General features: G+C 35.1%; 2 protein-coding genes across 3 annotated transcripts; one reads left to right on the top strand and one right to left on the bottom strand.

The window, feature by feature from the left end:
- Nucleotides 1–6,907: 6,907 nt before the first annotated feature.
- LOC148950202 (uncharacterized) lies at nt 6,908–43,583 on the top strand. Of its 2 annotated transcripts, none has more exons than XM_089091508.1 (3): nt 6,908–7,029; nt 34,334–34,540; nt 41,892–43,583. In XM_089091508.1, the coding sequence occupies exons 1-3, from the start codon at nt 6,993–6,995 to the stop codon at nt 43,337–43,339; spliced, it is 1,692 nt and encodes a 563-aa protein (XP_088947634.1). In that variant the 5' UTR covers nt 6,908–6,992; the 3' UTR covers nt 43,340–43,583. The 2 variants fall into 2 exon arrangements, with proteins under 2 accessions (XP_088947634.1, XP_088947633.1); XM_089091507.1 differs by lacking the exon at nt 6,908–7,029 and adding an exon at nt 27,178–27,325.
- Nucleotides 43,584–45,021: 1,438 nt separating this feature from the next.
- Nucleotides 45,022–57,824, bottom strand: LOC148950203 (protein CFDP2-like). The gene is made up of 2 exons (XM_089091802.1): nt 57,064–57,824; nt 45,022–45,145 (listed from the first exon to the last, which is right to left on the bottom strand). Exons 1-2 carry the CDS (start codon nt 57,822–57,824, stop codon nt 45,022–45,024), a joined length of 885 nt encoding a protein of 294 aa, XP_088947928.1.
- Nucleotides 57,825–72,089: the final 14,265 nt, after the last annotated feature.

The raw sequence follows: 72,089 nt of genomic DNA on the forward strand, positions 1-72,089 counted from the left end.
GAATTGAACGACTTCTCTCATAAACACCGAATTTTGATGTTCCGTCAATAAGCTTTATGTCTTGACTTATCTGTCAATAATCTTCTTTGGCATTTCTTTTTTGAGAAAGAAATTTTAGATGAATTTTAAACACTTCGTTTTTTATAGTTATAATTGTGAAACAACCAAAAATGCTGAAAATCCCAGAAATTAACATCATTATATAATAAACAACCTGTCTACTTTCATTAAGTCTTTCAAGTCACCTTGTGTGTTATGGTGATTTAATTTTCTTTTTATTTCTGTTGGTGTTTTGATAAAAACCAGTGTTCAAAATACATATTGTTTTCAATACAATACAAATGACACCATTTAGAGGGGGACCCCTTTTATTTCCAAAGCTTGATTTAGGCATATTATGTTATTATTTTTTCTTGTATTGTTGTTGATACTATGCCAAAAAAAACACTGCTCAAAATACAAAAATATTTTGAGTAAAGAAAAAATGACGCTACGCCCATTAGAAGGATTCAGGGATGGCAAGCCTTACTCCTTTTTATGGTAATCTGTGTTTGTTTTAAGTTGAACTTGACTATTCATTTTAACTTCTGTCCGTTTTAGGATCTATTTTTTATCCATAGCAGGTTGTGTTATTGTTTTATGTGATTATTTAATTTTAATCGCTTTGGGTTTGATTTATCCATCGATAAGAATTTCTATTCGTTTTAAGTTTTTATAGTTAGGCTATAGGAATTTTTGTTCGCTTGCCTTTGGTTTTAATACAGCTATTTACTTTTCGTTGGAAAACTCTTTTTTCAAAAATGTTTTTCTATAACATTTTTTGTTCGCTTCTAACTGTCACAGTTTTATTGACGATAGTGGCTGTTCTGGCCTCTCTTGCGCTAAAGGCAAAATATTGATTAACGCCTCCCTCTCTGTATCCCAAAAATTTTCAAGCCAAATTTACAAAATTTGAATACAATATATCACACACAATTAAAATTAGTCAAATTCAGTCTACTTACTTTTTCAAACAGTTGGTGGTAACGAAATGTTAGTAAGGAGCAACCCGGCTGAATCCTAACTGAAACTCTGAAAACCAAATTTTGATATTAATAGATATCATAGGCAGCGCAATCGCGCTACCTAAGTAAAGAACGATGTTGGCACAATGTATTATTTTTTTTTCCATACCAGGGCACTTCGTATCGAAGGAGTTGAGAAACTTCGAAAAGGGCTCATTCGATTGAAAATTGGAATGGCTAGTGCCCTTTTTAATCTCGAAAGTGATTGGAGGGCAACTAGCCCCCCACGCCCATCAGTCCCCCAAACACATTCAATCAAAATTTTGATATAGCCACTTTGTTCAGCGTAGTTGATTTCCAGATATAAAATATATTTTTGAGGAGGACACTCCCCCACAACCCTCCGGGCAAGGGTTTTAGGTTATGCCCTGGGGGCATATAAAAACGATGCTGGCACAATCTATTATTTATTATCTTTTTTTTTCCTTTTGACCAGGGCACTTTCGTATCGAAGAAGTTGTCGTAGAAACTTCGAAAAGGGCTCATTCAGCTGGAAATTGATGGCTTGTGCCCTTTTTAATAGTCGAAAGGGATTGGAAGGTAACTAACACCCCTTCCATGCCCACCATTTCCCGAAGCACATCCAATCAAAATTTTGAAATAGCCATTTTGTTCAGCGTAGTTGATTTTCAAATAGAAATTATGTTCTTGAGGAGGACACTCCACCACAGCCCTCAGGGCAAGTTTTTTAAGTTTTTTAAGGGGCATATAAGGTTTTTTATAGAAGGTGTTGTCGTAGAAACTTCAAAAAAGGCTCATTCGATTGGAAATTCAAAGGGCTAGGGCTAGTGCCCTTTTTATTAATTGAAAGGGATTTAAGGGCATCTAATACTCCTCTCACGCCCAACTTCTTCCAAAACACATCTGATAAACACTTTGAGATATCCATTTTGTTCAACGTAGTTTTAAGTTCTGGAAATTAGGTTTTTGAGGATGACAACCCCCCCCCCCCACAGCCCTCGGGGCAAGGGTTGTAAATAATGCTTGGGGACATATAAGGTTTTTATAGAACGCGTTATCGTAGAAACTTCAAAAAAGGCTCCCACGCAGTTGAAAGTTCAGGAAATTATACCTTTGAGCAGGACATCCCCCCACAGTCTTCATGGCAAGGGTTATAAGTTATTCCCTGGGGGCATATAAGGTTTTTATTGAAATCTTTGTCGTAAAAACTTGAAATAGGGCTCATTTGATTTGAAATTCAAAGGGCGGGTGCCCTTTTTGATAGTCGAAAGTTATTTGAGGGCAACTAACCCCCCTCTCACGCCCACCTTTTCACCAAACACATCCAATCAAAATTTTTAGCTAGCCATTTTCTTCAGCGTAGTTGATTTCCAGATAGAAATTTATGTCTTTGAGGATGAAACTCCCCCTACAGTCATTAGGGTAAGGGTTGTAAGTTATGTCCTGGTGGGGCATATAAGGTTTTTATAGAACAAAATATAAGGTTTTTATATTTGTTGTCGTAGAAACTTCAAATAGGGCTCATTCGATTGGAAATTGAAATGGCTAGTGCCCTTTATAGTAGTCGAAAGTGATTAAAAGGCGACTAACACCCCTTTCCACGCCCGCCTTTTCCCCAAACACATCCAATCAACATTTGGAGATAGACATTTTGTTTCACGCAGTTTAAAGTTCAGGAAATTATACCTTTGAGCAGGACACTCCCACCACAGTCTTCAGGGCAAGGGTTATAATTTAAGCCCTTTGGGCATATAAGTTATTATTGAAATATATGTCGTAGAAACTTGAAAAAGAGCTCTTTCGATTGGAAATACAAAGGGCTAGCACCCTTTTAAATAGTCGAATGTGATTTTAGGGCAACTAACCCCCCTCTCACGCCCACTTTTCCCCAAACACATCCAATCAAAACTTTTAGATAACCATTTTATTCAACGTACTTGAAAGTTTTGGAAATTAGGTCTTTAAGGAGTGAAAACCCCTCCCTTTTCCCAAAACCCTCAGGGCAAGGGTTGTAAGTTATTGCCTGGGGGCATATAAGGTTTTATTGAAAGTGTTGTTGTAGAAACTTCAAAAGGGCTCATTTGATTGGAAATTGAAAGGGCTAGTGCCATTTTTAATAGTTGAAAGTGATTGGAGAGCGACTAACACTCCTCTCACGCGCACCATTCCCCCAAACACATCCAATCAAAATTTTCAGATTGTCATTTTGTTCAACGTAGTAGCAAGTTCTAGAAATTAGGTCTTTGATGATGACAACCCCAGCCCTCAGGGAAAGGATTGTAAGTTCTGCCCTTGGGGCATATAAGGTTTTTATTGAAAGTGTTGTCGTAGAAACTTGATTGGAAATTGAAAGGGCTAGCGCCTTTTTTAATACTTGAAAGTGATGGGAGAGCGACAAACACCCCTCTCACAGAAATTAACATAAGTTGGGCTCAAAGCCCCTATGCCTTCCCAAGGCCAGAACATAATTTGCACTTTACTCAAAAAATACAAATGAATGTGCATTGTCACTTTAGAATGCATATACTAATATTTAGTAATCAAAATGTTAATATTATTTGATTTATTGAAGTTATAAAAGTAAAAACATTTATATTTTTTTGAGTAAAGTGTAAATTATGTAATGGCCTTGGGAAGGCACAGGGGTTTTGTGCCTCAACTTATGTTAATTTCTGCTTGTTTTGAGTTAGACTCGGTTATTGATTGTAATTTCTGTTCGTTTTGGGTTTCATTTATTTATCGATGCTGATTTGCGGTAGTTTCACAGTTGGTAGATTATTTGATTTTATTTCTGCTCATTTTTTTTTAATTTAGTTCTTTACTTTTCTTTTAAAACTTATTTTGTGGAAAAAAGTTTTTATCACAAAATTTTAATATCAAAAGAATCGACTTGTTATGCTGATTTTAAATATGTAAGTTTCGTTAAGTTTAGTCTTGCCCATTAAAGGGCACGATCCTGAAAACGGATAAAACACCCCCTAAAATTCATATAATCTTAATGAAAAGTATATCATCGGATTCAGCGTATCAGAATACCCTTGTTCAGGGGCTTCGAGCTCCTATCTGCAAAAATGTGGAATTTTGTATTTTTTGCCAGAAGAAAAATCACGGATGCGTGTTTTTCTTCTTTTTTTTTCATGGGTGATCATATCTGCCCCTTGTTCCTAGAATATCATTGAAAGGGCTCATTCGAACGGAAATTAAAAGTTCTAGTACCCTTTTAAAGTGACCAAAATGATTAAAGGGCAACTAGGCCCCCTCTCCCGCCCTTTGTTTTCCCAAAATCGTCCAATTAAAATTTTAAGATAGCCATTTTGTTCATCATAATTGAAAAAACCCAAAAACTATGTCTTTAGATATAACATGCCCCCCACAGCCCCAGTGGAAGGGTCTTTAAGTTATAAATTTCCCCATTGTTTACACATAGTATTTGTTATTGGGAAGTATGTGTACATTTTCGTATGGGTGGGGGGACGAATTTTCTGCTGGGATTTTCCACGGGGAAATTTTACGGGGGGCGGGAAGTCTTCAGAGAATGAACTTTTCAGGGAGAATTAGCCAGAATTCCTAAACGAAATTCCTTTTATGTGTCTTGCTTTCTCTTCTCCGTCTCAATTTTACGCGTTGAGTTGCCAAGGGTAGGGGCGTCGTTTTTTTGGAGGGGGGGGCAGTTCTCCGCCCACCAAAAAATTTGTATAAAAAACTATAATATAGCGCATGCCCCTTGACTATGCGGATGTAGACCCCTCTTGCCCCCCCCCCCCCAATAAAAATGCTGGAGCTACTCTCCTGGTTAAGGGTAATTATCCTGGGTAAATTTTCACCAGAATTGAATTGTCGAAAGGATATTTCCATGGGGAGAGTGATTTCTCCGTGAGGGTGGGGCCAGTTTTCCTGGTATTAGTTAAAAAACGATTAGAAATCAAATAAAAAAACAAGTTTTTTCAACTGAGAGTAAGAAGCACCATTAAAACTTAAAATGAACAGAAATTATTACGTATGGGGATTTCCTCCTCCTCAACACCTCGCTCTTTACGCTAAAGTTTGAATTTTGTCCCAGTTCCTTAAGAATGACTCCTGAAACAAAGGGTCGTTTATTTAGAACAATAAGAAGCTTTTTTAAAAGTACTAAAACACTTTAGCGTAAAGAAGGAGGTATTGATGAGGGGCAATCCCCTTCATATACATAATAATTTCTGTTACTTTTAAGTTTCAATGGTGCTCCTTACTTTCAGTTGAAAAAAACTTATTTTTCTGTTTAATTTTTTCAAAGAACGGTGACGAAGACTTGGGAAAAATTAAAATTCCAGCTTCAATTTGCTTATACTTACTGCCAACTGCGCCCTCGACTTTATTTAGTAAAAATAAAATTTCGAAAAGCACAAAATTAATATAACCGTTCGAATATTTATTTGAAATGTTGTGATTCTAAGATTTTAAAACCCAGGGTAAGTGCCCCCTCTCCCCTAAGATCGCCTCTGTTTGGTGGTCAGTATTGGGAATATTTGTGAAGTTTTTTGATTAGGTGCTTTACTTCAATATGTGAATACATCCAAATTATCTTTGGAAATTAAAGTGCAAAACGGTTTAGGTGGATCTGGGATGTTATATTGTACGGTACCCCCCCCCCCCGTCATAAAAATGGAAGCACTCCTCCCTTCTCTCTCCTACGCAACTTGAAAATTCCAACCCCAAGGCTGTTTCCATTCCACCCCTAAGATATTCCAAAAATGGTATCTTGATAACCTAGCTGCAAATATTGCCATTACTTTGAGTTTACATTCTCTTCCCAGTCGTCATACTTCAATTTACAGTCGCCCTCCTCCTCTCGCCCATACTCCCTGAAACATTCAACTTGGTGCCCAAAACCGTTTAGATATAAACTATGATGATAACGTCGCAATGCACAATGTCTTTTGATGGACCTCGATCCCCACCTCCCAGTGGAAAATCCCCTTTCATTGTGGAAATTTCTCCAAGCAAACTGCCCCCCCCCGTCGGACCCTATTTTCCCCAAACGCATGAGGTCAAAAAAATGTTATAGCCCTTTTGTTCTAAATATTCCAAAGGTCAAATAACCCTGCCTCCAGATTTGACAACCCCCCTTTCAGCCCCCAGGGCAAGGAATGTAAGCTATGCAAGTTCCCCGCCATCCCTCTTGCTTACTGAGAATATTTTCGGGTTGAGCTGTAATTAATAAAGTACAGAGTTACATTAAACCCCAAAATTAGCAGAATTTATTCCGTATAGGACGGGGGTTGCCCCTTCCTCATTCCCAGCCTCTCCCTCGTGGCCGTAGAAACTTTGGAGGATGCTCAATCGATTGAAATTGAGAGTTCTAGTCCTGTTTTATCAGTCGAAAGTGATTGGAGACCAGCCAGCCCCTGTTCTAAAACTCTTTTTGATACCTGGTCTTTTTGTCACCCCTCAGAACATCTGATCGAAATTTTGAGGTACCTATTTTGTACTTTCTCTGTGGACGCTCAATTTTACGTGTGGGAGAATTGTCCGGGGGGATTTTCTGGGAATTCTGCAGGGGGAATTTCCTTGAGGAGAATTTATGAGTTGAGTATTTCTGTTTTTCACAATCAAGATAATTTTTACAAACTTAGAATCTTCTTAGAAGAACTTCACCCCTCATCTTTGGTATGTTTATCTTGGATCAGAGTCTTAGACAGCTTGAACTAACTCACCATACATCATATTCCCAGGCGCATGCGTCTGTTCATGTCCAGTGACTGGCCATTGTCCATTTGGTCTACGTTCGGTCTTTTGTCATGTCCAAACGGGGACACACCTTCTTATGATAGCTCTGCATTGGCTAGTGTCTCCTGCAAACGGCGCAAGGTACCCCGTTGGATTTCCTTTTGCTGGAATTTTCGGAATCAAGAGTTCTAACGCAACAACATTCATAGGACTGCTCTAGTGACATGAAGGCGTTTTAAGAAATTTTCATGAGGTGACAAAATGAGGATAAAAATGCCTGCAATGAAGGTGGAACAGGGTAAGTTGCACAGCTTTTGGAATCTGAAGCTTACCTCTGTGGTGTTGTTATTATGATAGCAAGTTTCATTTGATTGAATTCAGCAGTTACTCTCCAGAAGTTACTTTTATTTAAAAAAAAAGAACATTTAAAAGTCTATTTTACATTAAATATAACATATACATTTGTACGTGGTATTCAATCAATGCAAAAAAACATGAAAAAGAAGCTTGTTTTTACACATTAGAATGGATTGTAAGATAATACTTTTTAAGATCAGATGAAGCTTTTTCATGATAACAAGGATTATTTACCTGTTTACTGAAGTGGATATTGATCTTAGAATGGATATTATGAATTTATGTTTGGGAGGAAGGTGCCTATTTAACTTCAGCGCCATCAATATGGTTTTGTTCGTGTTTTTGACCATTTATCCCTTGTTCACCTCCCCTTATATAGCCCTAGGCTATATAGATCATAAAATAAAAATTGTAAAGTTCAATTCCTTATTTCATGCTCTTTTCAACATAATAGTTGTTGCCCTTACATTGTAACCCCCCCCCCTCTCAAAGGGAAACATTTATAGCCCTAATAATACATTTGTTTTTGTTTTTTCCATTGATCGATCTGTTGTAAAACCGGTTATTCTTGGTGGACTCGGAAATATTTAGTTTAGCCAGAGTGAGATAGCTGAATATTGGATATAAAAAAATTACGTTAAATAGGTTAAAAATGTTAAAAATAATACGAGGAAACATGGTAATCTGAATAATATAAATATGCTGCCTTTCATAAATGAAATTTTTTTATTGTTTTTTCTTACGCTAGTTTTATATAGCTTAGGGATATATGAGACCATTAGGGGGGGGGGGGCTATGGATGAATTGTTGAAAGCGTGAACAAAATCATAAAAATGAGCATATAAAATTAAAAATCCTAAAATGTCTGTTTGTTCTAGCATATCTCCTTCTGGAGAGCCACTATTCTTAACCTTTACCTTTTTTATATAGACATGGTCTATATGATACCCTTAGAGGGGGACTGGGGATGAATTGTTAGAAACTCAAATAACTTGTCATAAAAATGAACATGAAAATAACAATATAAAAATACCTCTTTTTTGTTCTAGCATGTCCCCTTTCGGAGAGCCACTGTTCTAGACTTTTACCCAACTTTCAAGTTTTTAGGGGGCACATGTTCCTAGGTCGACCCCAGCTTGTTCACCTAATTCAGACTGATCCGATCACGGATATAGTTTACGCTTTTTTTAGTATACTACCCCCCCCCCCCCTAATATTTTGTTGTGGCTACCTAATTCACTTAAAATTTTATCCTATCTTTAGTGCTCTATTCCTCCCAATCGTCCAGAATTAAAAACTCAAAACATATTGATTTTCCTAATATTGACAAATCAAAGATATATTTGTACCATTTTGTCGGGAATTACGTGACAATTATTATGCTAGAAAAAAAAACTGCAAAATGATTTCCCAGCTTTTAACAGGATGTATTTTATTACATACAAATGTCATTAAAAATATGTGGACTACTATTCTAACGATGCATAAACCATACACTACAACGAAGTATCCCATTACTACCAGAGGGTTTAGTATTTATTTATGTTAAGAGGCAGCAACACACATTCTACCACATTTTCCGTGATCATATTTATCATCTCATTCTGTTATTTATGATCAGTTACTGCCTTGATACTGATTTAGACACAATTAACAAGCTTAATTTGTTTTTTCATTACAATAGGCTTTTTGGATTACGATTCGGTTGTTTCTTTTATTTTAGCCTGAGATTTTTTTTTTGTGTTTTTTAGCCTGTGTGTTTTTTTGGTCATAAAGTACTTTAATTTGATCTGACCCCTCTGTTTTTTGTCATTAATCGCATAAGGTTCATTTTAGTTCTTGGACATGGATTTTTTTTCGTTATATTTTATTAATTTGTTTTAAACTTTTATTGACTATTTTTATGCTTGACTGATATTTTTAACTTTTGTCTTGCTGTATTATTTGAATCTTTGTTTTGCTTTCTCTTTTTGGACGTATGAGGCGAATTCGGCTATATTAGAGCTTGTGATAGCCTTTTGAAAATAAACTTTATCTCATCTCTCTTATCTTCTAAATGCTGAGAAAATTAAATTGCAAAGAAAGCATTCAACCATCAAGAAATGAAATTTCATCATACGAAAATTAATCATCATACCGGAAATAGGGTGTTTACTTGTTTTTATTATTTATGCGTTTTAATCTCTTTTTTTAATTTCAATTTATTTAAATCTCTTAATTTTTTTCTCTTTTTTGATTCAATTTTTATTGACCATTTTTATTCTTGTTTGGTGTTTCTTTTACTTTTGTCTTACTGTATTATTTGTTTATTTTGTTTTGTTTCCTCTTTTTAGATATATGAAGCGAATTCGGGTCTATCAGAGCTTGTGATAGTAGCCGAAACTCTTAAGAAAAAGAGTCTTGATAACAATAGATACATCAAAAGAATCAAATTTTGATACTTATTCAAAATATGTAAAATTCATCAAATTTATGTTACACATCAAAAGTTACAAGCCTGAGCAAACTTAACCAATTTTTGAATAAGGAAAAACATCATTAAAGTATCAAGTGATCTTAATGAAAATGAAACCATCAAATTCAGCACACCAGAGAACCATACTGTAGAGGTTTCAAGTTCCTATGTGCAAAAATGGGGAATTTTGCATTTTTTTTTTTGCCGGAAGAAATATCGCGGGTGCATGTTTATTTGTTGTTGTTTTTGTTTTTTTTTTTCCCTAAGGGTGATCGTATCGAACTAGTAATCGTAGAATATCGGGAGAGGACTCATTTGATCAAAAATCAAAAGTTCTAGTGCCCTTTTTAAGTAACCAAAATTACTGGAGGGCAGCTACCCCCCCACGCTTATTTTGCCCCTAAAGTTGCCCGATCAAAATTTTAAGGTAGCCATTTTCTATTCGACATAGTCAAAAAATCTAATAACTATGTCTTTGAGGATAACTTGACCCCCCACAGCCCCCGGGGGAATGGCTGCAATCTATAAAATTTGCCTATTGTTTACATATAGTATTTGTTATTGGGAAGTATATAGACGTTTCTAGGGGGGATTTTTGTGGTCAGGGGGGGGGGGTTACATTGTTTTTTCTTCGCTCTTTACGCTAAAGTTTTTTTTTTTTTAAAGAACGTTTAAAAGAGCTGATCATTCTAATTAAACGGCCTTGGTGATTCAGGAGTCATTCTCAAATAACTGGAACAAAAATCAAACTTTAGCGTAAAGAGCGAGGCATTGAGAAGAGGTCGTCTCACCTCGTATATGTAATAATTTCTGCTCGTTTTAAGTTTTATATATTAAAAACACCACCGTTCAAGGTGGTGTTTAAACACCACCGTTCACCGGTGTTTAAACACAATATAGGCTATTAAACACCACCGTTCAAGTTCAACATCAAACATGTTTGCTTCTAGCCTAAATTGTTTTTATACCATGTATAACTAAACCAAAATGCAAATATTGAAAGATGGTAAAAACTTTAATGAGGAACTGTCAACTTTAATAGAACTTCAATTAAAAGTTTCATTAAATCTGTTGTTTGCTTATTATGCTGTAGAGCTCAATAAGCTACGATTCCTCCTTTAATCGATAGAATTTTTTCTACATTTATCTATCAGAATAGCTAACAATATTTTTGGTTAGTTTTAAAGGTTCTCTGAGGCTGCAAGATTATTTGATTTTGCTTTTAACAGCTCAATAGGGACAGATCCTTTTATTTGACAGTGAAACAACAAAAAATCTCTGGATATTTACAGACACTTGCAACTAGCTCTGTCGAACCCAGGGTTGGACAGCTGAAAAAAATAATGCTGCGTGTACTTATAAGCACCTCAGTTTGATTAGTCGACTCATAACTATACTAATATGAATAAGACTGCTCCCAGCCTGTCAAAACCGTATATCTACTATTAATATTCAATAAAATATAAATTTAAATGAAAATTTCCTAGTATTTAATATGGCCGGAAATTTAGTTGTTAATTGCCAATTTTTTAGTGCTGAAAAGTATTAATTGTTCAATTTTTAATTCAAATTCTTTATTTATTGTTGAAAATAGTTTTTATAGTCAAAATTAAACTTCAATTAATTACTTAAGTATAAATTTTGTCTCTACCGAATTTAAACCTGAAATAAATTAGATGCAATGTCCAAACCAAAAAGTGGCTGTTCTTGTACATTTTCAATTTGGACAAATTAGTGCACTTGATTTTTGTATCGTTCATCATGTTTGAAGGATATAATTCACACATTAATAAAAAAGCAACCAATTTCAAACAAGCTCTACACCGGCAAAATCCTAACCAGTACTCGCCATGTAATGACATTGCAGCACTTCTGACTTGTGCCATTATCAATATTTCAGTTTATCTGTAACAATAGCGCAAGTCAACATATCAAAATTGTTATTTTTTAGCATGATACTTGACGGATATGTCTGATTTATTTCATCTTTAGCCCGATTATTACATCACAAGTTCTGTCGTATAGAAAAATTATGTTAAATCGTTTTCCGTTGCAATAATATACGAATCAGCTTTGAACAGTTTTCAACTCTGTCTAGAAAATATTGACCATATTATTGAGTAACATAAATATCCGTTTTGACTACTAACCATTCAATGCTGCAGGAAACCACCTAAGACCAGCACAGCAGAGGAAATTTGTTTCAGTATCGTGGCTATATTTAACTCAAGGGTCACCACTCCTCAAGAGAGAAGCCAAAAAATTGAACACGAGTCCCCAGAGTCTCAATTTCCCATAGTCTCGAATTCTTCTATTTATGGTTACTATTAATGGTTAATTTTTTGAATGGAAGTTTTTTTTAAGGAAATTTTGCCCTAATCCTTTTCTGAACTAGATATACGCTGGAGACGTAGAAGGGGGGGGGGTCGCTTGGATGTTTTACATTGATCAACCAAATTTTTCGCTTTCATATGCTAGCACAGAGATTGACATTACTTCAATGTAGCAGTTGTTCAAATTTTTTTCCAGTATTGACACACGGAAGTGCTATTTATTAAGCTTAATATCCTCCCAATGTTCGATAAATATAGCATTCTATCAAAACTTAGAAAAGTGAAGAGGAGAAAACGTGAAGGGGGAGTGACAATAGACGATTTTTATGCTTAGACCAACTTTGCCAGTCTTTTATATATTTGAAGGATAGTAAAGGGGCCAGCTGTAACATGTCACCAGCCCAAGACGACAGGAAAAAAAAACTAACAAAAAAATGAATGCGGTCTTTTATCTAAAGACCGGCGGGGTGCAGAATAGCCGTTGGACAACATAGGGAGATTTTGTTCAGGAACGCATGGCAGAATCAATCTGGATAAGAAAAAACGAAGGTTTCTTTCATGGTATGATTAAGACCGTGAAATCTCCTTATCTGAGAAGAGCAATTCCTTTCGGAAGCAGATTAGGAATGTTTGAAACGGGTTGGACTATGTATAAAAGCAATTCTATAATAGCATTTTGGAATGTGACAGAGAAGTTTTTTTATTATTTAAAGACTTGTCATTTGATTTTTCAGTTCATCTGATCATAGCCTCACCATAAACTCCGCAAAAAAAAGAAACACTTTTAACTGATCAGGAATGACTAATCCATCTTCGATGGACAAACAATTTTGTGCACAGGATTATCCAAAATGACTTAAGTAGGAACTATAAAATATATCATCGTAATTATTTTTACCAATCAATAGAATCGCTAAAGGATTTTCAATATTCCACCTCTCTATTTTTATGTCCTTTCCTATATTTATTTGAAGATAACTACACAGTTTCTATTGATAGTTTGTTAAATAGTTCGTTTTCTTACCACAGACGTTTCAGCAACTATCCAGATTGTAAGAAATAAATCAGTATATAATTAAGGATTGTCGCTGGAACCAAAGACATTTGATTGCAATAGACAATCATTAAGTCAGAGTCTTGCTCAACGAAAAATTGTGGAAAGTAAAATCGGAATGGGAAAACGCAATCTTGATTGTCAAGATGCTCCGACTTTCATAACCAATTTTACTAGTCTGCAATTTATATTGTCACTGAAAATACCGAATATTTTTTGAAGCTCGATATTCTGAAAGAGGTGGATGGGGGGAGGGAATGAACAGACGCAAGAATAGATAAACTATTCAGAAATATAAGAAACAATTAGGCAAATTATTAAAACTTCAGGGTGTGGGGATAGACGAGAACCTGAAACATCCCATCCTATATATATATATATATATATATATATATATATATATATATATATATATATATATATATATATATATATATATATATATATATATATATATATATATATATATATATATATATATATATATATATATATATATATATATATATATATATATATATATATATATATATATATATATATATATATATATATATATATATAGGCTACTTTATCACAGTATACGGTAAAGCAGCCTGTCGCAAGGATATAAAGAAATCTTATACCAAGGGATTAAATGAACATTTTTTTTTCGTTTTGAAACGTAGGAACGTATAAGATGAGCTATCTAAGTTATCTAAGTAATCAGGAAAATACCGAAGGGCTACCCAACGTTCGGAAATGACGGTACACTAGATGGCGCGCGGCGAAAGTGAGCCAGGCATGGTGAAACTGTGACCAGCGTCGGGGGGACTTTGCCACACGGGGTGGAACTGTACCACCTGTGGTGGAACTGTATGGCAAGAGGGGCACTATGTCGCGGAAAGCTTTTAACCCCCCCCCCCCGGAAACTATAACTCCCTATTCACAAAGAATTCCCAGACCAGTTTACCTGTTCTGCGGGAAAGAAAAAGAACTAGATTTAATGTAATATGAGTGGGCCATGTATTACAGGTGCACATAAAATGACCCTTGAAATGACCCCCATTATTGGAAACGTCATTCAGAAACTGTACGGTCTTTTGTGGACATCGGTCATTTAAAACCAATTTGCAAGTGCGTGGGAATGTGGTCACAGGTGGAAATATAGGGTTAGTTTATGCATTGTAGTAAATTGTTACTGTCTTCGAATGAATTATACGGTGCCAGGCTGCTATTCAAAATCTCTTTCTTTCAATGTGGATAAAAATCAAAGGAATAAATTTCAATACCGACATTTCTACTGATTAACTTTGCGAACAATATTTGATAACGGAATAGCGGAAAGACCAGAAATGTATTTTAGACGCAGTTACTGGAGCTAGCCACAAGAGATAAAAGTATCATTATGGAGCACGTAAGCATTTTTCTGTCATTTCTTACATCGACATCAATGTTAAATTGCGAACGGGTGGGACCCGATATTGGCATAGGCCTAAGTCCCACCAAACAAGTCGCTTTACCTTCTATATAAGACTGATTTCAGATACAATAATTGATCAGCTATTCTGACATCTGATATAAAATTTCTTTTATTTTATATTTTTACACTCCTGTAAAACATTTTAGAATACTTCCGTTTAGAGTAACCATGGGCATACTAGCTTCTTGTCTAAGGGGGGGGGCAGCCGATTCCGTAATGAAGGGCGAGGGTGAGCTGAAGTTATATTGGCAGTTCACAAAACCTTACATTGCCAGCAAGTTACATCATACCTATGAAATCTTTATTAATAAGTAATTACCAAAAGTCGTAAATAAGCTTCAGCATTAATCTTCTTGGATTATAGCTAAATCTTTCCAAGACATTGTGCATAGTTGCTTCTTTTTTTACTTTTATTCTGTCATTCAGCTGTTTATTTCCAGCTTTTTCAATCATCTATCTTCTATCAACTGCCTTTTTGGCCATCTACCTTTTTTCAACTGCCTTTTTGGCCATCTACCTTTTTTCAACTGCTTTATCAACCATCTGCTCTTCAGCCATATTTAGTGAGAAATTTGAAGTTCTAGGGGGACAGCCCCCCCCCCCCCACCCTGTCCCCTCTCCGTACGCTCATGATAGTGACCACAATCAGTTTCTTGGTCTGAATAAAACCGGTTTCTCAGTCTGCATTCAGAGATAATTAGCTTAGTCTCTGTGAGATAAACTACTATGTAGGGATATTTTAATTAAATATTTAATTTATAGCATAATGCGTTTTGGGCGGCCCGATATCCATAGTTCTCTGTTGTAGTTTCCATAATTTTGCTACTAAAGTACTATATTTTCATAATATTTGGATATATTTCATTAGGATTAACCTAACTTCAGTTCTTTATTGTGGTCGGTAAAACGCGTAAGTGCCCCTTTTAGCTTTAGCAAATCCTGTAAAAACTCACGGTACTTCTGTGTTATTAAATACAAAAAAAAATAAAAAAAACGCTTTTTTTTAACTGAAAGTAAGGAGCGACATTAAAACTTAAAACGAACAGAAATTATTCTGTATATGAAAGGGGCTGCCCCCTCCCCAACGCCTCACTCTTTACGCTAGGATTTTGAGGATTTTTCCAAACAGGGGACTCTGAAGATCCTAATTTTCCCTTCTGCAAAAACTCGTTTGATGGGAAGAAGTGCATGGAAGGGGGTGTTCCTCAAACAGTTCCATAAGAGAATCTCTTTACCTCCCCATAATGTAAGAAGTGTGGTTGTAATTTAGATGCTGCTATTCCATAATCAGTGTATATATCATAAAAAAAATTAGGAAGAAAGGAACGAGTCGGTTTTTTCTTCTGATTGTGGCTTAAGTATGTATTTTTTTAAAATTTCCATGAGTTTTGGATCTTCTACAGTCATTTTCAAAAATTTATTAAGAAGAAAATAATATGGTACTCCCGTACAATTCAGAACACACTCGAGAAGTGAAGTTAGCTTAATTATAATTGAATATACCCAAGCATGATGAAAATATAACACTTTAGTTTATATATTAATATAATTTGCGCTATATATTTGCACATTAGGGGGGGGGGGGTAAAGTAACTTAACGTAACGTAACCTTACCACACCCCTCTAATGTGCAAATATATAGCCCAAATTACATAAATCCAATGCATTCTGTTACCAGTCATTTGTCGCTATGAAACCTATTATCTTAGATGTTAGATTAAGCAAATTTCTCGAGTGTGTTCTGGATTGTACATGAGTACCAAAAATACATTTCATGTAAACAACAATAGTAAAAAAAAAAAAAAAGAAAAGAAACAAAAAAAAACAAAAAAAACACTGGCATCTAAACAAAATCTATCTGATAAAAAGTGCCCAAAAGGTAAGTGATATAATTATTCTGTCTATGTATCTGTTTATGTCACTTAGAATATTCAGGGCGGTTCTTTTAATGCGTGATCATTGTGAATAGCTTGTGAATAACAACCTCGAAAATCAGTCAGTCTACGGGAATCTCGGATAATATATTACATTGGCCGATTATATATACTGCTATATTTCTTGGGTCACTTTACTTAATTGACAGAAATTCGGAAACATGCGTATGGTGTGATTCTCACTGGACAAGTAGCAACCCTTTTTGGTGGCCTGTGGCTTGTATCATCTTAAAGCCAGTCTCCATTTGGCAGATTCTGCAAATCAGCCATCTTGCAGAAAAAGCAACGTCGAAGGTTGCCGTATCTGCAACCTGCCAATACAGAGCCGGAAAAGAAGTCTCCATTGAAATAAAATTTGCAGATTGGTGGTGCAGATTTGCAGAATCTGCCAAATGGAGACTGGCTTTTACCCTTTAACGAGTTCACGGTTATTGTCAGTTCTTTCCAGGGCTAAAGGATGTGTCCAAGACTTATGTTTGGGGGGAGGCGATTTAAAAACAAAGAGTTTAAAAAGCGCATCAAAACTATATATATTTTTGTTGCTTTTTATGTGTCGGACACTGTTTTTGCCTTAAACAGTTTTTATTTATTTTTTTTTTTACCAAGTGTCGATTATTTTTCTAAAAATAAAATACAGCAAGAGCTGTTAACTGAAGGACGGGTTAAAAAATCATCCGAGGCGTTACAAACAGGCGTTTTACGTTTCGCGTTTCAAGTAATCTGCGTTTACGCAGGTTGGACGTAATAACAATATTCATAGCTCCTGTAGAGAAAGGCAAAAAGTAGATTAGGTTTATAAAGTACATTAAATAAAAAAAACAAGTTTTTTCAACTGAAAGTAAGGAGCTACATTAAAACTTAAAAAGAACAGAAATTATTACGTATATGAGGGGGATCGCCCTATAGCCAATGCCTCGCTCTTTACGATAAAGTTTCTCTTAGTACTTTCAAAAGAGCTATTTATTCTAATTAACCAACCTTTGTGATTCAGCGGTTTGGGATTCGAACAAATTTCGAACTTGTGCGTATTAAATAAACAAAATAAGTTTTTTTAAACTGAAAGTAAGGAGCGACATTAAAACTTGAAACAAACAGAAATTATTCCGTATATGAGAGGGTTGTCCCCTCCTCAATGCCTCGCTCTTTACGCTAAAGTTTGAATCTTTCTCGCAACTCTTTTTTTAGAACAATAAAAAACTGTAATAAAGAACTGTTCAATTAAATATAAACCACGAACTGTTTGATTAAATTAAAAAAGCAAGTTTTTTTCAACTGAAAGTAAGGATCGACATTAAAACTTAAAACGAACAGAAATTGTTCCGTATATGAAAGGGACTGTCCCCTCCTCAACGCCCGGTCTTCACGCTGAAGTTTTTTTTTTTATTGTTTTAAAAAGTAGAGTTGTGAGAAAAAGTCAAACTTTAGCGTAAAGAACGGGGCGTTGAAGAAGGGATAGCCCCTTTCATATGCGGCATAATTTTTTTCGTTTTAAGTTTTAATGTCGCTCCTTACTTTCAGTTAAAAACAAACATGTTTTATTTAATTTAATTTCTGAACGTTTTTGAATTAATGCAGGTTTTGAATTTGGCTTACCATACACGAATAATTAAAGCGAAATTCGCATATTAGTTTTACCTTTTTTAACTTATAATGACCGTATAATAGCCAGAGTTTGATTTTTGCCCCATTTATTTAGGAGTGACTTCTGAATCACAAAGGCTGTTTAATTAGAATGATAACTTCTTTTAAAAGTTAAAAAAAAAACACTTTATCGTAAGAGCGAGCTATTGAGGAGAGGCAGCCCCTCTTATATAGGTAATATTTTCTGTTTGTTTTAAGTTTTAATGTTGCTCCTTACTTTCAGTTAAAAAAACTTGTTTTTCTGTATTTAATTTCTGATTGTTTTTTAAGTGATGCTGGGAAATCAAGCACCCCCTTCATGAAAAATTCCTCCATGGAAAGATCCTCCCACGTAATCCCTTCATGAAAAATTCCTCCATGGAAAGATCCTACCACGTAACCCCCTCCTTCCAACCCCCCACCATAAAAAAAACATTAAAAATCTGTATAGCCTTCCAAATAACCAATACTAGGCTATATGTAAACAATGGGTAAAGTTCATAACTTGCAGCCCTTCCCCCAGGGACTGTGGGGGATTAAGTCATCCTCAAAAACATAGTTTCTAGATTTTTCGACTATGCTGAACGAAATGGCTATCTCAAAATTTTGATCCGGTGACTTTGAGAAAAAAATTACACTGGGAAGGGGCCTAGTTACCCTCCAATTTTTTTGGTCACTTGAAAAGGGCACTAGAATTTTCAATTTCCGTTCGAATGAGCCCTCTCGCAAAATTCTAGGACCACTGGATCGATACGATCAGCCCCGAAAAAAAAAACAAAAACAAAAAAACAAATAAATACGCATCCGTGATCTTTCTTGTGGCCAAAAATACAAAATTCCACATTTTTGCAGATAGGAGCTTGAAACCTCTACAGTAGGGTTATCCGATACGCTGAATCTGATGGTGTGATCAAGGCCGTATCCTGGGGGGGTTACCCGGTTTGACCCCCCCCCCCCGAAATTTTTGACCGAGTCGAAAATAAGTCGAAAATTAGTAAAACCTAGGTAAAAATCAGTAAAATTAGTCGAAAACTGAGTAAAAAATTAGTAACCCTCCCCCGAAAAAGTAAAAAATTAGTAACCCCCCCCCCAAAAAAAAATCCTGGATCCGCTCTTGGGTGTGATATTTAATAAGATTCTATGACTTTTAGGGGTTGTTTCCGCTTTTTTTCGAAAATACGGCAAATCAGGCTCGTAACTTTTGACTCTTTCTCACAATTCTATTTTATAAACAATAGAAAAGCTTAGTGGAAAGAGCGAGGCTTTGAGGAGGGGACAGCCCCTTTCATATACGAAATAGTTTTTTTTGTTTTACATTTTAATGTTGCTCCTTACTTTCAGTTAAAAAAACTTGTTTTTTTTATTTAATCCAGAAGAAAGATCATGGATGCGTGTTCATTTGATTCTTTCCTAAGGGTCTTTATATTGAACTGATAGTCTTAGAAGATTGGGAGAGGGCTTATTTGAACGGAAATTAAACGTTCTAGTGCACGTTTTAAGTAACCAAAAAGATTGCGCCATGGGAAAGTGACGTTTCTGCCATTTCGTGGAACCAAACCATGATTTTGCCCCAAAGAGGACTGAGTTGCTATCAATTGAAAACTCTGAGATAGCCAGGCGACTTAAAAGTATAAAAAAATATATACTGATCTTCTCAGTTGCAGAGGAAGTAAATTTGCACGGTGGCGCATTTGGTCCTGAAAAGTCGCGCGGTACAGACAAGATGAATACTTAAGTTGATTCACTTACTTTTTTTCTGAAAGTATGTTTAGTGATGTATAATTGGGCATCAGCTTTTATGAGGGAGTGGCGATGGGTCATTCTTTAGATATGGGAAGGGGGTGATAGCCGCCTAAAAGGGCGTATTTCCAATGCCCAAATGGTCTAAATCTCCAGGAACCTTCCGATAAATATAAAACAGGGGATAGGGGGCGGGGATTGATCTCTCATCTCCTTCATTTTGGCTCAGCCTGAATAAGGGTGCTGGGTTTTATATCTCTCTTCTTATTACAGGAAAAAGTTTCTAGCATTCGTTTTAAAGGTTCATTTGATTAAACTAAATTCAGAAAATTACATACAGTGATGTGTAAGTGCGCATCGGCTACTATGAAGGAGGGGCAATGGGGTATTTTTCAGGTGGGATGGCGGAAGATGACTCAAAAAGTGTATTTTAATATCCAAATATAGAATGGGTTTTGGGTATGGGGGGGGGGGGGTGTTGGGTTTAGAAATAATATCCAAATATAGAATGGGTTTTGGGTATGGGGGGGGGGGTGTTGGGTTTAGAAATTAATATCTAGTTCATCTTGATTCCAAAGTATATTTTTGGTCTACGCCTTTATTATTGGTTGCTGAGAAGATGGGCAATACTGCCCTTTTTATTGCGACAATCTTTTTTTATGCAGCGTAAAATATTGCAATCGTATCCCTACTGGACAGAGGTGGAAAAGGCGAGATGGGGTATCATGAACTCGCCAGTAAACTTCTTGAGGGCAGTGACAAGTGCTACAAGGAGCTCTATTTCCAGCGACTGTAAATGGTAATTTTGTCTTTTGCTGTTTATATACAATATTTTAATATATTAAAACATATAACTACAATGTATTTAAACAACAGATTGTAGGGGTATCGCTTCAGCCACGCTTAAGATAAAAAGTCATGTATAATTTCCATCCATATGAATAAAAATACTCATTTGCGTCCACCCGAAATTCTCAATTAAAATTAAGAACTTATTCAACAAAACTGCAGCCCATCGACAATTTTGAATAAATATTCAAATTTTGTCCAAAATTATTCTTACAACCCTACGTCTTCACTTTTTAAGTAGAAAAACTAAAAAACAATGGGGCTACCAATTAGTTTTCAATTACTGCAATATACAGTTTAACAGCATGAAATCGAGAGTCTTTTGGACTGTGGCCCATATCATATCTTGGCTTAGCCTGGGCATTATTTCAATAACGATCTGAAATTAAATTAAAAAAACTGTCTTTTCTGATTGTTTCAAGTTTAATATTGCTCCTCACTTTCAGTTAAAAAAAAACTTTTTTTTCCATTTAAAGACCTAACTAAGTTAATAGACATACGAAAAAAAATACACAGTAGGCCTATACCCCCCCCCCCCCAAAAAAGGTTAATTTGTTAGACCGACATTAAGTAAAAACATAAGCTCAAGATTCTTCATTTCATTTTTTTTATTCTCTTTTTGTTCATTCTGCATTCTATTTTGTGAAAATTTTGTTTCTATGTGAAAATGAAGTATTTGGATTCTATTTATAAGGTTTTCACTGTCTTCATTAAAAGTCTTGTGGGTTTTAATATTTTTTTCGTTTGTTTTAACTAGAAAAGGGAGCTTAGTCTAACAAATTATTTTTCTATTTCGAGCACTCTGGCCTCCTGTGAGAAGATATCAATCACATATGATAACACCATTGGGTATGACCATATATGATTCAGTATTTTTTTTTTTTTTTTTTTTTTTTTTTTTTTTACTTCAATGTTAAGGAAGCTGAAGTTTAGCTAACCTCATTCTAATTCAGCACTGCAATTATATATAGCTAAAACGAACAATACTTGTTATTGATCCTTGGGCTGCTTGTCGCAAACGTTGAATGTGCGCTTTCCCTAATTCTGGAAAAGTTTCAAAACCTCCTTAATTGGCCTTATGGAGAAATAAAAATTTGACACCCGTCAAAATGAAAAATAAAAGACCTGCAAACGGAAGTCCTGTTAAAAGACATGTTTTTCGGTTGGTTTTAATATAATTTGTTTCTTAATACTATTTATTTATCAATTTATTTATCAAATTTACTTTCCGCTATACCAGACCCGTACGCAGGATTTTTTTGAGGGGGGTGGGGGACTAGGAAACCGATTTTTTTGACAATCTGAATAAAGGGTGCCATGAAACTTGGGAATATTTTGGAATTAAGAGGTCCTAGGTGTCGACCCCACCCGCCCCCTCTGTTCTATATTTATTCTAATTATATTTCAGCCCTACTTATTTTGAATTGAATAAAAAAATTCCTAAACTCAGAGGTTGCTGCGTGTGTGAACAGATAAAAAAAAAGTCAGGTTTAAAAAAAAAATCCACGAAAATAAAACCTTTCGAAGTTTACTTATCAACGACAGAATACTGTCGTTGATAAGTAAACTTCGAAAGGTTTGATTTTCGTAGTTTTTTTTTCTTTTCTTTCTTTTTTGTTTAGCACTGAGGACGACTCGGCGGAGGTCCTTGTCAAAATATTTGCTTATTTCTTCTTCTTCATGGTTCGCCACTGGCTGACAAAATCCTCGTTTTTCACCTTTTTTGATTTTATTTTTCATTTTGTTACTTTCTTTCCTCTCTGAGTTTCATTTGTCATGCATAGCCAGTGTGGTCTAAGAATGTATTTACTTTTATTACCCTTTGTTTTTCAATAGATTGCTCAAGCTATGAGTCCAGTGCTTGAACACGAACAAAGTATTTACCAACAGAGTAATTACCCCTTATTTGCGATGCTTATCCTTACACCCAGTAATTTTGGGTCATACACGGAAAAGAGTACCGGAACATATATGTGATTTTTATCTGTGATAACGTCCCTGTGAATCGGCCTAACTTGATATAGTAGCCTATACAGTAGTCTTCTTTACAAGACATGTGCAATTGTATTTTTTTTTTTTGCATCATAATGTTCATGGGAAAGGGCTTTTTTTCTTACTCATTGCGCGGCAGGACATAGGAAATGGGTACTCTTAGAGGTTTATTGTCTCATTAGAATGGTACCCATTTTAAAAGCCTAAAATCGCGGTTAATGTCGCAATTTGGCTTCTAAAAAGTCCATCCTCTTAATAAAGCTTTTTTTTTACACTTAATTGTATTTCTAAATGAGTCGTAAAGCTTCTTTTATTTGATATAAATTTTAAAAGCTGTCAATTTCTTAGACTAGGGGATCCTGTTGGTCAGGCCTAATATTGAGGCGAAACATGAAAACGAATCGCTTTTACGAGATGGTAAAGCATTGTGTTTCTTTCGTTTTTTATTGCTCCGAAGCATGATTAGTTTTTATTATCTGTTTGCAAAAAATTAAGATGGTAAGATGGACTGATAGAAGCCTGCTCCAACTGCAAAATAGCGTGCAGTTTTTTTTCTTTTAGTAGGGTGCTCGTCATAAGTTAACTACATAAGACAAACTGAAATTTATAATAAACAAAAACCCTGAAATTCGATTTATTTATTTACTGCAATTTGTCACTCAACCAGCCAAGTATGCAGGAATTTTTTTGGTGTTGGGTGAATCTTTAATGAAATAATAACAAAAAACATTTTATTCTAAATTTGGATAAGAAATGTCGACAAATTTGGGAGAATTTAGAATTTCTGAGGGGGTGAGCTTAGAGAACACCACCCCCTAAATGTTTGCATGTGCTCACCCTTGATTGAAGAAAAATGTTATTGCAGTGATCACAAGACATCAACCGTTCTATGTCAGCAAATTCGATAAAGTAATATTTATTGACAAGCCTTCGGCTTACTAGAGTTTTGTTTTCATGAAAAAAAAAATAGAATTCTTTGAGTTTATTCTAAATTTAAAATATTATTGGTAGAGAAACGAACTGTGTATTTTTTTTCCCCGATTGCAATTACTAACCGCATTTAGCGATATACTGCGAGACTATAAGAATTTGGCTGTAGTGGGACTGCAGAGTAGGACTGCAGGTTAGATGTCTGTAACCATCTGCAACTTGCAAACTTGCAGTGTTTGCAACTTATGAAAAATAGTTGAAAAGAAAAAAAGAATGAAAGTTTAGGGGCGCAACCAAGAATCCCCTCCAAAGGCCTCAACTTTGTTGGTACCCTCACCATGATTTGCCATAGTTATCAAATGCTTTGACTGTTTTTGGCTGTTTGTTTTTGGCTTATATTACGTATATGATTGGGTTCGCCCCCTAGTCAATACCTCGCTCTTTAAGCCAAAGATTTCTTAGTACTTTCATAAAAGCTATTTATTCTAATTAACGGCCTTTGTGATTAAGGGGTCATTTTTAAAGAATTTGGAACAAAATTCGAACTTTAGCGTAAAGAGCGAGGTATTGACTAGGGGGTGAATCCCCTAATATACGTATTAAAAATACATGAATATAGAAGATCGTTACGTAAGTTAATTCGTAAGTTACGTATATATATTACTAATAAAAACGTTACTTACCATGTGCGGGGTCTAAAGACTTTAGGAACTTCTCCCTCCTGATCGAGATCACAGCTAAGGAATAGTTGAGTCTATAACGTAATAATATCTGTCGGTTTCTTCGCTAGAGGGGGAGGCTTAGCAGGTATTTTGGCAACTTATGAAACACGCCACAGGTTGTTTTTTTCCCCATCTAAGCTAAACATGGGCCAGCTAACTTTGGGTTATGCAAAAGTTAGAATTTAGTGCAAAGGGCAGGGGTTGAGGAGGTACCAGCCCCTTCATGCCTAGAACAAGTTCAGTTCTTTGCAAGTTTAAACATCACACTTTACTTACAGTTGAAAAAAAACTTGATTCTGAGGGGAGTTGCGTCCCAGCTCAATTTAACACTCTACACTAAAGCTCAACTTTTTTTAACCCCGCTCAGTCTTCTTTTGGCTTAAGAAATACCCCCCCTCCTGGATCCGTGGTCACTTTCTTCTTAATATTCAATTTCTTGGAATCACTGTCTTGGAATATTCAGCATTTCGTACACCATTATTTTCCTAGAATAGCAGACTTCGGTATATAGGCAGGCCAGAATGTTGGATACCATTTTTCTGAAGTTTGTCATTGTATTTGCTATGTTTCTAAGTATTTGTATTGGTTTTCTTATTTGTTCCTTTCCTCTTTCCTTTTGTTTATGCTCCGTCTTTATTCTTCATTGTATGGCGTATTTTCAAATAAACAAATAAATGAATGCTTCGAGAACAGGGACATTTTAGGTGCAGAGTTATTTAGAGTACATTTATATGCTTATTGGGACAAAAGGGGAGGGGGCAATTACGAGTGCCTCCAGAAAGTTTTGAAGGATAAAGGAAGGAAGGGGTATGTATAACAAGGAGTTTTGTTTTTACCAAGATTTAAGTGGAAATATCTCTCACTTTACATTTTGTGTACATTTTTTATGTTTTCTTACTTCTGAGAAAGGGGGGAGGATCAGAAAAATACAGAATGGAGTTTTTAAGGGTGGCTGTGCAGAACTTTGTCTCATATTTCCTCATTCCCAGGGACATTATCGGACTAAGCCTGTAATGTGGTTTGCTGTGGGATGCTAGTTCCCCTCTTTCTACAGAATCCTGTTTTCTGAGTAACATAAAATACTACATTCATATGCTTACCGGGACAAGTAATGGAGTGATGGGGGCATTGTAAGCACAGCCAGTAAATTTCCCAGGAGGGGAGAATGTAACCAGTAGCTTTGTTTTTAGAGAAATTTAACTGGAAATATTTCTTATTTTCTTGCTTAAATGGATTTTTTAACGTCTTTGCTTCACAAGGGATTGGACCCCGCCCCTGCCGTTGTTCATTCGAGACATCCCCGTAGAAAAGACTTATTTGAAACACGTACCTTGAAAAACATAGAAATGGTGACCATGTCTATTTCTAATTCTTCAGGCCCCAACCCTAATAAATACTTGAAGGAGGGTCAAGGCCGTATCTGGGTTTTTTTTTTGGGGGGGGGGGTCTACGAAAAATCTTTAAAAAACACATCAAGAATTTGTTTTTTATCATTTTTGTTACGTTTTTACGAGTTAGACAAACATTTGGGGGGGGGGTCAAACCCCCCACCCCCATAGATGTGGCCTTGAGGATTGTACTCTTCCGTAGATGATCATCACTCTGAAGCATTGTTATACGAATGTTGAACTTTAATATTAAAAACAGGGGTTGATGGAGGGAGTAGGGGTCTCCGTCATGTTTAAGAAGGCCTATAGACCATATTTAATTCAAAGTTCTGCAAACCCTCCACTTATGAATGTTTGTTGCTTTGATAGTCCGTAACTGCCTTCGAGATTTACTTTTCTGTTAAGTAGGGCGACTTGTCTTTACCCTTTCTCGACCAAAAGGACCTGTTTAGATTAAACTTTGAAAACAGCCAGGATCTATTTAGTCTAATTCAAAAATAGTTTTTTTCCCCCTTATTCATTCTCCTTGCCTCTCAAAATGAAAGCAAATTTCAAATATACTCAATACAAATGGAACAAATGCCATTGAATATGTTTTGATTTTGGATAGCTATGCTAGAAAGGCCGATCACTATGTATTAGCATGGACGTTTATACCTGACGGTCGCGAAAGAATCCTATATCTTTATCAGTAGTCCACGCTCATGTTTAGAAAGCTGTGCAAAGTATCAGCCTGCGTAAAGTATACTAGTGATTGACAAAAATCACTGAATGACACATAAAAAGTTATGCATAATGACACCCCAAAATATTCGACTGGAGCAAGTATTTCAGGCTTCTTGAAGCCCCCTTCCATCTAAATATTTACCAAAACGATAGGAGTAAGACAAAGAAACGTTGTCCTTCTCATAAATATACGTCACTGCAGTCCCCTGCGTCTTGTTTTGTTATGATATGGAACCGTCATTCTGATGGCTTGATTCCTGAGTTTAGAAATAATGTTAGTTTAATACTCGTTATCAAGTTAGGACTCCTTGAGATACACCTGGTTGGCTAATATAACCGTCGCTGAGGCCAGGGACGGGCAGAGGGGTATTGGGGCCTGGGCCCCCTGAAATTTCAAATTTTCTTGAGTTTTCAGGACAACTGTTATTCGAATTGTCAAGTAATTTTTTCTTATTATGATTGTCCCTCCCTTTGTTATTAATGACCCCCCACCCTCCTGCCAAGAGTATCCTGCACACAGTCTGGATGAGTCAGTAGACTCTATATAGAAATAAGTATCTCGGATAAAAATACTCTAAATTTACCATTAAATCAAATATTCATGAATGCAATAGATGCCCTGTTAAAATTCTCTAGGCCGAAAATCAGAATCGCTGAGATACGTCTTTTACGCTTAGGAGGGCAAGTTCTTGTTATACAAGTTACTATTCCCTAAATTTCAGTGCTGCAAAAAGTCGGCGAACTTCCGACATGGGCGTTTAAAACAGAGAAATATACCCGATTGGGTAGCATTAGTTGTAACTCCCACCTACCCGTCCAGCGTTGAGCAGCATTGTACATCTTCTAGATATTATTTCTTATAAGGCTTTAGTCGCTTACTTTTGTATGTTGAATAAGTATATGAGAAAACAAAACAAAACTCAATGTACTTGTGATAAATAATGATCTTGTATGACAATAAAACTGGAAGTAAAGCATTGCTGTTCCATCAGTCGGTTCAGCACAAGAGTTTCAAAGATATGGAGAAAAGAGGTAAAAAGAAATCTGTTTTTGCTAGCATTCTTTGGGGAACAGATCGGGGGCAGGGCCGTCACGTATGGGGGGACGCCCCCCCTCAATTTTTTCGTCACTCGGTAAAACAAATAAGTCGGTAAAATTGTGGCACGAAGCGCCACGATTTTTCCAACACCGCTAAAATTCTCGGTACAATCCCATTACATGGGCCTCTCGGCTTAATCACTATAGACTCGGCAATGATAAAACCCGTTTTGACGTCTTAACTGTTATAGAGCAAGCAATTATAGCGAGGTTAATTGCGTACACTATATTAAACTTTAGTTTTTTGGAGTTCAAGGGAGGAAAAAGGTACTTAGGTTGGGTAACGTATTTAATATATGTAATGCTTTACCCCCCCCTTAATGTGCAAATATATTGCCCAAATTTGTTTCTAAACTATTATATATTCATCCTATTTTGTTTTATTTCCTTAGCATTAACCAAACCTGACTTTTTAGAGAGGCCCATATAATGGGTTTGTCCTCGTTTTTCTTCGCGATTTTATGTTTTATCAAATTCTTTGTTCAGTTCAATAAAGACCACGAGAATTCTGACACGTCATCTACAGAAATTTTAAAGCTGGTTGGTAAACGAAGGAGTTTTACCGACTCCTGCCATAATTTTACGGGTGCCACAATTTCCATTTGGTTAAATAAACCTCATTATAATAGTGACATGATATGTACCGAAATCTAAATCTCGGTTGGTAAATGCTGCGGTTTTACCGACTTGTGCAGTGATTTTGCATATTGTATATGAAATGGACATTATGCTAATTATTGACAAAAAACAGTCGGTAAAATCTCTAGCTCTCTCCCAAACATTTTGGCTAGTAACAGCACTGATCGGGGGAGGGGGGGATCTCCACCTAAAGCTGTAAAAGTATCTTTTTGGGCATTTTCATAAAAAAAGTGAAAAAAGCTAAATATTTAATCATTGGCCACTTCTGATGAAAACATGCCTAACAAACAAAAGTAGTACCAAAAGATTCCTTATTCTATACTACTGTATTTTCAAATGTCAAGGTTGCTTTTATGAAAATGCACCCCCACCCTTGATGGTCCCAGATCTAGCCCGAGGAATATAAAAAAAACTAACATAACACATTAAAACAATGAAATTCTTACTTTATAATATGCGGCATTTTATTAATCTGATTATCATGTTTCCTTCCATTGTTAGCCATTTTTTTAAATAATTTCAAATGATAATTACATTCATACAGGGGTGGACCTAGATCAAAATATTGGGGGGGGGGGAGGCACAATGTGACAAGGGCGCCTATGCACTAGAAAAATCTTGCCCCCCTCCCCCGCCGGCCCCCTTGATCCGCCAGTGCATTCATAGTTCTATTGTTTTTGCTCAGGCAAAACTAAATTTCATCAAACAGAAACTACATAATAAACTGTTTAAGCAAAGAACTTATGACGTAGGCTAATCTAAATTCAGTTAACGGAGATACATATATTATTAAGACTATATATGAGACCATTAATGGGGAGGGTGCATTATCAGAAAAGTAACCCTAATACTTGGGAATAGCATAAAATACGAGATCTAACGGTACTATTTTTATTCGTTTGACATTTTTTCTTCTGATATGACCAATCACTAAATATTTACCAAAAAATTGCACCCCTACACCCCTAAATTGCACCCCTATTTTTTTATATCTAAATTTGTTTAAAATTCAAAAGAAGAAAAATCCTTTTTATCTCATTGTTGTTTTTTATTTAATTCAAAGTTTACATTTACCACGACTACTGTACAGTCCAAATAAAAACAAAACTTATATAGAAGCTATAGTTCCGAGTTAAATACATCATATTATCGGCTCTGTAATATCGATTGGTTAAAGTTTGTTAGTTCTAAAAATATGTTGGATGGTTCTTTTATTTTATTTTTTTGGCAAATAGCACTTGGTGTCATTTCTCATTCAAGACAGTAGCCTAACTTCAGGCGACCATAGTACGAAACTTTAAATTAACAGACAGTGCGTCTTGATTTTGGTCAGCCGTGCTGTTATCGAGTTCAATCCTATTCAGGATTAAATAAAAAAAACAAGTTTTTTTAACTGAAAGTAAGGAACGACGTTAAAACTTAAAACGAACAGAAATTATTCCGTATATGAAAGGGGCTGTCCCCTCCTCAGCGCCTCGCTCTTTACGCTAAAGTTTTTTATTGTTTTAAAAAATAAAGCTGTGAGACAGATTCAAACTTTAGCGTAAAGAGCGAGGCGTTGGGGAGGGGACAGCCCCTTTCATATACGGAATAATTTCTGTTCGTTTTAAGTTTTAACGTCGTTCCTTACTTTCAGTTAAAAAAACTTGTTTTTTTTTATTTAATTTTTGAACGTTTTTGAATTAATGCAGGTTTTGATCTTGGCTCATCGTACATGAATAATTAAAACAAAATTTGCATATTATATTTGGTTAAATGGCTTTCTCGAAACTTGTTTAATTTTATTTACGAACGTTTTTATTAGTAATAAATATACGTAACTTAGAATTAACTTACGTAACGAACTTCTATATTCATAAATTTTTAACACGTATATTATGGGGTTCGCCCCCTAGTCAATACCCTGCTCTTTAAACTATAGTTCGAATTTTTTTTCCAGTTCTTTAAAAATGACCTCTTAATCACACTCCGTTGATCAGTTGAAAAACTTATTTTTTTTTTATTTAATTCCTGATCTTTTTCTTTAATAATGCTGGGAAATCCGGCGCCCCCTTCATAGCAATGTCCCTTCCCCGATGAAAACTTCCTTCATGGAAAGATCCTTCCATATAGCCCTTGACCCTCTCCTTCCCCCACCTACCAGAAAAAATCTCCTCTGAAAAAGTCTGTATACTTCCCAATAACCAATCCTATATGTTAACATTGAGTAAAGTTCATAACTTTCAGCCCTCCCCCTGGGGACTTTGGGGGATCAAGTCATCCTAACAGACATTTTTATCATATTTTCGACCATGCTGAACAACATGGCTATCTCACAAGTTGGATCGGGTGACGTTGCGAAAAAAAGGAGCGTGGGAGGGGGCCTAGTTGCCCTCCATTTTTTTTGGTCCCTTAAAAAGGGCACTATAATTTTTAATTTCCGTTCCAATTAGCCCTCCCACTATATTATTGTACCACTGGGTCTATACAATCACCCCTGGGAAAAAAAAAAACACAAAAAAAAAAAAACAAACAAACAAATAAAAACGCATCCGTGATCTTTATTCTGGCAAAAAATGGAAAATTACACATTTTTGTAGATAGGAGCTTTAAACCTCTACAGTAGGGTTCTCTGATACGCTGAATATGATGGTGTGATTTTCATTAAGGTTCTATAACTTTTAGGGGTCTTTCCCCCTTTTTTCGAAAATCAGCCAAATTTTCTCAGGCACGTAACTTTTGATGGGTAAGATTAAACTTAATGAAACTTATATATTTGAAATCAGAATTAAAATCTGATTCTTTTGATGTATCTATTGGTATCAAAATCCCGTTTTTTAGAGTTTAGAGTCCTAGATTTTGAGAACAATTTTCCCCTTCCCCCTAAGAGGTTGGATTAAAAGTAACCTTTTTTTAGAAACTACTATATTACAGTAGACAAATTTAATTTCCTAAGGGATTTAAATTCAAAATTACGAATTTATAGTTGACTATCAAAATCTGCCTGGGATGGAGGGGAAGCTCAGGAATACCCCTCCCTGCTGACCATTCTAATATTTAAGCATAAAATATGTTTCTGCTTTCAAAAGGATTATTCTATCTCTTAGTGGTAAGTTCAGGGACGTTTCAATTAATTAACTAGCTAAAAGATAAACATACTACTCAATGCGCCTTTCAACATTTTTCCAAATATATTCATCGGTGCCACCAAAAGTTCCAATTTGAGCCCTTGAAGTGAAACCTTGCTTCTAATTTTTTTGTTCTCTCTCTCTTTTTTTTTAACAGAGAGATCATGGTAACGAATTATAAGTAAGGAGCGATACGGTTCAATAGTAACATAAACTCAAAAATGTGAAATTTGGATATCAATAGACACATCAAAAGAACCGGCTTATTAGGCTGATTCCAATATATAAGATTACTTAAGTTTAGTGTTACCCATCAAAAGCTACGAGCCCGAGAAAACTTTCCCGATTTTCGAAACAGAAGGGGGAAAACATCCTAAAAGTCAAGGAACCTTAATCAAAACCACACCATCAGATTCAGTGTATCAGAAAAGATATAGGAGATATAGCTTAAAGGAGATCCACATAGACTAGAGCCACATCAGGGCCTTTTAAGGGAGGAGGGGCTGGAACGCAATTGTATGCGGGAGAGATACCCGATCATAAAACAGTTGTTAGAGTCGGGTTTTATGAAACGGGTGATCTAAAATGAATGGTAAAATTATAATTTGGAATTTGCCAAAGACAGAAAAAGAGGCAGTTGAATTTTTTCAGATTAAGGGGTTATTGCCGAAGACAAAAGAGTGTAAAAATGGACACACCATGACTTTTTACTTGAATGAGAAGAAATGTAATCCATTTCATTAGACATGGATTACATGAATATATATATATATATATATATATATATATATATATATATATATATATATATATATATATATATATATATATATATATATATATATATATATATATATATATATATATATATATATATATATATATATATATATATATATATATATATATATATATATATATATATATATATATATATATATGAATTTTATGAATATATAGCCCAAATTTATTTCTAAACTATCCTTTATTCATCCTATTTTATTTTATTTCATTAGCATTAACCAAACTAGCAGTATATAAAAGAGTGGGTATAATGCACAACTACCGGTATTTTTTTTATCTGGTTTCTGTCTTGCAGCAAAAACTTATCAAAACAAAATTGAGTGTACCTTATAAGGTATACTTTGTTTCTGTAACTTATTCTTATAATACACTAATACGCGACTGATGACACATCATTTGTCTATTTTATGCTATTTGGTTTAACGATAGACCGTAAAATTGAATTTCAGAGTGACCACAAACTCTGTAGAAACACGATGCTTCACCTTGGTTAATAGCTTCTCGCCAGGTATGCCTTTGAAATTCATTGAAATACCTCGGACATCCGACAGTGAATCATTTACGGTTGTGATAAATAGGACTTACAGCCAAAATGTCAGACATACATGTTGTTATTACAATCTAATTAGTAAATCATACATTTACATACAGAAAGCATGATTGACAAGTCTATATTTTGTTTTTAGCCGTTTTACTATTAGTTTTTTAGCTGTCTTGATTATAGTTGAGGGCATATTATCTACGGGTAGGCAAATAGGCAAAAGGAGAGGGGACGGCACCAGGCCCACCCACATCAAGATGTCATTATTGTTTTTGTTTTTTTTTGTATTTTATACGATTCGATTGTTTTGTAAATTTTGCCCCCCCTCCCCCCAGCCTCAAGCAATTGCCTGAATGTCTTGATTTATCAGTTATAATTTCACAATATCTCACTGTGAAATATATTTCCGAAAATATGCTTAATTCAACCCTAGGGTCCACACAGTTAGATCACTTTACATGACCTGTTGGTAAGATCATAGCATTTGATCAGCTAGGAATCCAGAAAAAACAACTCCCCCTCTCAGAACCCAGTTTGGACGGCCCAGACCCCAGTTTGCCCCCCCCCAGCTGAACTTTAGTTTATTGAAAAATCTTGCCAAAACTAAGATCCACAGAAACGAGATTCTTTAATATATCTTTGCCTTTAGGGCACTATATGGCTCATTTTTATTTTACCTGTCATTTTCAGTTGATTTGGGTAAATTGGCTCCAACTTCCCCTCCCCCTGGGTTTTGACGAAATTACGCCTCTGGACTAGACGATAAACAGGAATGAACAGTGCACAGCCCCTAGGTTCAACTTCCAGCTACTGCGGAGTGTTCATAGTATTTTTTTTTAAACTCACATGGCTTTAATTGTCAATATCAAACAAATTCCCACCCTCTCGTAAAATCTTCTGCATAGGATTCAGTCTGAAAAATTCTCCTTGGCATACTTTCATTGAAAAAGATTTTTAATTTCTATACATTTTTCTGATCTTTCCGAAAATCCTCTTCCCGTGGAAATGTTTCCCGAGAAATCCAAACCTGCTGAAAATTTCCCCATATAATTCCGTTTTATTTTATTCCCGATAATTCGGAAATAAAATTAAGTTGGTAAAAAAAAAATTAAAACAAATTTACTATCGTCCGTCAATGAAAAGAAATTTAGATTTAATGCTGATGCCACACCTAAACCCCATAAGATATCCAAATTCTTACATCTTCAATACTGTCTCAAACAGAGGTCACAAGTTTCCTATTTAGGGCATTTTGACGAATTTAGGGCCCATAAAAAATTCCCACCTACTTGCTTGTTTGTGGTAAGGTAGAATAGTAAAGATCAAATCATATTTTTACGTTTTTAAGCGCAAAAGGGCGAAAAGCAAGGCGTCTCTTGGTTAATGTGTTCAAATGGGTAAGAGCCGGAGCGTAACGTTCAACCGGGATAGCACTAACATCAAATGGGAAACTAACTTTGTTTGTAGGCTAATATAGCAATGGTAATATCGTGTGTGCTGTATTCAATGGTGAAACTTAGAGGTGCCCAATACTCCCCCCCTCCTATTTTTAAAGTAGATGCAGTTTACCTTCATGTAATTTCCACTTCCAATTATGTGCATTTATCGCGTTACAAAAAAAAAAGAAAAAACAGCTAAAGTTACAGTGTTGCAATCCAAAACTGAAGCACCCCCTTCCGAAAATAAAAATGTTGTAGCTTCTCTATATGGCCTTCGTTTCCCCAATATCCTGGGTTTGCCTTTGGCCGCGTCAAAAGACATTTAAGGGACTGATAAAACCTACCATCATGGATGTAATTACATCTGTACCATCAACTTGCATACACTTTTTAAAGATAAGGTTTTTTTCAGGTGAAAGCGAAATTAAAGGAGATTCGCTTCGTTGCGGATCTTGCCAGAAAGATTTCCCTTTAGCTGAAATTGTTGGATTTATTCAGCACAAAGCGTCCACTTGCAATAAAGAAAATGACTCATCAGAAGAGAAGACTGCACTGCAACCGATAAACTTATCTGGCACTGATGAAAGAAGAGATCATGAAAATGACACAAATATAAATGGTACATTACATTTTATTCCTAAATCGTGTACTTTTAGCTAATTTATCCCGACGGAGACCTAAAAGCTCTTTCTTTATTGTCAAAGTTTGTTGTACCCTTAACTCTTTTTATCAGTGGTCCCTCTTGGTATCCTAGATAATCAGAAAAAAGATAATTTTATTCAAATATATTTAATTATTTTATATCTTATATTCTTAGCTAAATTTTACATATTTATCTAAGTTATGGAATTAATAATTCTTCGATAGTGAAGATATTCATGTATTCATGTAGATATTCAGATATTCATAATTATTCATGTTCAGTGAGCCAAAATCAAAACATGTATTAATTCAAAAACGTTCAAAAATTAAATAAAAAAAAATTAGATGAAAGTAAGGAGCGGCGTTAAAACTTAAAACGAATCAAAATTAGTCCGTATATGAAAGGAGCTCTCCTCTCCGCAAAGCCTTGCTCTTTACGCTAAAGTTTGAATCTGTCTCACAACTTTATTTTTTAAAACAATAAAAAACTTTAGCGTAAAGAGCGAGGCTTTGAGGAGGGGACAGCCCCTTTCATATACGGAGTAATTTCTGTTCGTTTTAAGTTTTAATGTCGCTCCTTGCTTTCAGTTAAAAAAACTTGTTTTTTTTATTTAATTTCTGATCGTTTTTTAGTTAATGCAGCTTTTATTTTGGTTTTACCGTCACTGAATAAGTAAAACAAAATTTGCATATTAATTTTACTTTTCTTGTGCTAAATGGCTTTCCAATAAACCAAAACCAATACTATACATAAATACCAATACAGAAATTATTCCGTATATGAAAGGGGCTGTCCCCTCCTCAACACCTCGCTCTTTACGCTAATTTTTTTTATTGTTTAAAAAATAGAGTTGTGAGAAAGTCAAACTTTAACGTAAAGAGCGAGGTGTTGAGGAGGGGACAGCCCCTTTCATATACAAAATAATTTCTATTCGTTTTAAGTTTTAACGTCGTTCCTTACTTTCAGTTAAAAAAACTTGTTTTTTTTAATTTAATTTCTGATCGTTTTTGAATTAATACAGGTTTTGATTTTGCTCACCGTACATGAATAATTACAACAAAATTTTCATATTAATTTTACTTTTATTAGGTCGAATAGCTTTCTTGGAACCTGTTTAATTGTATTTACGAACATTTTTAGTAGCAATAAATATACGTAACTTACGAATTAACTTACGTAACGAACTTCTATATTCATATATTCTTAATACGTATATTAGGGAATTCGCCCCCTAGTCAATACCTTGCTCTTTAAGCTAAATTTCGAATGTTGTTCTTTAAAAATGACCCTTAATCACAAAGGTCGTTAATTAGAATAAATAGCTCTTATGAAAGTACTAAAACATCTTTGGGTTAAAGACGGCGGTATTGACTAGGGGGTGAACCCAATCATATACGTAATATTTTCTGTTCGTTTTAAGTTGTGATGTTGCTCCTTACTTTCAGTTGAAAAACTTATTTTTTTTTAAATTTGATTTCTGGTCTTTTTTTTAAAGAATGCTGGGAAATCTGGCGCCCCCTTCATAGCAATGTCCCTTCCCCCATAAAAGTTCCTTCATGGAAAGATCCTCCCAAATAACCCCCAACACACCCCCCTCCCCTACTACCAGAAAAAATCCCCCCTGAAAACGTCTTTATACTTCCCAATAACCAATACCAAGTGTTAACATTGGGTAAAGTTCATAACTTTCAGCCCTCCCCCCGAGGACTTCGGGGAATTAAGTCATCCTTAAATACATAGTTATCATATTTTCGACCATGCTGAACAAAATGGCTATCTCAAAATTTTGATCGTATGACTTTGGGAAAAAAATGTGCGTTGGAGGGGGCCTAGTTGCCCTCCATTTTTTTGGTCACTTAAAAAGGGCACTAGAACTTTTAATTTCCGTTCCAATGAGCCCACCCACGATATTCTAGGAACACTGGGTCGATACGATCACCCCTGGAAAAAACAAAAAAAAAAAAAAAAAATAAATATGCATCCGTGACCTTTCTTCTGGCAAAAAATGCAAAATTACACATTTTTATAGATAGGAGCTTGAAACCCTGCAGTATGGTTCTCTGATGCGCTGAATATGATGGTAGGATTTGCATTAAGGCTCTATAATTTTTAGGGGGTGTTTCACCCTTTTCTCGAATATCAGCCAAATTTTCTGAGGTACTTAACGTTTGATGGGTAAGATTAAACTTGAAGAAACTTATATATTGGAAATCAGTATTAAAATCTTATTCTTTTGATGTATCTATTGGTATCAAAATCCCGTTTTCTAGAGTTTCGGTTACCATTGAGCCGGGTCGCTCCTTACTTACAGTTCGTTACCACGAACTGTTTGATATCAAATTCCCAACAAACCTAGGAGCTCCTGCTCAATTTCAAAATTTTGTTTTACCCTTAACTCTATGAATTTTTAGCTCTGATCCTCCATGGTATCATACACAGAAAAAAGAATTTGGTGTAATGTAAAAAAAAAAAAAAAAAAATCACGCCGTTTGGACAACTACCGTCACCATATTTTTTCTTCAAACTTGAAGTTATACAGTAATAATAAATTTTAAGGAAATCTGACTTTGCCAAAATTTACTGTCCCAATTGTTACTTCAGTGGCACAAAATATTTTCTTCTTTTTTTGCAGTAAAAACTAGACAAAAATTCTTCACTATATACGTCTCCAGCTATAATAAATTGAAGATAATGAGTTTTCCCTTGAGAGCGAGTAATGCTTGCATATTGAACATAATTTTTTTTTACGGGAAATTTCTTTTTATCTTCAGAGCCCATATTAATGTTTGTTGTGAGGATTTGTATCAATGTAGATGTCCTGGGATAGGCTACTTCAGAGGAAAGTTAGGTGTATTGTGTATCATAGGAAAACGTGACATTTTGCATATCAATTTAGCCCATTGCTAAAGGGCGTACTTACTCTGGTTTTTCTATACGTCTGGTTTATTACAGTATTTTGAATACAGTTGTTTCTTGATTGGTTTTATTTGTTCTTCTCAGGCATTGATCCAAGAAGCAAAAATATTCACAAAATTTAACTCATTACCATGTGACCAGTAAACTTTAAACGCGTGGTCACCATGATGCTACAGTAGCCAACCATGAAGTAAAACAGTATTGTTATCTAAAGCTGGTTCCACACCGTAGACTATGATAAGCTCAATGCTTAATTTTTCATTTGTGGTTGAACACTGCGGTTTCCCCCTGCCACTGAAAATAGCCACTCAATGTCCAGCAAAAGAAAAATTGTCTCATCATAGCTCTTTCATACATGAGAGATTTTCTTTATTAGCGGACATTCTTTGGGCTTCTTACTACATTCTCTGAAGCATCATGCAATTTGATCCAAATAGTTGCGCAACCTGATATAGAATCATGTACCAAGAGCTAAATAAAGACAATCAATTGTGAATAAAATATGTTTAGTGTGTGCAATACCGGACAAATTTAAACATTTGCTACATCTCTTAAACCTAGTGTCCATATTTTAACTTACTGGAATGCAAACAAAGACGAATCCTCATTTCATATCACTTACTACAAGCAGCCGAAATTCTGGAGTTATCTATTCTATTTTTATTCCACTTATTCTTCAGAAAATATGTCCATACATTCTTAGAACACACTGGCTATACATGACAAATGCAACTCAGAGAGGAAAGAAAATAACAAAATGAAAAATAAAATAAAAAAAATGTGAAAAAACAAGGATTTTGTCAGCCAGTGACGAATCATGAAGAAGAAGAAATATGCAAATATTTCGACAAGGACCTCCGCCGGGTCGTCCACAGTGCTAAACAAAAAAGAAAGGAAAGAAAAAGAAACCAATGAAAATCGAACCTTTCGAAGTTTACTTGCCAACGACAGAACAGAAACTAAATAAGAACCAGGTTGCAATCAATGAAAAAGAAAACTACCAAGATGATTGGGCAATAATCCTTTGTTTTGCTATTGCTTTGGCTGGTCGACAAATTCGTTCATCATTTGATGTGCAAATAGGTTCTTTCAAATATGTCGTTAATTTTATTGCTTCAACTACTTTGTTGCTTGAGACACGTTATCTAATAAATAAAACCAAAACTTGTTCAAGCACATGTCCCCATCGAAACGTGTTGTGTAGGCTCTACTTCTCACGAAAACTTCTGCTGGTATAAACAAAGATTGCATTCATCCAACGGAGTACCAAAGCCCAGATAAAACACTGTTTGGTTTCTATATGCATGCATTAAAAATATATTACTGTTATTTTCAACTACTATTAAAGAAAACCCTCAGTTATAATAGATTGGGCGCGCAAATGGGCATCCATAGGAACAGTAGAATTTTTCTAACAATGCAAAAGCCTGTAAAATTTGTTCTAGAGTGTGAGGGTTGCGAAAAAAGGGTTTTGCCAGAAAATTGTTGATTATTCCAGAATATTACAAAAATATTGCCATTTTATGTATTTTTGACTCTCCAGTAGAGGAAGGCAAGCAAATACCCGGCCTGACCCAACCTTCTCTTATGGATACAGTGCGGCCAGCCAAATAAGCTTGACAATAAATATAACTCTAGGATTTTATTTCAGTGGAGCAAACAGCGAAGAAGCAGGCGAATTATATGAAAATTATAGGAAACATTCAAACAGTTATGGCAGTTTGGGGGGAATTGCTCTAACATAACTGTACAAAACAAGATTGTTTCCTTACATCCTTTTACCCATTAGCTAGTTCGGTACTTGTTAATTAAACGAAACACACTCAATAATTACAGAAAACCGGTTTTATAGCCACAATGACAACTGACGGGTGATACAATACATTGGACTTTTGAAAGTGAGCATGCTGGTATGGATCGATAACAATAATCGAGTTGTTACTGCAGCTAGTGACCATAATTTGGGTTATATATTTACACATTAGGGGAGGGGTGGGGTGGGGGTAAAGTATTTGGACAGCGTGAAGTTAGAAAAGAATCCTTACTTTATAATATATGAAGAATAATTTTAGTTAACACAAGCTACATGCAGACCCACTATACTTAAACTTAACCTAACCTAATACTTAAACCTAACTTAACCTAACCTAAGCGTAATTCTTGATAGTGTTTCGTTTAATTAACAAGTACCGCTAGTTCTCCAGATAAATACATACCGACCATAATAAATAGTTATAGGTAGCCAACTGAACAAAATTACTAGTAATATTTTCAGATAAAGAACCAATATTGCTCCAGGCTACATTTATCACCGAAAAAAGCTACTTCAAGATGGCCATTGCTTTCCTTAAATATCGATTCAGTATGAAATCTATACCACACATTATAAATATATTTTATTAAGTTCTTTCAAATTTATTTATATAAACCCCCATTGAAATCAGAATAAACATCCTTAAATAAATTTCAGGTTATGGCAACGTGCCACAGTAACGCAATGATGTTTCCCCCATTAATTCATTCAATGACTTTATGTAACTATTATTTATGTCTGATAATAACACGTTATAAAAATAAATAAGTGAGTCGCACCTTGAGTATATTTTCAATATATAATTGAAAATATATGAACCGACGGTGTCAATTGTGGGAACGGTATTTGATGACTGATTTTAGTAAATGGTAGATTGCTTGGTGGCAAAGTCAATTGATATTTGTTAAATTCATATATTTAAAAGGATAGAAATTCTTTCGTCAATTTGTTTAAAGTTTTTTTTTTGCCCGTAGGTGTCACCTTTTGGGAGACTAGGGTGCAACCGCTAACAGACATGTTTTTTAATAAGGTTAAAATCTTACTCCCCCCATGGGCACCCATAAGCTGAATTCCAGGGGGGGGCAAACCTCTTCTAATTGGCACTTTTAATGCTATATAATCGAAATGTCAGAATAGATATATAAAAATAAGGCAGCATCATTCAGCCAGGGCGCGGGCGCCCGCTCCCCCCCCCTACCCTTATGGGCGCCCATGCCTCCCTCTAAATAGAGCTCCAAAGAGATAAAGAACTAAAACAACTCTTCGAAGCACCGATAAAGGTGCATTTTCATAAACTGCATTGGGATTTAATCAAGTTCGAAACTTAGGTCCTTTATCCTACCTGGAAAATATTCAGGTAGGATAGAAAAATATCCATTCATACCCGAGAATGTTTTCATTCAATAATTGGTAGTACAATTTAAAGTTGCTTAAACTCATAAAGCGCTTAGTCATTGAGGATAGCTACCACCAAGGAAAAAACATGACAAAATAGAATGCCAAACACGCAACCCGATCAAAGCCCTATTATAGCCAACTAGCTGGTCTAGTCTCATCTGTCATATGTTATATGACAAGGTCTCTGTGAACAGAGGGGTGTCACACGGGGAAGAAAACAACCTCAATCATGACCCTTGGCCGTCTGGGAAGATTCCTTTACCCCACCGAGGGATGTTTACGGCCATCTGTAGACGGGATGACCCTTGACTTTGAAAGATGCAACAGCTGTGTCAGTAGGCCAGGGATCAATCAATTCCTAGCTTAGTGATGAAAAGGACCCAGGTGAAAAGATATGTGACATCACAAGCTAGTTTAAGATATGAAGATCGTCTTAAAGAGGATAACAGTAAATCGAGAGCAGGAAATAGTCATATCCATTCTAGTCAAAATACATGTCAGGAAGTGGGCAAAGATAATGAACCAAATATGTGTGCATTTCTTCATTTAGTGTTTATTTCATAGATGGTTTACTATAAGGCCGTATCCAGGGGGAGGGGTGGGTTGCGGGGTTTGAACCCCTCCTTCCGAAATTTTCTCCGACTCGTAAAAATGTAAGAAAAATGCATATAAAATAACTTTGATGCGTTTCTTAATTTTTTTCGAAATACCCTCCCACCTCTCCCCGACAAATATACCCTCCCTCCTAAACCAAAATTCTGGATATGCTCTTGGTTCACTATAAATTAATAAGCCTTCCTTGCGTTCTGTTGTTCTAAAAGTTAAAAGTATTGGCTCATTTGAAAACTGTTTATATTTAGACTTTACTCACAACAGAATAAAATTTTTATGCACGTTTTTCTACAACTTTTCATCCTTATATATTTACATACGCTATGCAAATAAGTTACAGATATTCTTGTAAAACATTGGTTGCTATAGGTCTTCGTGCTTCCCTGAAAAAATGTCTTATACACACTAACACACATAACAGTCGGTTCTGAATTATGTAAAAAGAATCAAACCAATACATATGCCCAACGAAGCAGTATGGTATCTATCACCAAATCAATACGTCTGGTTGTAAAGTTTTCTGTTAAGTGAAGCTGTATATTGTAGGACAAATAAAGTTCAGCTTTGTAATAAAGTGTCCTTTTCTAGGCTTGCCATTCTACACCTGTTCGACTTGTAAAAAGCACCTACCCTCTGCACACAGACTTGTCCAGCACATTCAAACTGATCATGGCATTTGTCTGTATATAGAAGACACAGAAGATAAAACTTCTGGACATGTAATAAAGAAAGAAGATGGCCAAGGCAGCATATCTGGAGCCTTTACACCTCAAGTTTCAGTTGGTTCAGATGCAAATCAAACTTCTGTAAGGAGTATTCCACAAGTAGCTTCCCAACTGTCCTTCCCTTCGGTTATATGGGGCCATTCAGCTCCTCTATCGATTGGTCACTCTAATCCTTTCAATTTCCTGCAATTTCCTTTTGACAGAAACTTTTCAACTACTTTAAATCCCCAAAATATTCGTGCACTTTCAGAAAACCCTCCTCCCTTTGACTTAAATCTAGCTATGACGAAAACTACCCCTATAAATGAAGCTGTAATTGAAAGTGTAAGAACACCACTAAGCAGTTCATCATCTAACAATGAGAGGTTTGAAACTAAAAAAGAAGCAAATGATTTGGTAAAAGAAGAGGAATGTCGGATTGACGTGGATTCAAATTCAGATGATGAACATAACCTAGAAGATCGAAATGAAACAGCTGAAGATCTAAGTGTAAAAAACCCTTCTTCTCCATCGACTCCTGATAGCAGACCTGAACCAGCTTCAAACTCGATTACCGAGCTAATGGATCGCTTCGGAATCCCTGGCTTCAAACATTATACTGAATTTTTAAAACAGGTAAATCAGCAAGAAAGAAAAGACTTCTCCAAAGAGCAAGAGCATAAGCACTTTTCCTCTTTCCCAGTGTTCCCTCATTTAAACCTTAACGCTGAACTCCTAAGGGGTTTAGAAGCAAATTCATATCCAGCTATGAAAAAACCAAAAACCGAAGAACTAGATTATTTTAGCCAAACTGCTTGGCTACAACGATCACAACCAAAGGATTTTTGCAATACTATGTCAAGGTTTCCCTTGGGAATGGACTTTATTGAACGCAACAAGACAGATTATAAAAATATTAGCTTAGGACTTTTGAATAGTAACTCTTCTGCAACATTGCATAATGCTGTGAAACGTGAATCTCGTAGGAATGATACGTGCGAATACTGTGGTAAGATTTTCAAAAACTGTTCCAATTTAACTGTTCATCGAAGATCGCACACGGGTGAGAAACCGTATAAATGTGTGATGTGCTCTTACGCTTGTGCACAAAGTAGTAAGTTGACCCGACATATGAAAACCCACGGAAGAAGCGGTAAAGACGTTTTAAAGTGTAGATTTTGTGACATGCCATTTTCAGGGCCTTCAACATCGGAAAAACACATGAGAAAATGTGTTGTCCAGCAAAAACGGGCCGCTTTAGGCGAGCTTTCTCTATCCCAAAGCTATGACGAATCAGACGATGATTCGACCTCAAAAGACGCTTTAAATTGACCAAAGATATTGTGAATAGCGTTCCAGTGACATTAATTGAAAGCTTTAACTATATTTGATAATTTGCGTTCATAATTTGATTTGTAAATTTTTACCGTTGTTTTCTGCGTGATGATTGCTTCCTTTTTTATTCTACCTCATTCTAGCGCTCGGAATCTTTGCTACGACTGTTTCAAGCATATATGCAGTTCTATGCTGTGATAAATTGTTTTATTCATCTTTAAAATAAAGAAAATTTTAAGTACTTTTACTTGTCAATTGGAGTAGCTTGAGAAGCTGGTCTTTGGAACAATAAAGACATCCCTTTCTTCTTTTAGAATATAAACTAAGGAAAAGTTGTTGCGCAAAATTGTCAATAGATGTTTGCTCTTCAAAGGAAAGAATTGTGAGCTCATTTAAAAACCAATATTTTATAGCACCTCCCCCCAAAAATAGTTTCATGAATTTTTGCTGGGGGAAGGGGGAGGCAATTCTGTAGACGTTTTTATTTGTGAAATGGTTCAGATAGTTTTTGGCCTAGAATAGTATAAAAAAATCATACCTTTGTGATGATTTTTCGAGACGCTGCTGTACATGTTGTATATTTCTAGTTTTCCAGCGGAGACAGTATCCTTCCCCCATCCTTGCGGCAGTCTTCTTAACCATTAGGAAAAAAACGGGTACTAATGAAATTGAAAATAAATAAAGATACAGATATTAGTCAATTTTATAAAGGGCACTTATCCTCCTCCTTCTATCAAAATCCCGAATTGGCCTTTACAGAAATAAAAAACGAACAAGAAAAAAAGAGAATAGTAGGTGAATTTCGTTACTTTTTGTTTCACTTCTATTGCGAATTTTAAACAAGAGGATTGGATCAGGCAAATGCATAAATATTTGTATTGGGTGTGGAGACCAATATTCCAGGCGACAAAAAAACACCAAAACAGGTGAATTATATGGGGAGTTAGAAATTATATAAAAAAGTAGTAAAGCTCTTGAGCGTTTGAAGACTGTAGGATGATAAGCTTGCTGATTCTTTCTTTTTTTATTTATGTGGCTAAATTTTTTCATAAGAAGTACTAGCACCCTCAATTTTGGGAACCCTAGGCATCCCTAACTGCCAAGAAAAAGCGAATAATATTTGAAATAAGTATATTTTCCTGGCTCCCCAATATGAAGTTTTTCTTTCTGATCGTGGCCAATTTCAATTGATCTATAACACTGGGTATTTAATGTGTTTGGTATTTAGCAAGCACATTTACCAACTGCCACTTAGCCAAAGTAAGACATTATCCAAGCACAAAAATTATTTATGCTTGGCAAGCCCATTTACCACATTTACTAACTGCCACTTAGCCATAGTACGACATTATCACAGGGAGCATCCGAGCAAACATGTTTTACAAAAACTAAAAAATAAGACTATGAATCAAGGGATTGAAAAAGAAAGATACTTTTATCAGCTGTTGATAGGGTACGCTTCACCTTGAAATAAACAGAGACTAAGACTATTTAAGGCTGTGCTAAATGGAATATTGAAGGCCTTGGCTCAGGCATAAATCTTTCCAAATTCTACCAAAATTGCATATAAATTGTCATCTTTCTGCCCCTTTTTGGAAGCAAATCATTAGACTTATTTCTGATCCGATCAATCGCTTCCCCTTTTCCTTTTCTTGCTATTTAGTATTGCTATTATTCTATTAATTTCGCATGTACAAAAGTACAATCCACGATAGCACATTACATTGATGCTCTGCTTGGCAATCTAGGGCTGGGGTTTGATTCCGCTGCCGCAGGGTTTGGCGACAGGTTTGCTTCCTATCCCTATAAAAAAAGACGCAATAAGTGAAATGTCAATTTAACGTCGCACCCTAAGAATTTTTTTATCCTTATCGTTTGTGAATGCCCTATAGGCATTATCTACAAAATGTGAAGTTTGTGCGTTTTGCAGGAGCGACACTTTGGTTTCGTCCTCTTTTTTATGTTGGTCTGCCGATTTGAGCTTATTATTAGAAAGCGGTAAGGGTCCGACCTACGCGGTTTTTTCCTGGAAGGATCTCAAGACGGATTAATGAAAATAATATTCTATTTTGGAGAGATGCGCATAAATCTTGCTTGGGGCCAGAAATGATGGTTTTTGCTAGTAATTGAGGCAGAATGTTAAAGGCTTATGTTGGTCTGCCGATTTGAGCTTATTACTAGAAAGCGGCAAGGGTCCGTCCTACAAGTTTTTTTCCTGGAAGGATCTCAAGACGGATTAATGAAAATGATATTCTATTTTGGAGAGATGCGCATAAATCTTGCTTGGGGCCAGAAATGATGGTTTTTGCTAGTAATTGAGGCAGAATGTTAAAGGCTTATGTTGGTCTGCCGATTTGAGCTTATTACTAGACAGCGGTAAGGGTCCAACCTACAAGTTTTTTTCCTGGAAGGATCTCAAGACGGATTAATGAAAATGATATTCTATTTTGGAGAGATGCGCATAAATCTTGCTTGGGGCCAGAAATGATGGTTTTTGCTAGTAATTGAGGCAGAATGTTAAAGGCTTATGTTGGTCTGCCGATTTGAGCTTATTACTAGAAAGCGGTAAGGGTCCGACCTACAAGGTTTTTTCCTGGAAGGAAATCAAGACGGATTAATGAAAATGATATTCTATTTTGGAGAGATGCGCATAAATCTTGCTTGGGGCCAGAAATGATGGTTTTAGCTAGTAATTGAGGCAGAATGTTAAAGGCTTATGTTGGTCTGCCGATTTGAGCCTATTACTAGAAAGCGGTAAGGGTCCGACCTACGCGGTTTTTTGCTGGAAGGATCTCAAGACGGATTGATGAAAACGATATTCTATTTTGGAGAGATGCGCATAAATCTTGCTTGGGGCCAGAAACGATGGTTTTTGCTAGTAATTGAGGCAGAGCCTAATTCGCTGTTACGTCTCTGTCATCTTTGCAATGAGGGGTTGCCATCTTTTTTATAGTTATTGTACCTATTATTAAGTCCCCATGCATTTGAGGGTACGAAAAGTTCGGTTTTATGTCCGCTACGGAGAGGGGCGTTCAAGCAAGAATAGATTGTCGGAACCTAGTCGTCTTCTTGGTTAAGGGGACAGAAATACCATATTAAAATTTTGGGGAACTGACAACTTTAGTGTTGCGGTAAAAATTAGAAAAACATATGGTTTAAATTTTAAGACTAGGGAGAGACTTTTAAGTAACAATTATTTTTTTGGACTTTTAACTGTCAAAGCATAAGAGTCACATAACAATATTATTATCAAAGATGTTATTAGGTTGCAAAATATATTTTTGTTAAAAAATAATAAATAAAAAATCGGAAAAGTATTTAGGACGATTTGGTACAATTAATAAAATTATACTTTGGTCATTTTTGTGATGAGAAGCTGGCATCTTTTGCAAGATTGCGTACTTATTATTTGCTTTTGATAAAGTTGAGGGTACGAAAAAATTGGTTTTATGTCCGCTACCTAGAGAGAAGTACAAGTAAGAGATTGTTAGTAGAGCACGGTCATCTTCTTGGTTAAGAAGTTAGAAACTTCTGCCAATTAGTCCGCCTTTTATTTGATCAAAAGAAATAGAAGACAGAATTAAGTGATGGAGTTAATTAAGAATCGTTTTTTAGACAAAGGCGGATCTAAAGTTAAGTCTTGGGGTGGGGGGGATACGACCAGGGCGCCAGTAATTGACCAAATTGGCAAGTTTATTTATAAAAAGAAAAGAAAAAACGGAATGAGGGCGCCGGGAAAATATTGGGGGGCCCCCTAGATCCACCCCTGTTGTTAGACTGTCGTCTACAGGGAGTAGGGATTATGTAATTTTACTGACTGATGTACTCTTCTTTTATTGTTGCCGCGTGTAGGCTATGCATTGTAGTATGATTATGAAAAGCCACGGATAGCATTATAGTAGCAACTAGGTTAGATAGTATTATTAAATAAAAAAAAACAAGTTTTTTAAACTGAAAGTAAGGAGCGACATTAAAACTTAAAACGAACAGAAATTATTCTTTATATGAAAGGGACTGTCCCCTCCTCAACGCCTCGCTCTTTACGCTAAAGTTTGACTCTGTCTCACAACTTTATTTTTTTAAAAAATAAAAAAATTTAGCGTAAAGAGTGAGGCGTTGAGGAGGGGGCAGTCTCTTTCATATACATAATAATTTCTGTTCGTTTTAAGATTTAATTTCGCTCCTTACTTTCAGCTTAAATAACTTGTTTTTTTTATTTAATTTTTGAATGTTTTTGAATAAATGCAGGTTTTGATCTTGGCTCACCGTACATGAATAATTAAAACTAAATTTTCATATTAATTTACATTTATTTGGTTAAATGGCTTTCTCGAAACTTGTTTAATTTTATTTACGAACGTTTTTATTAGTAATAAATATACGTAACTTACGAATTAACTAACGTAACGAACTTCTATATTCATATATTTTTAATACGTTTATTAGGGGTTCGCCCCTAGTCAATACCTTGCTCTTTAAGCAAAAGTTCGAATTTTGTTCCAATTCTTTAAAAATGACCGCTTAATCACAAAGCCCGTTAATTAGAATAAATAGTTCTTATGAAAGTACTAAAAAATCTTTGGCTTAAAGAGCGAGGCATTGACTATGGGGTGAACCCAATCACATATGTAATATTTTCTGTTCGTTTAAAGTTTCGATGTTGCTGCTGTTGCAGTTGAAATACTTGTTTTTTTATATTAAATTTCTGATTTTTTTTAAATAATGCTGGGAAGTCCAGCGTCCCTTTCATAGCAATATCCCCTCCCCCATGAAAACTTCCTTCATAGAAAGATCCTCCGACATAACCCCCGACCCAACAATCCCCCCCCCCACTACCAGGAAAAATCTCCCCTGAAGACGTCTGTATGCTACCAAATAACCAATACTATATGTTAACATTGGGTAAAGTTCATAACTTTCAGCCCTCCCCCCGGGAACTTTGGGGGATTAAGTCATCCTAAAAGACATACTTATAATATTTTAGAACATGCTGAACAAAATGGCTATCTCAAAATTTTGATCAGGTGACTTTGGGAAAAAAATGAGCGTGGGAGGGGGCCTAGTTGCCCTCCATTTTTTTTGCCACTTAAAAAGGGCACTAGAACTTTTAATTTCCATTCCAGTGAGCCCTCCCACGATATTCTAGGACAACTGGCTCGATACGATCACCCCTGGGAAAAAAAAACAACAAACAAACAAATAAACACGCACCCGTTATCTTTCTTCTGGCAAAAAATGCAAAATTCCACATTTTTGTAGATGGGAGCTTGAAACCTCTATAGTAGGGTTCTTTGATACGCGGAATATGATGGTGTGATTTTCATGAAGGTTCTATAACTTTTAGGGGGTCTTTCCCCCTTTTTTCGAAAATCAGCCAAATTTTCTCAGGCGCCTAACTTTTGATGGCTAGGATCAAACGTGATGAAAGTTATATATTTGAAATCTGTATTAAAATCTGATTATTTTGATGTATCTATTTGTATCAAAATACCGTTTTCTAGAGTTTCGGTTACCATTGAGCCGGGTCGCTCCTTACTTACAGTTCGTTACCACGAACTGTTTGATACGATTACAAGTTTTGAGCTCCTTCATGAGATATACCATTTAAAAGGTATCGAGGGGTTTAACAACCTCATTTTTAATATACATATTGAAAGAAAGATTTCGGGTTAAAAGTTGAGGCAATATAGAAACTTGAAAGTAATTATCCAGTGTTAGACCATGGTCATCTTTGTCAATGAGGTGCTTAGAACTTTTCCAAGTTGGTGTACCTATTGGCAATCTAGGGCTGGGGTTTGATTCCGCTGCCGCAGGGTTTGGCGACAGGTTTGCTTCCTATCCCTATAAAAAAAGACGCAATAAGTGAAATGTCAATTTAACGTCGCACCCTAAGAATTTCTTTATCCTTATCGTTTGTGAATGCCCTATAGGCATTATCTACAAAATGTGAAGTTTGTGCGTTTTGCAGGAGCGACACTTTGGTTTCGTCCTCTTTTTTATGTTGGTCTGCCGATTTGAGCTTATTATTAGAAAGCGGTAAGGGTCCGACCTACGCGGTTTTTTCCTGGAAGGATCTCAAGACGGATTAATGAAAATGATATTCTATTTTGGAGAGATGCGCATAAATCTTGCTTGGGGCCAGAAATGATGGTTTTTGCTAGTAATTGAGGCAGAATGTTAAAGGCTTATGTTGGTCTGCCGATTTGAGCTTATTACTAGAAAGCGGCAAGGGTCCGTCCTACAAGTTTTTTTCCTGGAAGGATCTCAAGACGGATTAATGAAAATGATATTCTATTTTGGAGAGATGCGCATAAATCTTGCTTGGGGCCAGAAATGATGGTTTTTGCTAGTAATTGAGGCAGAATGTTAAAGGCTTATGTTGGTCTGCCGATTTGAGCTTATTACTAGACAGCGGTAAGGGTCCAACCTACAAGGTTTTTTCCTGGAAGGATCTCAAGACGGATTAATGAAAATGATATTCTATTTTGGAGAGATGCGCATAAATCTTGCTTGGGGCCAGAAATGATGGTTTTTGCTAGTAATTGAGGCAGAATGTTAAAGGCTTATGTTGGTCTGCCGATTTGAGCTTATTACTAGAAAGCGGTAAGGGTCCGACTGGCAATCTAGTCATCTTTGTCAATGAGGTGCTTAGAACTTTTCCAAGTTGGTGTACCTATTGTCAATGAGGTGCTTAGAACTTTTCCAAGTTGGTGTACCTATTGGTGTAGTTGGTATACCTAACTGATTCCTGATATGCCTTTTAGGTTAAGACAAATAATTATTAGTGGATTATTTTTGCTGATGTATTTGAGGATAAGAAAATTTGCCTCCATACGGTTGCGCAGCGATCATATTAAAAAAATACATCAAAATGACACTGACAGTTTTGCAATTATTATAGTAAAAAGCGGCTGTAGCAGTATCATTCGAAAAATTAGGGATATAATGATTAACAGCACTAATTAGATCTATGGTATGGTATTATAATTTTTAATCCGTAACGATGCCAACGATTAAAAGGACAAGGTTCAACTGGTCACAAAGCAATATATTATTTTAAAAGCAATATATTATTTGCAAAGTGTTGCTGCTGCAACACCTCACGTTGCCCAAGCAATGTAAGTCTAGTTTTTCCTATGGTGTCGATGAATATTTAGATGATTACAGGATCAATTAGATATTGAATTATTATTAAAAATAATGATGTAAACCTTAAGGAAGAAAGAAAGCACTTTTACATGGTGTACACAGTTGACCAACAACAGGAAAGTAGTAGAAAAAAGAGCAAATAAATAAGCCACCGTATTTTATGACTCAGTCTTGAGGACATAACGTTTATACTTCTTAGATTGTCGGTACGATGACTAGAAAAAAAATATATAAAAAAATAATTATAAAAAAATAATTATAAAAAATAATTATAAAATAATTATAAAAAAATATTCATAAAAAATAAATAAATATAGCTTGAAAGGTAATTTACTTTAGAATCATCTTCAGAAATTGTGGCGTCTATGATTTTGAATTTAACGCTACTCTCAATGTTTGACTTTTATCGCAGAATTTCAAGTTATACTTGGAGGTTCATTAGAACAAACCAGTCTATGCACAGGGCCGTAACCAAATTTTTTTTTTGGAGGGGTCAGGGGTCACAAAAAAATTAAAAAAATCAAATATTTATTTATATACATTTTTCTTACGTTTTTACGAGTCTGACAATAATTTTGGAGTGGAGTTCAAGCCCCTCTCCTCCCCCCTGGATACACCTCTGTTTACGGGCGTGCTTAAACACTTTCATCAGAATTTTCCCCTTGTCCTTTTCTGCCCTGCAAAGTTGATGTGGTTCTGCTACCTGTTAGACTTCGATCAGATGCTTTATATTTTAACCACTTGAAAAATACGCATGCTCCGTCTGTCGACTTTCAGTGACAGTAGGCATTAAAAACTTATTTATGGACGCCATAGTTAAAAAAAAGCACTTTTTTCTACAGTTTGGGATTCCAGGGGTTTTGTAGTATCTAAAGCAGTGTTTCTTCCCCTTTTTACTTTTGCAACGCAATGCACGTATTTATCTTTCGTACTTCACGCGATTTCATCCTAGTGCCTTGTAGCTCTTACTCGTTGAACCTTTAAAAACTTTCGGTGAAACCTTTTTGGGTATTGGGAACACCGGTCGAGAAACTCTGGCATTGTTCTCACTAAATCTGATGAAAATCTTCACGCTAATCAAGTGATAGTTTTGGATTCAGCGAGGAAAGAATTCTCTATTTATTACGACAATTGTTATTAAGGTTCAGAATTCAACTTTAAATAGACATCAACATTTTTCTGTAATCAAGGCCGTATCTCGGGAGGGTAGTTTGAACACCCCTCTTCCCCGAAACGTTTTCTGACTCATGAAAACGTATCAAAAATGTATATAAATAGATTTTTGCAGGACCGTATCCAGGGGGGGGGGTTACCCGGTTTGAGCCCCCTCCCCGAAAGCGTAAAAAAAATGTATATAAACAAATTTTGCATGCATTTTTGAGTTTTTTTGTCTACCCCCCCCCCCCCCCCCGAAAATTTATTTTTGAGTAAAACCCTCTCCGAAAAAAAAAATTCTGGGTAGCCTACGGCCTTGGATTTTTGATGCGTTAAAAAAAAATTGTGTACCCCCCTGAAAAAAGTAACTGTCCCGAACAAAATACTGGATACGGCCCCGTATGTAACCATAATAATACTTCAAAAAGATAGTGGTATTTTCACAACTCCGTGTGAGAATCAGGTTGCAATTGCAAATTTCGTAACCTGGTGAAGACCAAAGATATGGCAGCGAGATGATACGATTTGTTAAGTACACAACTTTGACTGTTTCATTAATTTAAATATTTGATTTTAGAAATGAGTAAGATTCCTCGTGTACCATAATAATGATCAAATCGTAAAAGGATTGTTTTTTAGTCAAACTGTTTATGTTGCCGTTCATAAATGTCAACGATTTTCAGATTAAGCTCCATTTTAGGGAAAGCCTTTCAACGTTTCTAAGATACGAATTATTCTGTTTGTAATTTTGTATTATTTCTAAGTGAAGAGTTAATTCCTATTTAGGTATAATGTTCTATTCAATCCGTGGATGCCCATCAAAACCCAAGAAGCTGTAGCTTTCATCAGTGAGTGTTTTATAAAGTCATTTACTGCAGACATTTAAGATGCTTCTTATTTGACTAGTAATTTTGGTTTGTTTTTGTTCAGTATAGTAGGAACGGCTGACACCTTTGAAATTTGTAAGATGTGAAATATAAAATACTAAAACTTGACATCTGCCTTTTACGCTAGGCGGTGCAATATTTATGCTGGCCTATGTGTCATAAGAAAAGGCATAAAATAAGGGTGAAGACTTGAATGAAATTGGTTTGGGAAGTGATTTTTGGCCTTGAAAAGAACCTCGCAAGCGACTGCAAGATAAAAATAGAAGATGAGCGTTTTCTTCTCACGCCAGCAAACAATTGATTCAAAGTACAACTTCACCTTTAATGGTATTTCACTAAACTAATAATTAGAGTGTGAGTTAGTGCGTTGAATATAATTAACCGCTCCCATCCATGGTAATTACCAATATTAATCAAACATAAGGGCAGTCACTTAGAACCTCCTCTGATCATATCATTGCGTGTCCGAACTGAGTCCGAAACTCCACTAAATTATCCAGCCAGTATCTAATAAGACACTGAATTGGTGTGTGGGTGTGCTAAGGTCAAGGGTCCAATATTTTCTTGGTCATTCCGGTCATGGCCAATTCGTTTATGTGGCAGGTACAAATGAGATATGAATTGCCGCTTTGAAATACAACATTCTTTCATGGGTGGGCATCGAAAACTATGTTTGTCCATGTTTTCATCTCTAATGTAAGCAAGAAACTCAGAGCATCAGTTTTCGATACCTTTTTTTAGGAGACCAGTAACTCTGGGAGAAATATCCAATAAAAAGGCTTTGGATTAACGCATTCCCTGGCATACCAATAGATGGGGTTATAACACCTATAGGGGTTATACGCTAGATGGGGTAAATCTCCTATAGGAGATTTCACAAAAGTTGTTTTCTTGAAGAGTTACGAGTAGTATGCGCCTTCTGGATTTGCCCAGACATATAGCAATTTCAACGTTATTTGCGTACGTCTCTACACCTTTTCAAAGAGATTCAGAGCTCCCTCACATGGCCTTCTGGATTTGCCCAGACATATAGCAATTTCTACGTTATTCTATAGAAGCTCTACACCTTTTCAAAGAGATTCAGAGCTCCCTCACATGGCATTATACTATGTTCCATCTTGTGCTAGTTGGAAAATTGCATAATATGTTATGAAGGACAAGTTTTTCTGACATAATTTACGTAGACTAGATTTCTACTTCATGATATACATGTCTTTTAGGGTAAATCCGTGTCAGAAAAAACCGGTGCGTCTTGTTTAGCTGCCAATATATATCAATTATTTTTTGTATATATTCAAGTTTCAGATTAGAATTTCTTACAGTTTGAATAGTTCATTCATTGTAGCAGTATTAACTATTTTTGCAAAAATTTACATTGATAGAGATATGGAATATTCTAAGCGACTTCTGGTGAGTAAAATTTTCTCATTATTATAATAAAAAGAAATCTATTTTTTTTGTCTCGTCATTAAGTTAGGGAAGAATTTCCTTTTACCTTCCTTTCTTACGCTTTTTTTCACCGTGTTGTTAGCTCTTTTAAAAAGCATTTCGCTAAATATTCAAAACAGGGTCAGTCAGTTTCGCTATAATAAAAATAAATCTATTTTTTTTTGTCCCGTGATTAAGTTTGGGAAGAATTTCCTTTACCTTCCTTACTTACGCTTTTTTTCACTGTGTTGTTAGCTCTTTTAAAAAGCATTTCTCTAAATATTCAAAACAGGGTCGGTCAGTTTCGCTATAATAAAAAGAAATATATTTTTTTGTCTCGTCATTAAGTTAGGGAAGAATTTCCTTTTACCTTCCTTACTTACGCTTTTTTTTTTCACTGTTTTGTTAGCTTTTTTAAAAAGCATTTCGCTAAATATTCAAAACAGGGTTGGTCAGTTTCGCTATATTAAAAAGAAATCTATTTTTTTTGTACTGTTATTAAGTCAGGGAATAATTTCCTTTACCATCCTTTCTTACGTTTTTTTTCACTGTGTTGTTATCTATTTTAAAAAGCATTTCGCTAAATATTCAAAACAGGGTCAGTCAGTTTCGCTATAATAAAAAGAAATCTATTTTTTTGTCTCGTCATTAAGTTATGGAAGAATTTCCTTTACCTTCCTTACTTACGTTTTTTTTTTCACTGTGTTGTTAGCTCTTTTAAAAAGTATTTAGCTAAACATTCAAAACAGGGTCAGTCAGTTTCGCTATAATAAAAAGAAATCTATTTTTCTGTCTCGTCATTAAGTTAGGGAAGAATTTCCTTTTACCATCCTTTCTTACGCTTTTTTTCACTGTGTTGTTAGCTCTTTTAAAAAGCATTTCGCTAAATATTCAAAACAGGGTCGGTCAGTTTCGCTATAATAAAAAAAAATCTATTTTTGTCTAGTCATTAAGTGGCTTTTTCAAAATTGAGTTATGAATTAACTTACGAACTATGCCTGAACTTACTTACTTAGTACTTAGGTCCTCCTACGCCTGGGGGCACATAAGGCAGCAACAGTGATTCGCCACGACGACCTGTCCTGAGCCTTCAACCATAGCTCCTCCAACGAGGACCTCGCCAGCTTCGCCTCCTTCATTAGCGACCTGCCAAGGGTCATTTTCGGTCTCCCTGATTTGCGGAGACCGGGGGTGTCCAACACCATGCATCGTGCGGCAGCCTTCCTTCCCCCATTCGCACCATATGCCCCCAATACATCCATCACCGCTTTCTAATAAGATCAAGGATGGGGGTATGATTTGTCATACGATAGATTTCATCATTTCGTATTCTTTCTGTCCAATGTATATTTAGGATATACCTTAGGCAATTATTGTCGAATGCCTGGAGTCGTCGTTCTAGTTGAGCAGTGATGTTCCAAGTTTCGCAACCGTACATAAGGACAGAGACCACATTGCTATTATAAATTTTAAGCTTTAACTTCTGGGAATATTTATTATTTCTCCAAACATTTCTAAAGTAGCTGAAAGCAGACCCAGCCAATGTTATTTGGCACAGTATTTCTCTTTCGGAATTGGCATCTTGCGTAAGAATGCTGCCGAGATACTTGAACTCTCTCACTTCCTCAATTTCCTCGTTGTTAACCAAAAGTCCTTCGGCTAAGTCAGGTATGACTGCATTCGACATTTATTTGGTCTTGTTAGCATTTATGGAGAGTCCGACAGCATTTGCCATACGACCGAGTTCATTAATGTTGCGTTGCATATCTTCTGGGTCGTGGGTAATAAGGGCAACATCGTCTGCAAAATCACCATCATTGAGTTCTCTCAGTGGATTTAACTGTAGACCACCACTAAAACTGCATCCACGGAGAACAAAATCTATCACTATGGCAAACAATAATGGTGATAGAAAGCAGCCCTGCCTTACACCTGACTGAACAGAAAACCACTCCGTTAGGCCACCCTCTGTCTGTACTGCGCACATGATATCATGATATAGCACTTTAATTATATTTACAATTTTGGTCGGAATTCCATAATGCACTAAAATCTTCCACATGGTTCCGCGATGTATCGAGTCGAAGGCTTTGAGAAAATCTATAAATACTATAAGTAGCTGAACTTGCCATTCATTGGATTCATCCAGCAGGACTCTCAGGCTAAATATCAGGTAACAACACGATCTATTCTGGCGGAATCCGTGCTGCTCATCTCTCGGAACTTTCTCCACTTTACTTTGAATCCTGTTAAGAATTATTTGGCACAGAACTTTGCTGCCAACAGACTGTAAAGCAATACCTCTCCAATTATCACACTTAGTCTTTTGTCCCTTTTTGAAGAGTTTTACAATTACTGCCTTCGACCATTCACTAGGGATTTTTTCTTCATCCCAAACACGGGAAAGAAGTTCAAATATGGGTTCGGCTAGGGCGCTTCTACCGTACTTCAGTAATTCTGGTGATATGCCATCATTGCCTGCAGCCTTTCCGTTTTTCAAAGTCTTTAGGGCCTCCTTGACTTCAATAAGTATGAGAGGTCCAGGGCATATTCCAAGATCGAACAGTGGTTCTTCAGGGATATTTAAAGTAGTTGTGGGAGGTATCTGATTTAGTACCTCGCTAAAATGCTCTTTCCAGCGTCGGACTATGTCATCAGTCTGGGTTAATAAAATGCCATCTTTGCTTTCAACTTGGGTTGACGACGCCTTTGAAATACCCGCCAACTGCTTCGTTATGGCATACACAGTACGGCTATCTCCCCGTCTGTTCGGCCATAGTTTCGAGGTAAATCCTCTTATCATCCCTGGTTGCTGCTTTGACTTGCTTATGGAGACGCTTGTACTGCGTTTTCAGGTTATCTACATATTCTCTAGAACAAGTCGTGCTATGGTCATACTTATCTACGAGGATTTTGAGTTGTGACCTTTGATCAATAATATCCCAACTACTTTCAGATATCCACTGCTCTTTCTTCTTCCTGTTGTAGCCCACAACTTCTTGTGCGACCTCTTTCACGGTTTCTGCAATTTTTTCCCACTGACTATCAAGCGACACTTCGTCCCTTAGAAGGGAAAACTTGTTTGACAAAGCTGTAGTATACTTTTGCAATACGTTCGGGTCCTGCAATTTCCTCAAATTGATGGTTTTCACTGGCCGCTGGGGCTTTGTCACAGTTTTTAGTTTCAGCTTGAACTTGGCAACAGCAAGTTGGTGATCGGAATAACAGTCGGCACCTCGGAAGGTTCTAACATCCTCTAAACATCGTCGCCTGCGCCTCTCAATTAGGATATGGTCTATTTCATTTCGTGTTACACCATCAGGCGATTTCCAAGTATACTTGTGAATCTGTTTATGTGGAAACCATGTGGCGCCGACGATAAGTTCATGAGTAGCGCAAAAATCGATTAGTCGCACACCATTGTCATTAATTTCACACAGTCCATGTTTACCGAGGATAGTTGGGGCATAAGAAGCATCACCTCCAATTTTAGCATTAAAGTCCCCACACACAGTCACAATATCATGATGACGTGTTTTTGCAACAACATTCAATAACGCGCGATAAAAGTCATCTTTGGTTTGATCACAGGCATCATTCGTTGGGGTGTACACTACAATAACTGTCAATTTGGCCTGTGAAGGGGCGAAACGGGCACGAAGAATCCGCTCACCAATTGGTTCCCAGTCCACTAGGCATTTTTTGGCCCGATTACTTAGTGCCATTGCGACACCTGCTTCTTTTCTAGTCTCAAGTCCGGAATACAAGATATGGTAAATCTCAGATTTCAAAGTCCCAAAACCAGTAAGCCTGGTCTCAGAAAGTCCAGCTATGTCAATACGGAACTTATCAAGGGTTCTCATAACACTGTTGTGCTTTCCTGGCTGTGTTTCTTGATTAACTGTTCTAACATTCCAATATCCAATACGAAAACAATCGGCCGTTTTCAAGAATCAAGTCCGGGGGCGTGCATTAGTCGTCATCACAGAAGAAGAAGAAGTCAATCCGAGGCAATCTGTTGCTGTTTCTTGAGTAATTAGTTTTTACGGTGGCGGGTTACTAGCCCACCGACCAACCAACGAACTGGAACAAAATGGTCAGCTTAGATTAGTATAAGCAGGGGTACCGCGAGCAGGTTGCTGACCACCGCCCCGGTCAGCCCCGGTTCGTAACCGCCCCGGTTACGAACTGGGCACTTTAATTTTTAATCTGGAAGGAGAAAAAAGTTCTTCGTTTACAATTATTTATTTAGTCCAGGTTAACTGCATGTTTCATTTTTTCAACTTTTGGGGGTTTAGTACTGTGATATTTATAATTTAGATATATAAGTTTTAAATGCTTGGCATATAAAAAAAAAATATATATAATTGTCAACTTTTCGTGTTTGATACTATGAAATTGAAGGCCCAATGCCCTCCGTTAATATTCTGAATAAGTAAGAATTGAGCTAGCTAATTAAATTGCGTCATTTTTTCAACTTTTGGGGGTTTGATAGTGATATTGAAGGGGGGGGGGCAGTACCCTTCCGTAAGCTAAATAGTTTGAAAACTGAAAATGATTTTTATTTTAGAATGCCGTTGATCAATCATCGCAGCAAAAACGTGCAAAATTGAACAAAGCCAAGGACAAAGCCGAAGCAGGAGTAATCGAACCATTAAATTCAATCAAGCCAAGTGCCAGCTCTATACAGACCACTATGCAACCTGGTAGAAAATTTAAGAGGGAATGGATGCTTTCATATAATGCATCAGCCTCATCTGGTCAAGATCAGGAGGACACTCCTCTTCATGCTTTGCCAGGGACTTCAGATGTACAAATGCAGTCAGAATTTGTAAAAGTATATAATTTTTTTTTTTTCCGTATTTTCAAAAATAAGGCAAATTTTCTCAAGCGCGTAACTTTTGATGAGTAAAACTTAAATTTGTTTCTAAACTATTCTATAATAATCCTATTTCATTTTCTTTCATTACTATTTACCAAATTATCAGTATATAAAAGAGTGGTTATAACACAGAAGTAGTGAATAGCTTATCATACTTTTTTATAGATTTATAAAACCTTACTTGTAATCTCTCTTTTAAGAAAGATGTTTTCTAATGCAAGATATTCATTATTTCTTTAAACAAACTCTATATAAACAAATCACTATTCGCAGTTGATGTTTGAAAAAGTGTTATGAGACTAAGATATATTTTTTCACTTAGCTTTGTCTTTTATCAAAATAAGCCATCGAGAAGGTTTAATATTAATTTGACAGGTATAATTTGAATTTTAATAGATCGTTACAAAGTGGGTTTCAAATAACCGGATATTTTTATCTTAGATGAAGAGATATATTAACACAGGAAAAAAGGATTCTTGATAATTTAAAATGTGACAACGCGGTGATATCAAAAATATTATTTGGACGCAACCGTTTTGGACATTTCGGCGAAACAGTTAGTTTCTTTACTTGGTGTTCATTCAAAAAGCGAGGATTTCTGTTAAATAAATAATTCTTATACCTTTTAAAATAGCTTTACGGGGTTTGAGGGACTCCGTTGTTTTACTCTAAGTGATTTTTTTCTTTACATGGTGGTAATTAAAAAATCGAGTATTCATATTAAAAAAATAGTTATAGTATATTTTAAAAGGGCTTTACGGGGTTTGAGGGATTCTGTTGTTTGATTTGGTGTGATTTTTTCTTTACTTGATGTTCATTCAAAAAGCGAGGATTTCTGTTAAATAAATAATTCTTATATTTTTTTCCGTTCAATTGAAAGCAGAGGATTTCTGTTAAATAAATAATTCTTATACCTTTTGAAATAGCTTTACGGGGTTTGAGGGACTCTGTTGTTTTATTCCGTGTGATTTTTTCTTTACTTGGTGTTCATTCAAAAAGCGAGGATTTCTGTTAAATAAATAATTCTTATATTTTTTCCGTTCAATTGAAAGCAAGGATTTCTGTTAAATAAATAATTCTTATACCTTTTAAAATAGCTTTACGGGGTTTGAGGGACTCTGTTGTTTTATTCGGTGTGATTTTTTTATTTATTTAGTTTTCATTCAAAATGCAAGGATTTCTGTTAAATAAATAATTATTATACATTTTAAAATTGCTTTAAGGGTTTTGAGAGATACTGTTGTTTTATTCCGTGTGATTTTTCCTTTGCATGGTGTTTATTCAAAAAGCGAGGGTTCCTGTTAAATAAATAATTTTTATACCTTAAAAAATGGCTTTAAAGGGTTTGTGTGATTCTGTTGTTTTATTCATTGTGTTTTTGTATTTGCTTGGTTTTCATTCAAAAAGAAAAGATTCTTGTTAAAGAAATAATTCTTATACCTTTTAAAATACCTGTACGGGGTTTGAGAAGCTCTGTTGTATTATTCCATGGGATTTTTTCTTTATTTGATAGTCATTCAAAAGGCAATTATGTCTGTTAAATAAATAATTCTTATACTTTTTAAAATTGCTTTATATGGTTTGAGTGACTCCGTTGTTTTATTCCATGTGATTTTTTCTTTACTTGATTGTCATACAAAAAGCAAGGATTTCTGTTGAATAAATAATTCTTATACCTTTTTAAAATAGCTTTACGGGGTTTGAGGGACTCTGTTGTTTTATTCCATGTGATTTTTTCTTTACTTGATGGTCATTCAAAAAGCGAGGATTTCTGTTAAATAAATAATTCTTATACCTTTTAAAATAGCTTTACGGGGTTTGAGGGACTCTGTTGTTTTATTCAGTGTGATTTTTACTTTACTTGGTGGTAATTCAAAAATCGAGGATTTCTGTTAAATAAATAATTCTTAAAACTTTTAATATAGATTTACGGGGTTTGAGGGAATCCGTTGTTTTGTTCCTTGTGATTTTTTCTTTACTTGATGGTCATTCAAAAAGAGAGGATTTCTGTTAAATAAATAATTCTTATACCTTTTAAAATGGCTTTACGGGGTTTGAGGGGCTCTGTTGTTTTATTCCGTGTGATTTTTCTTTACTTGGTGTTCATTCAAAAAGCGAGGATTTCTGTTAAATAAATAATTCTTATACCTTTTAAAATAGCTTTACGGGGTTTGAGGGACTCTGTTGTTTTATTCCGTGTGATTTTTTCTTTACTTGATCGTCATTCAAAAAGCGAGGATTTCTGTTAAATAAATAATTCTTATACCTTTTAAAATAGCTTTAAGTGGTTTGAGGGACTCTGTTGTTTTATTCCGTGTGATTTTTTCTTTACTTGGTGTTCATTCAAAAAGCGAGGATTTCTGTTAAATAAATAAGTACCATGCCTTTTAAAATAGCTTAGGAGGGTTCGAGAAACTATATTGATGGATTCCGTGTTATTTTTGAGTTTCAGGGTGGTAAATCAATTGACCGCAAGGATATATGTTAAAGAAATAATTCTTATACCTTTTAGAAAAGCTTTACGGGGTTTGAGGGTCTCTGTTGTTTTATTCAATGAAATTTTTTCTTTTCACGATATACATTAAAAATGCAAGCAGTGCTGTAAAATGGATAGTTCTTGAAACTTTTAAAATAGATTTAAGGGGTTCGAGGGACTCTGTTGTTTTATTCCGTGTGATTTTTTTTTACTTGATTGTCATTCAAAAAGGGAGGATTTCTGTTAAATAAATAATTCTTATATTTTTTCTGTTCAATTATTTTCAGTGTAAGCCAATATAATGCTAGGGGGAGTAAAAACGGTAGTTATTTAGTACCCGGTAAACAGGTGACTTAATATGCTTCATTAGAAGTAGGTTATTGCTAATGATACCTCCTCGACAGATATTTTTATGGCTCAAACAATTGTACTCTATGCTTGCCCAGAGACACAATTTGGCTTTCCCTTTATTGCTCTATGGCCAGTTATCGACACTACCTAGTTTATTGCATGTATTAAATCAATATTTTTTAGACAGTGGAACGATAAACACGTAACTAATATCTCTAAAAAAGTGAAGATGAAGCATTTTAAGAAATTGTTTTCACATGATAGTGTTATTGTAGCATTGAATGCTGACAAGGATAATTATTTAAACTATGAAACAAGTACAAGTGGTGGCACTATCTGAAACGTATGCGTGTATTGTCATAACTGTAAGGAATTGAATTTCTTTGGAGTACCAAAGATAGTTAAGTCCTATAATAGTTGATATGCGAGATTGAAATCTTTGAATATGATTTCACTCAGACAGAATGCTGACATAAAAAAAATATTTGATAAAGATGGGTATCTACTTGATAGTGCTTGTGGTAACATGTTGCCCAGTGTTAAGCCATATCATAAGCTGTCGGTTATTAGCATTCAAATGAAAGCAAAGACAAAAAGAAAGGCCTACTCTTCTACTAATATCATAAACCATATCCTGTCTACATGCTGGAACTGTTACCTGTGTAAAAATAGTGTGATAATAGACAGTGCAATTGCTAGAAAAATAAAAAGGGCATTGGAAGAAAATATCACTAAGGAATATAAAGATGAATCGATGAAAAACAAAGTACCAGCAAACGTTACTGCGATTGATCAAACAGTCAATGAATCAAATAATACCAAAGAAGAAAAGCATATTGACCCTGTCGATGATACACCTATAAAAATTGTGTATGAGTCAAAATGGAATAATGATTATTCTACTGATTACGAATTAAGAGAAGACAATAGCTATAGTATCAAGAGAGAACATGGTGAACCATTTTATGGAACAGATTCAAAATTTCCAAAGTTGTTCATTGATATTAATAATGTATAATAATATATATTTTTTGTATTAATATTCTACATGACATTATTTCATTAAAAATATATTATTCCTTAATTTGTTATGTATTCATTTTTTTTAGAGCAAGCTAGCATATCAAAAGTTTAGAATATATATTGCAACATCGGAGACGTAAGAAAAGGAATTCAAAGACATCATATATCGGATAGATAGGTTAACATAGAGAAAATCTAAGTATAAGATCGAATATTCTCTATCAACATCTATTGACAGATACTTGGGATAGCATTGACAAAATCAAAGTATCGTAAGTAGCAAACTCTTTCTTGAATTCAACTCATGGGATTTCTCGAATTAAATGTCAAAACAATAAAGAGTTTATTACTTACTTGCGATTTTATCATGATTTTTCGAATTAAATATCTGTATTGTGTCCAGGAAGCGAATTCAAGAAAGCGATTGTTACTTACAATTTCTTCACAATTTAATGAAAAGAATAGAACTATTCTAAAGAATAAAGACGGGTTAAGCTTAAAGATATTTATTGCTTAAACGTATTAACAGATTTTTTTTTTTTGAGAAAAAAACAAAACAAAACACAACAACAAATGTTTACATAAAAATAGTACTTAGAGTTCACTCTTAAACATCCACAAACGATGGTCCCATGATATAGAATAGTTTTTACCATGTATTATGGATTTATCACGATCATGTATGTTCTTAGGTATCCACTGTGCGAAGAACCTAACCTCGTCTTCAGGACGGTGATAGCCCCCTTCAAATTTAGGACACTTAAACTCTTCTAGATTGAAAAGTGGAATCCTAGGATCACACTTTTGAATTAAAACTTTATCTGTAGGTACATTGACCTTTACGTAGAGCGCTTCAACTCCGAAAAAGCTGCAAATTTCACTGACTTCCTCCTGGACATTTCTCAGTTCCTGACCAGCATTATTAAGTGGTGTAATCACTCTATCGTAGAATCCCAGTCTGTTTATATAACGTAATTTAGTACTCTAGAGTGTTTTATCAAGCGCATTGAATCTATAGTTCACTAGCAAATGATAACAATCAATTTCTTTATTTTCCATAGACAATAATAAAAATACACATTAGAATATAGCACCGCAAGATGATTTTTTTCAAACCGATAAATTCTGTATCATACAATCCTATCATCTTGGAAGTTATGAATAAAGTTGTTAAGTAGAAAAATACTTCATCAAACTCTTATGTCTTTGCTCAAGGTTGAATGGAGTTATGGCTAGAGGAATGAGCCCTAAAACCATCTGAATTCATTGTGGGGAAAAGTCATAAAACCCTTGGAAGTCATTTCAGGGAGGAGTCATTAAACTCTCGGTATCTATTACATGTAAATGAAGTCTGGAAATTTCAATAACAGAACAATTCTTTTTTTTCTCTTTATCACAAACAATTTTCACTTAGCTACACGATGTAGAAATTTAATTCAAGAAATTATGAAAAAATTCTCAGTAAGTAACAATTTCTTTCTTAAAGTCAACTCTTGGATACACAATACGGAAATTTCATTCAAGAAATTATGAAAATAACTGTATGTAAGTAACAAGCTCTTTATTGATTTCACCTCTTGAATATACAGTACAGATACTGCATTCAAGAAACGTGATTAAACACGTTTTGAAACTACATGCTATTTGCTTGCCTTTCCTTGGCACCTTTCCAAACGAACGGGGGTTCCCCACTGGTTCTTATACATTGCAAAAAAGTCATCAGTACAAAAACTCCATGTTTTCCACCGGACCGGTTTTTTAGACAACAATCATTTTAGGGACCAATCAGAGACAGGAGAGGTTTCTGAAAATACAATAAATTGATCGATGATTGATTACACACCGCGACGGCATACACATAGTGAGTGAGACAGGCACAGTCGACATAGCTTTATTTCATTTTTTTTAAGGTTAATTTAGACGAGGTTACGTGCGCGCACGTAACCTCGTCTAAATTAACCTTAAAAAAATGAAATGAAGCATTCATTTAAATTCTAATACCCGAAAGCTGACGATATGGTTTAACACTCAGTAACATATTACCACAAGTACTAGCACAAAGATACTCTTCTTTATTAACTATTATATTTATGTTAGCATTCTCTTTGAGCGAAATCATCTTAGAAGATCTCAATCTCTCATATCCATCATCATAAGAGTTGAATATTTTTGGTACTCCAAAGTAATTCAATTCCTTACTGTCATGACAATGCACGCATACGTTTCCGATAGTGCTACCACTTGTACTTGTTTCATAGCTTAAATAATTCTCCTTGTCAGCATTTAATGCTACAATAACACTATCATGTGAACACACTTTCTTAAAATGCTTCATCTTCACTTTTTTAGAGATATTAGTTACGTGTTTATCGTTCCACTGTGTAAAAAATACTGATTTAATACATGCAATAAACTAGGTAGTGTCGATAACTGGCCATAGAGCAATAACGGGAAAGCCACATCGTGTTTCTGGACATGCATAGAGTACAATTGTTAGAGCCATAAAAATATCTGTCAAGGAGGTATCATTAGCAATAACCTATTTCTAATGAATCATATCAAGTTACCTGTTTACCGGGTACTAAATAACTACCGTTTTGACTCCCCCTTCCATTATATTGGCTTACACTGAAAATAATTGAACGGAAAAAATAAAAGAATTATTTATTTAAAAGAAATCCTCGCTTTTTGAATGACCATCAAGTAAAGAACAAACCACACGGAATATAACAATAGAGTCCATCAAACCCCTTACAGCTACTTTAAAAGGTATAAGAATTATTTATTTAACAGAAATCTTAGCTTTCAATAGAACGGAAAAGATATAAGAATTATTTATTCAACAGAAATTCTCACTTTTTGAATGAATACCAGGTGAAGAAAAATCATACGGAATAAAACAACGGAGTCCCTCAAACCCAGTAAATCAATTTTAAAAGGTATATGAATTATTTGTTTAACAGAAATCCTCGCTTTTTGAATGACCATCAAGTAAAGAAAAAATCACATGGAATAAAACAACTGAGTCACTCAAACCCCGTAAAGCTATTTTAAAATTTATAACAATTATTTATTTAACAGAAATCCTCGCTTTTTGAATGAACACCAAGTAAAGAAAAAATCACACGGAATAAAACAACAGAGTCCCTCAAACCCCGTAAAGCCATTTTAAAAGGTGTAAGAATTATTTATTTAACAGAAATCCTCGCTTTTTGAATGACTATCAAGTAAAGAAAAAATCACATGTAATAAAACAACGGAGTCCCTCAAACCCTGTAAAGCTATTTTAAAAGGTATAAGAATTATTTATTTAACAGAAATCCTCGCTTTTTGAATGACCACTAAGTATAGAAAAAATCACATGGAATAAAACAACAGAGTCCCTCAAACGCCGTAAAGCTATTTTGAAAGGTATAAGAATTATTTATATAACAGAAATCCTCGCTTTTTGAATGACCATCAAGTAAAGAAAAAATCACACGGACTAAAACAACAGTGTCCCTCAATCCCAGTATATATTATTTAATATGCAAAATATTTATATATTTAGCAGAAATACTTTCATTTTTAATGACGATGAAGTAAAGAAAAAATCACACGGAATAAAACAACAGAGCCCCTCAAACCCCGTAAAACTATTTTAAAAGGTATAAGAATTATTTATTTAACATAAATCCTCGCTTTTAGATTTACCAACAAGTAAAGAAAAAACCACAGGGACTAAAACAAAGGAGTCCCTCAAACCCCCTAAAGCTATTTTAAAAGGTATAAGACTTATTTATTTAACAGAAATCCTCGCTTTTTGAATGAACACCAAGTAAAGACTAAATCACACGGAATAAAACAACAGAGTCCCTCAAACCCCGTAAAGCTATTTTAAAATGTATAAGAATTATTTATTTAACAGAAATACTCTCATTTTGAATGACCATCAAGTAAAGAAAAAATCACATGGAATAAAACAATAGAGTCCCTCAAACCCCGTAAAGCTATTTTAAAAAGGTATAAGAATTATTTATTTAACAGAAATCCTCGCTTTTTGAATGAACACCAAGTAAATAAAAAATCACACGGAATTAAACAACAGAGTCCCTCAAACCCCGTAAAGCTATTTTAAAAGGTATAAGAATTATTTATTTAACAGAAATCCTCGCTTTTTGAATGACCATCAAGTAAAGAAAAAATCCCATGGAATAAAACAACAGAGTCTCTCAAACACCTTACAGATATTTTAATAGGTATAAGAATTATTTATTTAACAGAAATTCTCGCTTTTTGAATGAACACCAAGTACATAAAAAATAAAAAGGAATAAAAAAACATAGTCCCACAAACCCCTTAAATCTATTTTAAAAGGTATTATAATTATTTATTTAACAGAAATCCTCGCTTTTTGAATTAACACCAAGTAAAGAAAAAATCACACGGAATAAAACAACAGAGTCCCTCAAACCTCTTAAAGCTATTTTAAAAGGTATAAGAATTATTTATTTAACAGAAATCCTCGCTTTTTGAATGAACACTAAGTAAAGAAAAAAATCAAACGGAATAAAACAACAGAGTCCCTCAAACCCCGTAAAGCTATTTTAAAAGGTATAAGAATTATTTATTTAACAGAAATCCTCGCTTTCAATTTAACATAAAAAATATAATAATTATTTATTCAAAAGAAATCATCTCTTTTTTAATTACCACAAAGTAAAGAAAAAATAAAACTGAATAAGACAACAGAGTACCTCAGACCCCTTACATCTACTTTAAAAGTAATAAGAATTATTTATTTAACAGAAATCATAACCTTTTGAATGACCATCAAGTAAAGAATAAATCACATGGAATAAAACAACAGAGTCCCTCAAACCCCTTAAAGCTATTTTAAAAGTTATAAGAATTAATTATTTAACAGAAATCCTCGCTTTTTGAATGAACACCAAGTAAAGAAAAAATAACACGAAATAAAACAACAGAGTCCCTCAAACCCCCGTAAAGCCATTTTAAAAGGTATAAGAATTATTTATTTAACAGAAATCCTCGCTTTTTGAATGAACACCAAGTAAAGAAAAAAATCACATGGAATAAAACAACAGAGTCACTCAAACCCCGTAAAGCTATTTTAAAAGGTATAAGAATTATTTATTTAACAAAAATCCTCGCTTTCAATTGAACGGAAAAAATATAAGAATTATTTATTTGACAGAAATCCTCGCTTTTTGAATGAACACCAAGTAAAGAAACTAACTGTTTCGCCGAAATGTCCAAAACGGTTTCGTCCAAATAATGTTTTTGATAACACTGCGTTGTCACATTTTAAATTATTAAGAATCCTTTTTTCCTGTGTTAATATCTCTTTTCATCCAAGATAGAAACATCCGGTTATTTGAAGCCCACTTGGTAACGAGCGATTAACATTCAAATTATACCTGTCAGATTAATATTCAACCTTCCCGATGGCTTATTTTGATAAAGGATTAAATACGCACAAAGCTAAGTGCAAAAACATATCTTAGTTTAAGAACATTTGTTCAACCATCAACTGTGAAATAGTGATTTGTTTATATAGAGTTTTTTTAAAGAAATAATGGATTTTTGCATTAGAAAACATCTTGCTTAAAAGAGAAATTACAAGTAAGGTTTTATAAATCTATAGAAAAGTATGATAAGCTATTCGCTACTTCTGTGTTATAACCACTCTTTTATATACTGCTAATTTGGTTAATGGTAATGAAAGAAAATGAAATAAATTTATTATAGAATAGTTTAGAAACAAATTTAAGTTTTACTCATCGAGAGTTATGTACGTGAGAAAATTTGCATTATTTTTGGAAATGTATAAAAAAAAAATAGTACGTATTATTACAAATTTAGACTGCATTTGTACATCTGGATTTCCTGGAAAATCATGAAGAGGGTCTGCCACCCGACTTTGAGTAAATGATGCTTATTCATTAGATGAGAGCATTTATTCCTTCTTGAAATTTGTACCGGGTTGCATAGTGGTCCGTAAAGAGCTGGCACTAGGCTTGATTGAATTTAATTGTTTAATTACTCCTGTCTCAGCGTTGTCCTTGGCTTTGTTCAATTTTGCACGTTTTTGATGAGATGACTGATCAACAGCATTCTAAAATGAAAATCATTTTCAGTTTTAAAACTATTTAGCTTACGGGAGGGTACTGACCCCCCTCAATATCACTATCAAACCCCCAAAAGTTGAAAAAATGATGCAATTTAATTAGCTAGCTCAATTCTTACTTATTCAGAATATTAATGGAGGGCATTGGGCCTTCAATTCCATAGTATCAAACACGAAAAGTTGACAACTATATATTTTTTTTTTATATGCAAAGCTTTTAAAACTTATATACCTAAATTACGAATATCACAGTACTAAACCCCCAAAATTTGAAAAAATGACGCAAGCAGTTAACCTGGACTAAATAAATCATTGTAAGCGAAAAACTTTTTTCTACTTCCATATCAACAATTAAAGTCACAAATTCGTAACAATTAAAGTACCCAGTTCAGGCATAGTTCGTAAATTAATTCAGAACTCAATTTTGAAAAAGCCATTTAATGACGAGACAAAAATAGATTTTTTTTTTATTATAGCGAAACTGACCGACCCTGTTTTGAATATTCAGCGAAATGATTTTTAAAAGAGCTAACAACACAGTGAAAAAAAAGCTTAAGTAACTATGGTAAAGAAAATTCTTACTTAAATTAATGACGAGACAAAAAAATATATTTATTTTTATTATGGCAAAACTGACTGACACTGTTCTTAATGTTCAGCGAAATGATTTTTAAAATACATAAAAAAACAGTGAAAAAAAAAGCTAAATTAACTAAGGTAAAGGTAAATATTCACTAAATTAATGAAGAGACAAAAAAATAGATTTCTTTTTATTATAGCGAAACGGTCTTACCCTGTTTTGAATATATAGCAAAATGATTTTTAAAATAGATAACAACACAGTGAAAAAAAAGCTTAAGTAAGGATGGTAAAAGGAAATACTTCCCTGACTTAATAACGGGACAAAAAAAAATATATTTATTTTTAATATAGATAAACAGACTAACCCTGTTTTGAATATTTATCGAAATACTTTTTAAAAGAGCTAACAACACAGTGAAAAAAAAGCGTAAGTAAGGAAGGTAAAAGGAAATTCTTCCCTAACTTAATAACGAGACAAAACAAAATAGATTTCTTTTCATTATAGCGAAACTGTCTGATCCTGTTTTGAATATTTAGCAAAATGCTTTTAAAAAAGCTAACAACACGGTGAAAAAAAGCTTAAGAAAGGAAGGTAAAGGAAATTCTTCCCTAACTTAATAGCGAGACAAAAAAAAATAGATTACTTTTTATTATAATAATGAGAAAATTTTACTCACCAGAAGTCGCATAGAATATTCCATATCTATGTAAATTTTTGCAAAAATATTTGATACTGCTAGAATGAATGAACTATTCAAACTGTAAAAAATTCTAATCTGAAACTTGAATATATACAAAAAATAATTGATATATATTGGCAGCTAAACAAGACGCACCGGTTTTTTCTGACACGGATTTACCCTAAAAGACATGTATATCATGAAGTAGAAATCTAGTCTACGTAAATTATGTCAAAAAACTCGTCCTTCATAACATATTATGCAATTTTCCAACTAGCACAAGATGGAACATAGTATAAGGCTATGTGAGGGAGCTCTGAATCTCTTTGAAAAGGTGTAGAGCTTCTATAGAATAACGTAGAAATTGCCATATGTCTGGGCAAATCCAGAAGGCCATGTGAGGGAGCTCTGAATCTCTTTGAAAAGGTGTAGAGACGTACGCAAATAACGTTGAAATTGCTATATGTCTGGGCAAATCCAGAAGGCGCATACTACTGTTACGCTAGAAAAAAGGGTAACTATATGGTACTCACGAAAGAAGTCAAGTTTGGTTAATGCTAATGAAATAAAATAAAAAAGGATGAAAATTTAATAGTTTAGAAACAAATTTGGGCTATATATTTGCATATAAGGGGGCGGGGGTGTGGGGTGTGGATAAAGAATAGCATATATTAAATATGTAACCTAACCCAGGTACCTTTTCTCCCCCTAAACCCCAAAAACAATAGTTTAAATACTGTAAACGTAATGAGAAACCACGCTTTGCGATCCATTTATCTATTGCAAATACCCGTTTGACTAGTTTCCTTCAGTATTTCCCTATACAGTATATAGCGGTGAGTACCATATAATGCATAAGTACCAAAAAAGATAAAAATGTGAAGACTGAAAACTTCGGGTTTAAGCAAGAGTTTACCCACGGGAAGGGATAAAGCTTATAACTTCTATTTTTGTTTTTATCCTGAATTTTGTTTTTCTAAATGGTGAAAAAGATTTCTCATATAGTAACAATCCCAAATTGTGACTAAATTTCTTCAGCTACTTAAAAAGAGTGCTAGAGCACTAAATCATGTTTGCAGCGGCAGCTGCAACCTAGTAAAGAGCGAACTACAGCCCATAGTAATCAAAAGTTGAAAAACGTGTTTTAAAAAAACTGTCTAGTGATAAAAAATTGCGATTTGACACTGAATCAGGAATGGTAACCATTGTTTCGTTTAATCTTAGGAGTAAAAGTTTATTGCGAAAAGAAATTTGTGGTGATTTCGAAAAAGAGCCTGAAACCCCTTGAAAATGGCGTCAAATAGAAATAAAAAGTGCACCATTGGAATCAGCATGGTCGAAAACCTAATGCAGGATAATTACAGTCCCCCACCGTGAACACCAAGGAAAATGACTTTTTTTGCATGGGTAGCATAGCACTCATTTGTCTCCCTTTTTTTTCTTTCTTTTTTTTCTATAAGGGCTAGGGGGTGGCCAGAGCATCATAGAGAGGTATGTAATAGCTCATTCAAAAGGGAATTAAATTTGTAAGTGCCCTCTTTGAGTGACCAAAAAGATTGAAGGGCATATAGCCCCCCCTCCCTACAGGGCCCCTCCCCCTTCTTCCAACTGGTCCTATAACAAATTTATGACAGCCATTCTGTTTAACATTGTTCCAAGGTCCAATATATATGGTTCTGATTATGATTTGGCCCTCCATGGTCCTTGGGGAAAGGATGCATGTGGTATTGGATACATGGATATCGCAGCGTATCGGTACCGTGCGCATTTGTATCGCATGTATCGTATCGGAATTATCGGTATCCGCTGTTTTTTTCCCATCTGACACTGACTCAGGAACGTTAACTATTATTTCGGTTCGTCTTAAAAGTAAAAGTTTATTGCGAAAAGAAATTTATGTTGATTTTGAAAAAAAGCCTCACAACCCTCGAAAATGTCTTCATATCAAAATGAAAAGTGTACCATTGGACTCAACATGGTCAATACCATGTACAGGGAAGTTAC

This window comes from Artemia sp. Qi Xiang Cuo, chromosome 7 (genome assembly GCF_049724085.1).
Source record: "Artemia sp. Qi Xiang Cuo chromosome 7, ASM4972408v1, whole genome shotgun sequence".
NCBI classification, from domain to species: domain Eukaryota; kingdom Metazoa; phylum Arthropoda; class Branchiopoda; order Anostraca; family Artemiidae; genus Artemia; species Artemia sp. Qi Xiang Cuo.

What these genes read in the sequence shown, in the direction of transcription:
- LOC148950203 (XM_089091802.1), bottom strand. Translation starts at nt 57,824, where the DNA reads ATGAGAACCCTTGATAAGTTCCGTATTGACATAGCTGGACTTTCTGAG. An exon ending in GACCCGAACGTATTGCAAAA is followed by an intron (nt 45,146 to 57,063) that starts GTATACTACAGC and finishes CTTTTTTTATAG; the next exon opens with GGATAGGAAGCAAACCTGTC.
- LOC148950202 (XM_089091507.1), top strand. Translation starts at nt 27,235, where the DNA reads ATGATCTTGTATGACAATAAAACTGGAAGTAAAGCATTGCTGTTCCAT. An exon ending in CAAAGATATGGAGAAAAGAG is followed by an intron (nt 27,326 to 34,333) that starts GTAAAAAGAAAT and finishes GGTTTTTTTCAG; the next exon opens with GTGAAAGCGAAATTAAAGGA. An exon ending in AAATGACACAAATATAAATG is followed by an intron (nt 34,541 to 41,891) that starts GTACATTACATT and finishes GTCCTTTTCTAG; the next exon opens with GCTTGCCATTCTACACCTGT.